Below are 67,444 nucleotides of genomic sequence, written 5' to 3' on the forward strand. Positions count from 1 at the left end.
GATTGAGTCCTCAGCCTACTTGGGGCAGGTGGAGGCAGGGCACTCTTATTCTTTGTGCATGTTAAACTGTGTCAATTCTCTTGTGTGTGTCTGCAGACACACACCTCTGGAACTCTTTCACTGGGTGCTGGGACTTGACAAATCACAACAAATAACTTTTGAATTTGCAAATTGTTTGTGGATCGCCCACTAATACAGTACTACCTCTACTTACAATTCAAAAATTCAGATTACGAAATGCCTCCTTGGGAAAAAATATTGTCTCTCGTTACGAAGGATATTCAGGATAGAAAAGGAAAAAAATAGCTTCTGGATTCCCCACATTCCACCGAACGTAAACATCCTGTATCTTGGTGTGTGTGGCATGATAGAGCTGCTCTCCAATTGGCTATCATGGAGCATTTTTCTGGCATCCCATTGGCTATGAGGTATGTCAGTCTTTATCCATAATGCTTCTTGGGCACTCAACTGTCCCGAATCATGCTCACGCTCTTACACTCTGTCACATTGTGACATTGGAAAAGTACAAGTTTTTCATTTGTGTTTTTTGCACGTTTACTCACCTTTCTTCACCATGGGCCCCAAGAAACTTAAGTGGAATTAAATGCTGTGCAAGCATATGTTCATATTTGTGTTTTCTCTTGGCTGTGAAAGTTTGCCTCCTCTTCAATCCCCCACAATGCCTATTGCTTGTTACTTACCAATTACTTTGCAAAGTCACCCAGTCCAAAGGTAAATTAACATATTTTTTTTTATTGTTCTTCACACTATGCGCTTTGAGGCGGCACGGTGGATAGAGCTGGAAAAGCATTGGCCTCGCAGTTCTGTGTAGAGTTTGCATGTTCTCCCGTGACTGTGTGGGTTTTCTCTGGGCACTCTGGTTTCCTCCAACTTCTGCGCAACATTAATTGGACTCTCTAAATTGCCTATAGGTTTGATTGTGAGTGCGGCTGTTTGTCTCCATGTGCCCTGTATTTTGCTGGCAACCAGTTCAAGGTGTACCCCGCCTCCTGCCCGTTGACAGCTGACTCCAGTACTCCCACGACCCTCGTGAAGATAAGTGGCAAAATAAAATGGAAGGATATGTACTTTGAATGCTTAATTTTCACAGCAGGTGGTGGGGGCTTGGAATGGATTACTCTATTTACATGTAAAATACGCTTCTATTACATTGCAAAAGGACTTCCAGAATGGATTAATTTCGCAAGTAGAGGTACCACTGTAGATTTGCTCTATAAACGTCTATAATTTACAAGTAAATCTGAACATTTCGGTTGTAAAGATGGATTTACGGCCCTTCTCCTGCATGGTTCTTTTCCTGTGACTGTCCAGTCCTATCTGGTCCTGTCTAGTCCTATCCTTCCCTCACAGGATGTAGCACTCTGGCGCCAGGCAATATCTACATTTAATGTTACTTTGGTGTTGATATGTAATGATTTATTTATTTTATCATGATTTTTTTTCTTTCACATTCTATTTCTAACTAGTGCTTTGTCTTTATCTCTCCCCTCTGGAAACCTTATTCAGTTCAACTGATTGACTCTCAATAAACAGCATATTTATTGTTTTAAAAAAAAAATCACAGAGGAAGTCATGAGACACCAATGTTACACAATAAAATAGTTCTGGCAGAAAAGGGATAGAGACCCTCCATTCTTTTTGACTTGACAACCAAACAGGACAAAAAGAAGAAAAGGAAAAAAGAAAATAAGGAAGTGCATCGTGACTTTTTCTTCTTTTAAAAATGTGTGCTCTATTTAATTTAGAAATGCAATAGAAACTAAATAAAACTGTGGATCTTGAACTTGACACTTTAAATGTCATCTTTTCCTTTCGGCTTGTCCCATTTGGGGTCACCACAACATTGTAAGCCTATCTCCTTTACCCCACTCTCTAACTGACTGTTCTCATGTCTTCCCTTACTACATCAATCAACCTTCTCTTTTTGTCAAAGTCGAGCTCTCTTGCAGGGCAGCCTTATTACCTTTCTACCAAGATACTCTACTACTTCTCCACTGGATGTCTCCAATCGCTCATAGTCGACGCTCATTAACTGTTTCCAAAGACAAAAATTGAACCTTAGCTATCACTCTGGTGATCTTGTTTCTAATCGTATCCAACAGGAAGGGGCTCAGAGATTATCTCTGATGCAGTCCCACTACCACCTTAAATTCCTCTGTCGCACTTACAGTACACCTCACCGCTATTCTGTTCCCCTTGTATATGTCCTGTATTATTTTATCATACATGCATACATATGATTTCCTGCACTGTGAGGTTCCACCACTGTCTCATATCATCTTCGCTATGAGAAGATACACCAAGTAGTCTCTTGTCTGTCTCTCTGATCATGTTGGGTGTAGTGGTCCAGTTTCAGAAAGTTCTTCCTGTTTACTACAAGGTTGTCTCACCTCTTCTCAAAAAGCTGCAAAAGACTCTTCCCATGTCATTTTCCATCACATGTTTCCTTGCTTCGCGTTTGTCTTCTTCATCTTTCTCCCACCACCAGGGTCATTTTACAGACCAGCATTCAAAGTTGTCTAGACACACTCTCCCCTACCACTACCTTACAGTCAGTAACCTCATCTGCACAAGATGTAACTCACCTGCGTGGTTCTACCTCCGCTCCTGTAGGTCAACCTATGTTCCTGCCTTTTCTGAAAAAAAAAAAAAAATAAATAAATAATGAAAAAAAAAACATTCACTTCATCCATTTCCATTCTTTTTGCAGCATCTCCCTCACCTGTCCCTCAAAGCTCCTTACCTGCATAGTGAACTTACCACTCACTTCTTCATTGCCCCCGTTCCCTTCACCAACATGTCCATTAAAATCGGCACCAATTATGACTCTCTCTCGCCTGCTGGTTAATATGCATCCTTCACCACAGCTGCCCCTCACGCTGTCCAACTGTCTATTATCAACCGTCGAGACCTTCAAGTTCTTGGAATTTAGTCTTATAGGACCTGAAGTTGGAGACATCAACTCCATCCTCAAAAAAGCCCAGCAGAGGGTCTACTTCTTGAAGCTTCTGCGGAAGCATGGCCTGTCACAAGAGCTGCTGAGATAGTTCTACACAGCGGTCATCCAATCAGCACTGTATATCAGAATCAGCTGTATTTGCACAGTGTGTAACAACACAAAGGAATTTGTCTCTGGTAGTCGGTGCTGCCCTGGTACGATATTCAGAACATGGAAAAAATTAACAAGAACAAAGAACAAGAGACATTTAGTCACAAATGTACAAGATCCAGTCTTTTTCATTTAGAACAGTTACAAGTGCGTCAACGCCCCACATTATGTTAAGTTTATAAAGAGTGCCCTTACCTTATCAAGTCCAAACTGGCAGGGATTCAAACAGTTTTTTCCCTCTTGCAATTAAGTCATTCAATTCTTGATCAGCGAACTTATTATTTTCTGCCTTGCGCCGTTGTTCGGACACACCCTCACATCCTGCTGGTCCAATCAGGATTAGTATTATTAACATATACTGTAGACTATCGTACGATTCGTCACTTTAAACTGCTCCCCTTTGCACAATTGCCATTGCACTGGTCTATGACAGGAATTGCAAACAGTTAAGGGCACTCTGTATAAGATTAACATAATCAGAATCAGAATCAGCTAAAATGACCAAGTCTAAAAATACACAAGGAATTTTTCTGCGGCAGTCGGATCTGCCCTGGTAAGACATTCAGAACAAAGAGCAAGGAACAACATAGAAACAAGAACAAAGAACAAAAGACATTTCTGTTTATAGGAACTATTATTATTTTTATTATTCCCATTGTTAATGTGGGGCATTGACGCACTCTTAACTGCTCTAAATGAAGAAGAATCTGCATCTTGTACATCTGTGTCTATAATAAGGAATTGTTCCTATAAACTAGATGTCTCTCTTCTTTGTTCTTGTTAATTTGTTTGTTCATTGTTGCGAATGTCGTACCAGTGCCTCACCGACTGCCCGAGACAAATTCCTTGTGTGTTGTTCATTACTTGGCCATTAAAGAAGATTCTGATTCTGATTCTGACTATAACCACATTGTCTAGCTCTTTCCAGAAGTTCTCTTTCAACTCTAGGTCACATTCTATCTGTGGTGCACAGCCGCTAATGACATAATGCAGAACACCCTCAACTTCAAGTTTCACCCTCTTCCCTTAGTCTGACACTCTTTTTCCCTCCACGACATTGTTAGCTAACTCGTGTTTTAAACTCACCCCGATGCCATTTCTCCTCCTATTTGCACAGTAGTAAGATAATTTCAACCCTGCCCCTGAACCTCTAGCCTTAATGCCTTTCCACCTGGTCTCCTGGACACACCTACTTAGAAGCTTTTCCTGTCAGTCCTAACATTCAAATTCAAAATCCTTTCTTTCTTCTTGGCTCCGTGTTTTCCTCTTCTCTTTCTGCCAAAAAACATGCTTTCCACCTCTCCTGCATCCATAACACTATAGTTTAAATTTAAAAACGAACTCCCTAAATATAAGCAGCACGTGAAATGTCCAACGACACCCAAGAACACTTTTATACTTCCATTAAAAATGCATATGATGCAATTCCCAGCGCACCCATGGGCTTCTGTGATCATTGCTTGCTGTACTTAATACTTACACACAGGAAAGCACTTAAGTGTGCGAAGCCTTTGGTAAAATTAGTTAAAAAGTGGACCAACGAGGCAAAATTTGAACTTCAAAGCTGCTTTGACAGCAGATCTCTTGAACAGTGTGAAGTACCAGCCCTCTTCAAATGTTCCACCATTATACCGGTCCCTAAAAAAGCATCAGTCTCAGGTCTTAATGACTACAGGCCTGTTGCATTGACATCTGTGGTCACGAAGTCCTTTGAATGCCTTGTGCTGGACCACCTCAAGAGAATCACAGGTCCCCAACTGGATCAACTACAAATTTTCTATCGAGCTAACAGGTCTTCAGATGATGCCATCAACATGCATCTGCACTTCATCTTTGAACATCTTGACAACGAGGGTACCTATGCGTACATCCTGTTCGTGGACTTCAGCTCATCCCTGAACTCCTCTCCTCCAAGCTTCTCCAGCTCAACATCTTGCCTGCCATCTCCCGGATGGATCTACAACTTCCTGACGGGCAGGACACAGCATGGGAGGCTGGGGGACACCACCTCATCCACGCACACTATCAGCACTGGGGCACCACTGGGTTGCGTCCTCTCCCCTCTGCTCTTCTCGCTCTACACAAACGACTGCACCTCAATGCATCCAACTCTCAAACTCCTGAAGTTCGCAGATGACACCACGGTCTTTGGGCTCATCAAAGACGGCGACAAGTCTGCATGTCGACAGGAAGTGGCAAGACTGAAGATTTGGTATGGTCAACAGTGACCTGCCGTTGAATACTCTAAAGACTGTAGAGATGATTGTGGGCTTCAGGAGGCCTCCTTCACCACAGCTGCCCCTGACCCTATCCATTTGACCTTTCCGATGGCGATCTTAAGCTCCGCCCCCTTCGCCATGTCCCACAAGCTACCAAAATGGCAATTGAACAGAACATGTTTGAATTCGATTCTCAATCGCCTATTCCATATAATATTGGGGTATATTTTCTTGCCAAATGCATCAGACTTGTCCAAGAGAGTTCTACAGAGAGGTCTCAACTATTTCACGCAAGGAATTTTGAACGGAGCAGGATGCAATGTCAGAGTTACAGCGAAATGTTGGCGATCGATGCAAAAAAGTTTGACGCCTCACAAACTTCTTATTGAAATCCAAAAGGATAAAATATTGGAATCGTACTCTGCATGTAGAGCAGGGTGAGTACTGTTTACTTGGAAAGATCACAAGTAATATCACTGTAGTCTTTATAAGTGAGTGGGTGTATTCATTTGACTTGGCTCGTAATCGCACCCAGTGCTCTGTTTTAGAAGTCTGATGTGATACAAATAGGCAAATTGACATTTCTTTTGCATGACATCGTGCATTTACATTTCACTAACCCGACTCTTCGGCGTAAAACATTACACACTTCATTCAGCAGGTCAGTGATAAACAAAAAAAGTGAAAGTTGTTCTCCTGAAATCTATAAAGCACTGATAATAATTGAATCAAACTCAGAGAAGATACTTCTCCCTCACTTACGTTCAAATATACAGCATTGTGTTTGTTAATATTGTCCAAATTTAGTTGTATGTGCGGTCTTCCGTAAGCCTTAATCCATTGTAGACACTTCGTGAACTGTGTTTTAGGCTTTGGAAAATGAATCAACCGGGCCTCTTGTAACCTAGCAGGATATCTTCCATCAGAATTGCACGTTCCCCAAGCGCATCTGAGGACCATTTTCTTCGTAACATTAACTTTTCCAAGCGCGTGCTACTGACAACCAGCGTGGCTTGTGGGACAATATGGCAAGAGGGCCATGTCAAGCCAGGGGTTATCTGATTGACTATTATTGTACGAGTGATTGACAGGTCGGAAAGGTCCATTGTCTTGTGTCAACCATCTGGACATTCAAGTTCTTGGGAATTCCAGTTTGGTTTGGGGCCACCACCAAAAAGGACAAACTCCGACTACAACGGATATTCAAAACCGCGATACGGATTGTCGGCTCCACTCTACCCACTGTTGAAGACTTGCATGCAATGCAAACTAGGTCCAGAGCGGCCAGGATCCTTTTGGATCCTCGACATTCTGGCCACCAGCTCTTCCAGCTCCGTCCGTCAGGAAAGCGCTACAGATCAATGCAAGTCAAAAGTAGCAGGCATTCGAACACTTTTTTCCCTCTGGCAGTTAAGTCGTTAAATTCTTAATCACTGAACCTACTATTTTCTAACTTGTGCCATGTTAGGACACTCACTCACATCCTGCTGGTCCAATCAGTATAGTATTAGTAATATATTTTGTAGATTATCGCACAATTCGTCACTTTAAACTGTTCCCTTTGCACAATTGTCACTATAACGTAAACCACGAACGAGTAAAGGCACTCTGTACAAGCTAACACAATGTGGAATGTTGACACTCTTATCTTCTACCTGTTCTAAATGAAGACTTTACATTGTGCACATGTGTGACTCTCATAAGGAATAGCTCATATAATCAGAAATGTGTCTTGTTCTTTGTTCTTGTCACTTTGTTCTTCTTTGTTATGAATGTCGTACCAGGGCGGCATCGACTGCTGGAGAAAAATTCCTTGTGTTTTTACACACTTGGCCAATAAAGTTGATTCTGATTCTGATCTTCAAACCATAGTACCTAAATTTCCAATTGTGCCATACAGGTTAAAAGCGCTAAGGGTGTATGTTCTTAACTTGGGCGACGACCGATCCGGTATAGAGTTCATTGGAAGAAGGGACGGCCTTCCTGACACAACCCTCTGCATTTATCTAGTCTTGGGATCGACCAACAGTTTATACTGGTTTGTGCTAGCCATAGGGCTGCATTGCACTCAACACTTTGTCCTCTAGCAACACTAAAAAAAAAAATTCTGATACTTATTTTATCAGGGTTTGCAGGACATATCAAAAGTTTCATCTTCCCCTCATTCTGCGTACAGGCTGTCAACATTTAACGGAAAAAGCCAACTTGGCTAGCAGTGAGCCCCTGGGAAAAAAAAAAAAAAAAAACTTTCTTGGTTGAAGAACATACATTTCTTGTTGCTGCAGAAAAGACAATTTCACATGTGACTGAAAGAACAGCTGTATGGAATGTAGCAAGAACTACAATGCCAAAAGTATTTGGCATAATTGCAAGATGAATAATATAACCACAGCTGAAAGCTTAGCAACTGATGTTTTTAAACTAAGCTAGTTATGGTCCAAAATAAGAACAAAGTAGCAATCATGGTGTTGTTTCATGTGAGCATCCAGGAGGACAAATGCCATTATCATATTCAGAGGTTATTGAAACAATGATGAATAAAAAACAGCTGCAAGTACAACACATCCTGAAGTGACTGTGACGAAAAGCATTAAGAGGCTTTCAGAACAAACCACCAATTTTGTTGATGTTTTTTAAGAAGATGAAAAAAAAGAGGAAGAACTATTTATTTTTTTTTTACCAAGGGAGGGGTAGATGAGAGGGAATGACATTATAACCAAGTTAAAACAGTACATGTATGATGTCAGTTCTCTCATTCAGAAGTTAGTTTCCATAACAACAAAAGGAGCACAGGCTATATTGGACATGCACTGTGGATGTATGTCACTGTGCAGCAAAGCAGAGATGTGCAACCAGTACTTTTGCAAGGTTTTAGGTTTATATCAGTATCTCATTTCCTGTGCTATCAAGTTCAAAATAAGTTGCTACTCTCAGTTCCTTAGTCGATGTCATAGATGTGATTGCAGGCTTGTACCATTTTGTTCCACCCTATATTTCTTATTAAGCCTTATGAGTAAAGTGTATCTATTGAATTGTATTTGATTGTTGTCACTTTACAAGAGAAATAAAGCACATCATGTTAAATTTGTAATTGTGGTCCATGAGTTATGAAAGGAGATATGTACTAGCAGTGAGGTTTTCACAGTTATAGAATTAATCCATCCATTTTTCAAATGAAAGAAAAGGGAGATTTCAAAAAGACATGAACTTTAACTAAAAAAATTAAAAAAAATACTATATATATTTTTTTCAAGTATTGTCAGTCCATACACGTTCTACAACTTGTTTTCATTTGGGCAACATGAGATTTGTCATTTTATCTTGTGCAACAGGTGCGGTACAACTGGTTGCCAGTTGGTGACAGGGCATAGATAACCATTCACCCTCATGCCTTTGAACAATTTAGAGCCTTCAACACATATGGGAGGAAACCAGATTGTCTGGAGAAAACCCACATAAGCACAGGAGAACATGCAAACTCCACAAAGGAAGTCTATTCAACTATCCATTCTCAACCCGTCTTACCTTGTCAGGGTTACTGGGTGCAAAAGATTATCGCACGGTTCCTGCAGCAAAATCAGTTGAATTGTACCACCATACCACCAGTGACGGAGCTGATATTATTTTATACAATTTTTAACTCACCTCCATGGTAATGGTTTCAGAAATATACTGTATTTATTTTTGTGATTAACATTTCATAATGTGATAAAAGACAAGTCCATGTAACACAATAGTGTAAAATAAAATAGGAGACTTTTGTTTTCCTTAACTTGTGCTTGTTTAATTAAATTTGCGCGAAAATCAATTTGTAAAATTAGAAATGTCTTTGGTTTGCTTCTGTCTAACACAGGGGTGTCAACCTCGTTTTTGTCGTGGGCCACATTGTAGTTAGGGTTTCCTTCAGAGGCTGACTGTAAAACCATGAAAATCGCCTCATCATAGTCATGTCAAATTTTTGAACTAGTTTTGGAATAAAAAATGAAGGGTAATGGGAATTTCAACTACTGTTGATGTTTGGGGCACATAAAAATGTTTGCAATATCCCAATGTTATCATTTATGGTATGACAATTTGAAATTTTGGTACAGATTTTAACAAAAATCACGGAAGTTGATACACATGATTTGCCTTTGCAGGCTATATTAAATCATGCACCGGGCCAGATCTGGCCCCCGGGCCTTGAAATTGACATCTGTGATCTAGCAAAATGATAATTGAAGCAGAATTTGTTGGTTTGACGTTTAGAGTTCAGATACACTTAATCATTTATTGCTCTTTACGTAACATTGTAGTGCTAATACATCCCATAAACAGGATGTTCGATGCCGAGCTCTGCATAAGTAATCTTTTTTGCTAGGTTCAATGTATGTGTACATGTTGCAGGCCCTATTTGCATTGTGTCATAACCAGAACACGAGGGCGGACCCAAATGCAGACAGAGAGCCAGTTAAAGGAAGATCTTTATTCGTTCCAAGGTCGTAAGCCGGAGAGTCAGTCAGAGTGAGCAGCAGTATCAAGAGCGTCAAGCTTAACGGGGTTGGTCGGAGTACAGGCGGAGATCGGTACACAGGGGTTCAGGATCAGGAACAAGGAAGTGCACAACAAAGCATGGATGGCAACGATCTGGCAAAGCCAGACCGTCCGCTGGGTCCTAAATATACTGGGGTTAATTATCCCTGATGAGGCTCAGGTGTGCAGGGGCCCTGCACTGCCAGGGCTGGACTGGCAGGACTATGACACATTACTTGTGTGTTTTAGGTTTGACCATATGTTTCTGTTCTTGAGTTTAGGATCTCAACTCTACAGTATAATTTGTAGTTTTTTTTATTGTCAGTAGGGTAAAACTAACCTGTCTCACAATGGTTCAAACCCAGCTCACATGCCCAATCAGTGTCATGAATGAGTCTTTTTGCATCTCTCATATGTTGTTTGTCAGAATACCATAATTTTAATGACACTGTCTTCTTTTGGACATAAAATTTCCCCTCAAAAATAAAAGGACTGCCTTCTTGTAAGATGTGTTCTGCACTGCAAGACAGACTTGACCCTGACTTTGGTTAGCAGGAGGCTTGAGTATGAGTGAAGGATAAGACATTCACAGTGACATGCCTTCCGGTTTGTCTGGCTCTACCACCGGATATTGTGGCCTGCCATTTTAAGAGAAGCAATAACAGCTCATGTTTCATCTGTGACTAAATTCATTAAAAGGCATAGCTAAAAAGATAACTAATGTATCCCCTCTTGTCCTTCTAAGCTGTCTCGAGTGCATTAGCCTGTGGGGGGAAAAAAAGGCAATTTTCAAATTATTTAAGTCACAATGTAAAACAGTAGCAATATCAGTTTATTGATCCTCTTATAAACTCACAAATTCACAGCTCACCACGATTGAAATCAAATAAATAAAACATTATTAGAAACATTATTATAAGAGGACACTTCAAAAACCTTTCAGGCTCCATGTTTTGTTTGTTCTCGGCTGTAATCCAATTTTGCAAGCAAAGGTTTTTATGACTAAGGGCGCACGCAACACATGTAGCAATCATACATCAAAAAATAAAAAACAGGCAAAAAGGTTGACTTGACTATGGAACAAAAACAAATATGGAAAGAAAGAAGTTAGAGTGGAGAAGTGAATTATTATCAAACACTGAAGAACAGAAAGTCACCGGAATACTGTACTTACATTCAATAAGACGGTAAGTAACAATAAATACACTATAGTGATGAGGTGGAGGCGCACACATATGAAGCAAATTCTGTCCAGACAACCATTGCAAGCCATAAGGACTGACCCAATGCCTTCGTATATTTGAAGGGTTCAGACGCAAAAGCAGATGTATCCATTTTTGTTGTTTCTGTAAATTCTTTGATTTTGATATTATATATATTATTTCGATTATATTCATATATATATTATTTCAATTATATATATTATATAAATCAAATAATCTACAGACACAATAAAAATGGATATATCTGCTTTTGCGTCTGAACTCGTCATTTTCACTTCATCCTAAATCATGTTGTTGATAATGATAAAATGAAGCAGATGCACCACCACAAATTTCAGCCACCAGTTGACACCACAATGACGAGAACTACACTAAAAAAGGAATATGATGAGATTTACTAGTTGCTCTGTCAATGACTGGAGTATGAATGTATAGATGTGGTTACGATGATTATTTCCATATTACAGCCAGCTCTTAGAAGAGTTCGGTGAAAAAATAATATGTGACAGCAATATGACAACATTATCTAACTTGTCAGAACCCAAAGGGGATGCAGTGTTGGACTAATACAGAGTACTGCATTTTCAAGGCAAAGTTACTTCATATATAATAGTTCCCAAGGCTTTCTAAACTGAAAGGAGTAATTACACAAGATGTCTAATTTGAAGAGAGTAAAACAAAAAACAAACAAAAAAAAAAACAGGGAAGCAAAAAGAAACCTGCAACAATCAAACTGAAAACTTTGCTTCAAGGTGAAGGGCAAACAAGTGCACAATGATAAAGGGAGATGAGGATGGAAACATGTTGCATTTGGAAAAGGGGAAAACTAGATGGTTTTTTTTTTCACTGAGATGCCAAAATTTACAGGACAGCAATCTCCTAGACCAAGAGAAACAATCTTTGTGTCTTCCTGGTGTGGGTGGAGATCTTAAGAATGACAGCTGATTGTTCACTTTTAAGCTCACCAAGCCAACTAACACACACACAAAAGGTAGTGTAAGATGACAACCATCTCCTCTTTGCCAGAACGGTGATAGTTTGCAAGATATTTCAAGACATCAGAGCCAATATTTTATGAGCTAAGACAATATTAAATCTTAACAGTTATTATTGTGTAAGTAACAATAATAAGAATAACATGGTTCATTTATTTTTGTAAGTAACCACGGTACAGTATGTGTAATTAAACTTTGTGCACTAGATTGTTCTCTGAAAATTAGGGTAATCAAAAATACAGCAGAAGTAGCAAGATATTACTCAAGCACCAAAAATTAATGATTAAAAAAATTCTATTTCAGTACACATTTCTTTGCATGGGAGACGGGGTGTGACAAGGTGAGGAAGTTACCTTTGTATTAGATCCCACACGATATTAATTTACTGGGCATACTGCCTCAAACCTGGCAGCTATAGATAATCAATCACTTCTCAGAAATGAACTCCATTTGACAAATGTGCTCTCATTGGCCAGAACTGCCGAAGTATGCCTGTCAAAGAAATTGTTCCCATCAGTTATGTAGTCATTTGTACTTCAGTGATACTTTGCAATAGTCTGTGTCCTGCAAAAGACCCAAACAGCCTTCGACCACTTGGACGAGCCAAGAGAGGCTTTGTGAACATTATTTCTGGACACAGAGATGCACACACGTAAATATAACAAAAGCACAGCAATTATTACATTTTGAAAGAAACCACGTGTAGTCATCTTTGTGTGAAGTTCCTCGTTATCAGCGTTTCATAGTAATTGCAGCAAAGGATGAGCATACATTGTTTATTCCTCCATTTTAATCGTCCAGTTGTCTCAGCAGTGTTAAACAAAGAGCACATTGGCTGTTAATCCGGCTGTTAACAGACAACAACTGGCCACCATGCTTTCACAGAGTTAAATCCCCTTTTTCAATCCATAGAGAGAGAAGCCTTGTGACTGGTTTGGGAGGAAAGGGGAGGAGGGAGAGGGGAAGGAAATATGATGCATTCACTTGAAAGTGGAATTGCCTGTTGAGTTCCAATGAAAACAATCAAGTTCCACGGTCAGAATGGAAAGATTTCTCCATATAATACATATTGTCCATGTTTGTAATATCTTAATGCCAGATAAACTGTGGCTGAAAAGAAGAATTTGTTATGAGGGTAATTTATTTATTTTTTTAAAGATAGTATTTAGAATGTTTGGTGACTGGTTAGACGGGCAAAAACTGATTCTGAAATTGTCATTCACGTGCACATTAATGGATTCCTGAAAAAGGTAATTTTAATCAAATAGTTTTGGCCATGAATAAATTATGCTAGCGACATTATACATGGTACACATAATGATGACGAATGGCAATAGCGTGAACGTGTTTAGAAATTGATCAAATTTTGCAAGTATAGCGATTTCAACCTCAACTTGAGCGCAAACCGCATCGGAGTGTGCAATGACAGTTCCTTCCGCCCGTCCCCGCCCCCCACTCTGAACACATCACGAACATCTATCTAGGTCACGTGAGATGCAGGGCTAAAAACGCGGTGACGTGCGAGAGTTCAGTCAGTGGAGCGGAGTCTGACATCCAACCTGCCCGGCCCAGCGACTCCCCTACCCGCCTACAAATCCCGACTGTGGTCGCCCCAAGGCAGATAACCGAGGATGCGGACCACGAAAGAAGACGGTACAGCAACGAGGAAAAACACCATGTTTGTCCACAGATATACAGAAGCGTGAGTGAGAAGACACTTGGGATTCTATTGTTTTTCCTCCATCGCTCTACCCAGGCGAGAATCGTCCACCACCCGCGCCGCGGTTCTTCCCTCCCGCCTGTGTGCTGCGTCTCTTTTGTGTGTTTTTAAATGACCCGACACCATGGAAAGAGCAACTTGGCCACGAGCGGTAAACAAGAGTAAGGAGGGCAGCCACTCATTTAGCAAGTAGTGGCGGAGGGAGGCTGCGGTGGACGCCGGAGAACGGGAGAGGGAGGAGAGGAGGACTTGCAGCAGGAGGGGAACTTCGAAAACCTGCAGGGTTGAAGATTCTATGGAGATGGCGCAACACGAGCAATGCATGTGAGGTTTCATGGAGGCTGGTGACTGGCAAAAGCGATGCGGCGATGTGGACTACAAGGAGCAGCCTTGACAGAACCAAGCAGTATCAACATGAATACAGCACATCTCGTGAGTCCCCCACATGCTCATTATTTATTTAGCCGCCTCCACCCACTTCTCTCAGCTGTCATCCCCGCACAGGCGCATGACTGTCAATCCGTCTGTACATTAAGCATTTATTTATTGGTTCGAAAAAGTACCCCAGGCAAGGTGTTCAACCAGGTAATTGCTTGGCTTAAAAAAAAAAAAAAAAAAAGAATATATATATATATATATATATATCATAGCCATACGACGGTGGCAGGTTACGTGTATCCTAGTGCAGAATGGCAGGTTACGTGTATCCGAGTGCAGAAACGTTTTACTTCAAGTGTTGTGAGTGGGAAACAAGTTCTTGGCAGTCCCCACACATATCACCAAATGTATTCTGTATTAATTTGCAAATAATCAGGTCCAGAGAAAAGAAATACAACCTTGGCCCTGCCAAGAGGAAAGGCCAGGGAATTTCTGATGCTCTCGGAGGTATTTGGCAGCGAATCAAGCTCAGGAATTGCTGCCAATAGCGCAGGTAGACCATAAAAACGGAATCAAGGGGGCAGATTATGAAAAACTGACTTCCAATTGATTCCATACTCATGCTTGGAGCTTGAAAATGCTGATCCACCCATCAAAATGAAAATTACAGAACTGAAATTCTTGCCATGTCAGAAGATATGTCTGAAAACAAGATTTTGAGGTGATTGTGATGTCACAATCTAACTCATCTGCACACACAGAGGGGTTCCTCAGTTTAGGAAAAAATAGCCACCTATCATGACATGGCATACTGTGTTACTACTCTATTTATTGTGAATTAGAGTCACAGATTTGTATATATTGCATAGAAATGTTTTTCATAAAATATTGACTATAATGATGACTTTACTACAGCTTGTCTCTAGGTTAATGTGATATCGTGTCGCATTTCATTCATGTATGACATGATTGGGTGCCAGATGAAAAAATGAAAAGTGTTTAATATAATAAAATTCATAAATCAGTCACCATTTCTCACGCCAGGTAAATTTTGGATTTGTGTTTGTTGATTACTGAGCTAGTTATTATAGTAAGTTTCTTTCGGCTTGTCCCGTTAGGGGTCGCCATAGCATAACATGTCAGATGAACGCTCATACTTGTTTGGCACAGTTTTTACGCCGGATGCACTTCCTGACGCAACTCCTCTTGGGTAGTAGAGGCCTCAGTGAGATATGAACTCACGACCGTATTATATTTTTTGTTTTTATTGCTTTAAACATAACACACAACACAATGACGTAGAATAAAAACTGGACTGTGCACTGTGCATCCATCGCTGGTTCCCCCATGGTCAACAGGTTCTCACCTCCGGTCAGGGCAAAAAGTATGGTAAACATACACACATTGTTATGGAAAACGATGCAACAAATATATAAATAATTACGAAGGTTAAGCTGAAACACACTTACCGGTGAAAAGTTAGATCTTTGCGACCTTTGCAGTTTTGACAACCATATTGACACAAAAAAAATAAAATAAACCTCACGTATTCCAATTAAATTCGATGTTATTATGTTTCACAATGTACCATTGTAAGGTTGTCAAAGGACATCAACTTTCACGTGAAATAGGACCCAAAGTAATGTTTTGAGTTGACCACATGAAAGGGGCCTGTGCGCAGTTCAGTTTTGATTCTACGTCATTGACTAAACATAAAGGGGTGGCACATACTGGTTAAAGATTCATGTACCCCTTGAAGTTAAGTGGTGCTGTGACACAGCAAAACCACGAGAGGGCCCCACTTTTCAATGGACTTTGTCACATCCTAAACTAAAGAGTTCAGTCCAATTTTTTTCAGTCCCGGTGGATTGACATTTTTAAAATTGTTCGGCACCAGGGATCTCTGCACTTTATTAACTTTCTAATACAAATACATGTTGTTGTTAATCCTGGTCCCATAGTTAATATGGGCATATTATGGGCAATTGCTTGTAAAGGTTAAGTCCATGGAATGCTTGCCAAAACATTGGAACCAAGTATATCTTTATTTTTTGCCAATATCTGAAAAAGTATGTGAGCGAATCATTCAGCACTTTCGCTCTACTAGTATCTAAGAGTGGGGCTAATTTACACAATAAACCCCATTACATCATTACCTTGCTTTGGAGCCATTTTTAAAGTGTACGGAATGCCTAATTTCCAACGCAAATAATCTTATCTAGACAAAAATATATATATATTTTGGGTAAAAACATCGAACCAGATATGCATTTTATGGAACAATTGAACATACAAGTGTTTATGGATTAAAGTTCATGAACTTTGACCTCGTGTCTCTTACCTGCAAAACAACTCATTTTGTGGGCAGACCTCTGATGTCACAAAATCTTGGATGTCCTGTTTTGGAATGACGATAACCTGGGAGTGTTTTATATTCACGCCAAAGAAAAGCCCATCTGTTTCGAGAATTCCTCAGTGATTGTAAGCTAAAACCAATCTGTAAAAATGATTTGTTATAAATTTTATTTTATGATTAAAATTCTGACAAACAAATATCAGCGTTCATTTGAGATGACACGCTGTGGCGACCCCTAGCGGGACAAGCCGAAAGAAAGCAGCATTATATCATTATATTATTACTTATTTGTGAAAATATACCAACTTAAGAGTACGTTATTGGCTTCTACGTGTTCTGGTGCAATAATGAGCATTTTACACGCAAAGTAGTTGTCCCGGTTGTCGTGTACCAAATCACTAAATATACGGCATTTGCATAATTTCTAAACAAGACCAACAAACTTCCTATATACATTCAGAATATCGAAGCCTTTACTTTTTTTCAGTTTCTGACTAACTAAACCAAACAAGAACTTCAAGAGCAAGAACCTAACACTTACCAGTCGATATTTCTAATGCGAGGCATTTCCTCCACAATGGGCCTGACTGCTGTGTCGGCTTCTTCATCGCCAGCTACTTCGTCCTAATTAGAATGTGTTTGCTGTCTAACTGTCTCAAATTGATAATCTTCAACGCCTTCATAAAGCTCTTATTCTTCACAATCTTCGTGGAACCACTCAGAATAATGTTCATCGCTCGAATTATCGAAAAATTCATCGGCATTCTTACAGTGTAATCCTAGGGGATCCATGTTGTTGTCACAACGTCCTATGTCACGGCCATGATTGGCTTTCTCCGCCACGGTTCCGTCCTTTTCCGGCGGATACGGCAATGTGCGATAATTTGTTGCAAATAATCAAAAAAATAAAAATTTTTCCTTCATAACAGATTTAAGATTCGCATTCAGCATAAAAACTGTATAATATTAGCAAAAAGTTGCATTGCGATCCTTCCATTCCCTTTAAGGATAGGCTGTATTGCAGCAACTGGACTCAGTTCTCTGAAATCCAGGGCATAATCATGCAGAGACACCAGCATCTAGTCGCAGTCCAAATGTTAGACTTTACGTTGATTTGATTGGTGAGAAGGGTATTGTCCAATCATGAGCATTTTATACTGATCAGTTGATGGAGTTTATTGTCATATTTCACTGACCCGATATGACGTCATTGAGCGGCTCCGCAAGATATTTACTATGCGTCGCCTTTGTGCTCAGTGTGTTTGAATACAAAAGTGAGTTTATTTTTAGAATTGTCAAATGTCTTTTGGTGTATAACTGTAAGTATTGGATGGCCAATAAAGGTATTTTAAAAAATGTCAGCTGCGTGGGAGGACAACATGTAATATGGGGATCAGACAACAAGACAAATCTTCTTTTTCATGATTGCACGATGTCAGACTATTTCAATAAAATCTCGTATTCCCATTCGACTGCCTCATGTTTTTTACGATCATTGGACTTTATCTTGTCAACTCAAATGCGAGTGGACACACTCGTTAACCTGGGGATGACAAGATGAGTGGATTGCGGTGACTGCATTATAAGACCAAAATGGGGGGGAAAGCATGTATTGGTGGTCACTGGTGCTCAGGACAGGAGAGGACTTTGTGTAAGGCTTGCTTTCAACAAAACTTTACTAAGCCGAGCAAGCTTTGGTTGTGTGGAAACACGCTGCTGTTGTGTTTATTATTATACAGATTATTTATTCCAACCTTTATGGTGCCAAAGAATGTATTTTAGAATCGAAACATTTCACGGTACACCAACAAACAATGTCACAAAAAGTGGATATTTTTGTATGTACTTAATGCTATCTAATCGACCATTAATTTGTTCTCTCACTATACCTCACTGACATGAACACATGAACAAAGATACATTATTAATTGTATATATATATATATATACATATATATATATATATATATATATATATATATATATATGTGTGTGTGTGTGTATAATATATACGAAGTATACAAAAATATACAATGAATGAACTGGGCATTTACAGTGAAGAAAATAAGTATTTTAACACCCTGCTATATTGCAAGTTCTCCCTCTTAGAAATATCATGGAGGGGTCTAAAATTGTCATTGTATGTGCATGTCCACTGTGAGAGAGATAATCTAAAAAGAAAAATCCAGAAATCACAAGGTATGGGTTTTTTTAACGATTTATTTGTGTGACACAGCTGCAAATAAGTATTTGAACACCTGAGAAAACCAATGTTAATATTTGATACTGTAGCCTTTATTTGTAATTACAGAGGTCAAACATTTCCTGTAGTTGTTCACCAGGTTCACACTCACTGCAACCGGGATTTTGGTCCACTCCTCCACACAGATCTTCTCTACATCAGACAGGTTTCTGGGCTGTCGCAGAGAAACACAGAGTTTCAGCTCCCTCCAAAGATGTTCTATTGGGTTTAGGTGTGGGGACTGGCTAGGCCACGCCAGAACCTTTATATGCTGCTTACGGAGGTATTCCTTGATTTTCCTAGCTGTGTGCTTCAGGTCATTGTCATGTTGAAAGACCCAATCACGACCTGTTTTTCATGCTCTGACTCAGGGAAAGAGGTTGTTCCCAAAAATCTCACAATACAAGGCCGCGGTCATTCTCTCCTTAATACAGTGCAGTCGTGCTGTCCCATGTGCAAAAAACACCCCCAAAGTATGATGCTACCACCCCAATGCTTCACATTGGGGATACTGTTCTTGGGATGAAACTCATCATTCATCTTCCTCCAAACACTTTTAGTGGAATTATGACCAAATAGTTCAATTTTCGTCTCATCTGACCACAAAACCTTCTCCCATGACTCCTCTGTATCATCCAAACCGTCATTGGCAAATTTAAGATGGGCCTTGACATGTGCTGGTTTAAGCAGGGGAACCTTCTGTGACATGCATGATTTCAAGCCATGACGTCTTAGTGTATTACCAACAGTCACCTTGGAAACGGTGGTCCCAGCTCTTTTCAGGTCATTGAGCAAGTCCTGTCGTGTAGTCCTGGGCTGATTCCTCACCTTTCTAAGGATCATTGAGATCCCACGAGGTGATATCTTGCATGGGGCTCCACTCCGAGATATTGACTGTCATGTTTAGCTTCTTCCATTTTCTAATAATTGCTCCAATAGTGGACCTTTTTTCACCAAGTTGCTTGGCAATTTCTCCGAAGCCCTTTCCAGCCATGTGGAGTTGTTAAATTTTTGTCTTTGGACAGCTCTTTGGTCTTAGCCATGTTACAAGTTTGAGTCTTACTGATTGTATGGGGTGGACAGGTATCTTTATGCAGCTAATGACCTCACACAGGTGCATCTGATTCAGGATAATACATGGAGTGGAGCTGAACTTTTAAAGGCGGACTAACAGTTCTTTGAGGGTCAGAATTCTAGCTTATAGACAGGCGTTCAAATACATTTTTGCACACAAATAAATCATTTAAAAATCATACATTGTGATTTCTGGATTTTTATTTTTACATTGCCTCTCACAGTGGACATGCACCTACGATGAAAATTTCAGACCCCTCCATGATTTCTAAGTGGGAGAACTTGCAATATAGCAGAGTGTTCAAATACTTATTTTCTTCACTGTCAATAGACTAACCCTAATTCATTGTTCCATCTTGTGAACAGATTTTTTAAACTCGCTGATCGGTGATTGGCCCCAAAAATCCTGATCGTATAAAGCCTAAAAAATGTAATAAATCAAAGAAAGTGATTAATTTATTTTTTTTGCAAACTACTGAATTTTCTGTACTTGCATAAATCTCGCGTGTAATGGCACAAATTACAAGCATATGATTGCACGATGACACAAGAGGTGGGAGTGTGTCGTTATTGTGTTGCACAAGCATACTGAGAATGGCTGCCGCGAAGGACCACAGGTGCCGCCCTTTCTGGCACAATGCTCATTGTATGCTTTTGCTTCTTAAAGCTGCACAGGATGGGAGATTAGGTTGTTATGAGTGCAGAGATCTTGGCTGGCATTTATTCCTTACACATCACTTTCACTGGTTCCAGAGATTGGACAAAACTGGGTCTCCAATATATTATCCGTACTTTTATTGGCTGAGATCCTGCACGCCACACAAGAAAATTGGCTACCATATTGTCATAGAAAGCCCTCAAAGTCCCATGTGAACCAAGAGCTACAGTTCATCTGATACTATGCCACAATTGGAACTATAAAGACTGGATTTATGTTATAGCATTATTACTTTTAAAAACTACATGAAAAGCAAACCCCAATATAGTGTAGGGATGAGAAACAGAATAGTAACAAAGGACAACGATGGACGATATTCCCAATATTTCATTTAAGAAGACCCCTTATAGTTTGATAATAAACTTTTGTACAGTCACTTTTTGGTACCTTACTAAATAGCATACAAGACCAAACTAAACTGCATTGCTCAATGCCAACGAACACTGTAGGATGTTATCGTCTGTGTCAGCACAGTGGCTGTCTGCCAATGTTGGTGGTTGTGAATATTCCTTCGGAAATCCACGCCCAGTTCCTCATCTGGAGACAGTGCCAATGGCACTGGTCCAAAATCCTGCATCAATTGTCTATGCTTTCTGGCATCTTCACCTTACCACAGGCCAACAATCGCAGAGCTGTCACCTTGTTCAAATAATTGCGGATACTTCAAATACTTCCCATGAAAGAAACTGAGGTAAAATGTGCATAATGTCATATTTTCCTTTTCAATATATATTTACTGTAGGTCCACTGTAAAACCTTTTCTTTCTTTTGGGGGGAAACATTTCAATTTACATGGAAGGTTCAAAACGCCAGCCACCTTGATGTTGGAGAAATCTGGCTACATCCATTTAAATAAGTCATGAGAGACAAAATAGTGTCAGGAGAAACTGGCAAGACCACCACCTCTCACCTTGACATTATTCTCTTTTTGTATGTTTGCAGGTGTAATGACTTTCTAAAAGTTGTTTTGACAATAAGAGCCTGGTGAACAAACCCTTAGGTAAGGGTTCCTTGGAAGATTTGTTTTATGACAAGCCGCCATGAGTCGGCATAGCCTGAAGAAGAAAAAAGTAAATTCCTAAAATCCTTCTCAAGCCATGGCACAATATAAGGATAGTAAATGAATTCTTCTTTCCAGTATAGTCCACCCAAGAGCACAAGCATATTTCTCGAGAATTAAGATATGTTTTCAGTCTTTTCTTTGTCATACAATTTTTACTCTTTTGGACAAAAGACTTACAACTGTGGGGGGAAAACAACCCTCAAAGGTAAATACAGAGACTGTAGATCTGACAGTGAAACCCAAGCTAAGACGATGATGATGTAAACATAAAACATTGAGAGAAATGGAGTCAGAATCCTTCTATGCCAGACTCAGATTGTGGTGTGCTGTGACTATATCGAAAGTTAACTGTGGATGGAAACTATTTTAGAGGATTTGCTGTGTCTAGTCTGCATCCTAACTCAATGTATGTTTGATTGCACATTGTGAGTATTCAGAAAATTAATAATTAGCCATTTCACATTGTGAAGTGTTGCTTGCATGTATTTTATAGAACTGTAAAAGTTATACAGTCTGGAGTCTTAAGTACAAGGGTCCATCTGGTTCTGTAGCATTGGCAACAATGCATTGACCATGCCAGAAAATAATAGCCTACCTTGTTGCTCCTTGTTGCTTTGATTTGGTTTAGTTAACTTTAATAAAATATTTATCTTTCAGTCATTTCATGACAAAAGTTGAGCCAGCATTCTTCAGTTGCAAAGTACAAATGTCGATGAATAGTCTATTTCAAATTTCCTAGGAAATATATGGATCTTAGACAGACATGACACACCTCTTGCTTTGAAATGGAAAATGTGAGTGTCAGAAAAAGAAATGAGAAAAGTATGTAATAAGTTGTAGTTGTTTAATTTTCTATGATAATGCTTGAAGTAAAAAAAAAAAAAAGTAAAAGTGAAAGATAAGGGTCACAACTTTGCTCTTGTGTTGGTCGTGTGTTATATATATATATATATATATACTGGAAAGCCTTGGCCTCACAGTTCTGAGGTCCTGGGTTCAATCCCGGACCTGCCTGTGAGGAGTTTGCATGTTCTCCCGAAGCCTGTGTGGGTTTTCTCCAGGCACTCTGGTTTCATCCCACATGGATGGATGTGTATATATATATATATACGCTGTGCCTTGTGAAAGTATTCGGCCTCCTTGAACTTTTCAACATTTTGCCACATTTCAGGTTGCAAACATAAAGATATAAAATTAAATGTTTTTTGTCAAAAATCAACAACAAGTGGGACACAATCATGAAGTGGAATGAAATTTATTGGATATTTTAAACTTTTTTAAAAGATAAAAACCTGAAAAGTGGGGCATGAAATATTATTTGGCCCCCTTGGATTAATACTCTGTAGCGCCACCTTTTGCTGCAATTACAGCTGCGAGTTGCTTGGGGTATGTCTCTATCAGTTTTGCACATCGAGAGACTGAATTTCTTGCCCATTCTTCCTTGCAAAACAGCTCCAGCACAGTGAGGTTGGATGGAGACCGTTTGTGAACAGCACTTTTCAGCTCTGCCCATAGATTCTCAATTGGATTCAGGTCTGGATTTGACTTGGATATTCTAACACCTGTATACGTTTATTTGTCAACCATTCCATTGTAGATTTGGCTTTATGTTTTGGATCAATGTCCTGTTGGAAGATAAATCTCTGTCCCAGTCTCAGGTCTTTTGCAGACTCCAACAGGTTTTCTTCCAGAATGGTCCTTTATTTGCCTTCATTCATCTTCCCATACATTTTAACCATCTTCCATGTCCCTGCTGAAGAAAGCAGGCCCAAACCATAGGCTGCCACCACCATCTTTCGCAGTGGTGATGGCATGTTCAGTGATGAGTTGTGTTGCTTTTACGCCAAACATATCATTTTGCAATATGGTGAAAAAGTTTGATTTTGGTTTCATCTGACCAGAGCACCTTCTTCCACCTGTTTGCTGTGTCTCCCAGGTGGCTTCTGGCAATTTTTAAATTAGACTTTTTATGGATATCTTTCAGAAATGGCTTTCTTCTTGCCACTCTTCCATAAAGGCCAGATTTGTGCAGTGTACAACTGATTGTTGCCCTATGGACTCCCACCTCAGCTGTAGATCTCTGCAGTTCATGCAGAGTGATCATGGGGCTCTTTGCTGCATCTCTGATCAGTCTTCTCCTTGTTTGAGGTGAAGGTTTAGAGGGACGTCCAGGTCTTGGTAGATTTGCAGTGGTCTGACACTCCTTCCATTTCAATATGACTGCTTGCACAGTGCTCCTTGAGATGTTTAAAGCTTGGGAAATCGTTTTGTATCCAAATCCGGCGTTAAACGTCTCCACAACAGTATGTCGGACCTGCCTGGTGTGTTCCTTGGTCTTCATGATGTTCTCTGCACTTTAAACAGAACCCTGAATCTATCACAGTGCAGGTGCATTTACAGTGAAGAAAATAAGTGTTTGAACACCCTGCTATATTGCAAGTTCTCCCACAGAGTAACCATGGAGGGGTCTGAAATTTTCATCGTTGGTGCATGTCCACTGTGAGAGAGGCAATGTAAAAAGAAAAATCCAGAAATCACAATGTATATTTTTTTCAAATGATTTATTTGTGTGATACAGCTGCAAATAAGTATTTGAAGACCTAACCAAACCAATGTTAATATTTGGTACAGTAGCCGTTGTTTGCAATTACAGAGGTCAAACGTTTCCTGTAGTTGTTCACCAGGTTTGCACACATTGCAACAGGGATTCTGGCCAACTCCTCCAGACAGATCTTCTCTACATCAGACGGGTTTCTGGGCTGTCGCTTACAGACACGGAGTTTTAGCTCCCTCCAAATATTTTCTATTGGGTTTAGGTCTGGAGACTGGCTAGGCCATGGCAGGACCTTGATATGCTTGTTAAGGAGCCACTCCTTGGTCTTCCTGGCTGTGTACTTCGGGTTATTGTCATGTTGAAAAACCCAGCCATTACCCATCTTCAATGCTCTGACTGAGGGAAAGAGATTGTTCCCAAAAATCTCACAATACATGGCCGCGGTCATTCTCTCCTTTATACAGTGCATCCGTCCTGTCCCATGTCCAAAAAACACCCCCAAAGCATGATGCTACCATCCCCATGCTTCACATTAGGGATGGTGTTCTTGGGATGGAACTCATCATTCTTCTTCCACCGAACACCGTTAGTGGAATTATGACCAAAAAGTTCCATTTTGGTCTCATCTGACCACAAAACTTTCTCCCATGACTCCTCTGTATCATCCAAATGGTTATTGGCATACTGAAGACGGACCTCGACATGTGCTGGTTTCAGCAGGGGAACCTTCCATGCCATGCATGATTTCAAACCATGACGTCTTAGTGTATTACCAACAGTCACCTTGGTACCAGTTCTTTTCAGGTCATTGAGCAAGTCCTGTCCTTTCATTGAGACCCCACGAGGTGATATCTTGCATGGGGCTCCACTCCGATGGAGATTGACCATCATGTTTAGCTTCTTCCATTTTCTAATGATTGCTCCAATTGCGCACCTTTTTGTTTTTACCAAGCTGGTTGGCAATTTCTCCATAGCCCTTCCCAGCTGGGTAGAGTTGTACAATTTTGTCTCTGGTGTCTTTGGAGAGCTCTTTGGTCTTGGCCATGTTACAAGTTTGAGTCATACTGATTGTATGGGGTGGACAGGTGTCTTTATACAGCTAACGACCTCACACAGGTGCATCTGAATCAGGATAATACATGGAGTGGAGCTGAACTTTTAAAGGCGGACTAACAGTTCTTTGAGGGTCAGAATTCTAGCTTATAGACAGGCGTTCAAATACTTTTTTTCAGCTGTTTCACACAAATAAATCGTTATCATTTATTGTGATTTCTGGATTTTTTGTTTTGGATTATCTCTCACAGCGGACATGCACCTACGATGAAAATTTCAGACCCCTCTATGATTTGTAAATGGGAGAACTTGCAATATAGCAGGGTCAAATACTCACTTTCTTCACTGTACAGTGCACACACATATATATATATATCACACATGAACATCATTTTTAAAAAGTGCATACGCAGGATTTAGGTTTGTGAATGAGGCCAGTGTCAACATCATGGGGGGCATTCGTGGAAAAATCTCCCCCTGTGGACTGTGTTTCAACTGCCCCCTCACTACAGTCTTTTCATGCCTAGCTTGAAATATTTTTTATGGGTAAAAGTATTTTTCATCCACCAACAGTGAGACAAAGATTATATGCAAAATGATTGGTCATATTCATGTAGTTACATCTCTTCGTGCCAAAGTACTGTAATGTATACACATCTGATAGACCGATAGATAGGGGACATTTCCATTAAATAAATAAAGAGCAAGACCAGCTGGTGTTTGAGAGTGCTAACCTGAAAATTGCTTCTATCATATGATAAAATAAAGTAAGATCACTAAATTATGTCTGAATTTTGCCGACACAGCTGTAAAACATAAGCCTCACAGTTCTGAGGTCCAGGGTTCAATTCCGGCCCCACCTGTGTGGAGTTTGCAAGTTGTCCCCGTGCCTGCGTGGGTTTTACCGGACACCCCTGTTTCCTCCCATACCACAAAAACATGGAACATTAATTGGACACTCTAAATTGCCCCTAGGTGTGATTGTGAGTATGACTGTTCTCTGCCTCCATGTGCCCTACGATTGGCTGACATCCAAATCAGGGTGTACGCTGCCTCCTGCCCGTTGACAACTCGGAAAGGCTGAAGCATTCCTGTTACCGTTGAGAGGATAAGCAGCTGAGAAATGAATGGATGGATGGATGAATGGATGGATGGATGGATGGATGGATGGATGGAGACATGCTTCAGATTGTTTTTAAGAAAAGTAAACTCGAACCTCTTATGTGAGTGAATACCCTCAAATTGAGTTATCTTGTGGAAAATATACTGAATGACAAAAATGACCTCAGTTTTACTAAATTAAAAGTAATATCTTCATTGCTATTCTCCAAGCTTTCTTTACACATTTGGGGAGGCAAACGTAGGATGATAATACATGACGCAAAGAAACTAAAGTGGGGAAAAAAGGATTTGCTGGACTCAGTTAGTTTCACAATATAGTTTAATTCAGTTGAAATATATGTGGTCATGTCATGAGAAATGAATAGGGGTGATGTTTTTTTTTTTTTTAGAATGACCAATGATGAAATAGAATGACCAAGTAACAAAGAGCTACCCACTACAAAAATGCAAAACATATTTATTTTAAAGTATATTGAGGATTCTTTATGTGTAAATGTATGTTTGTGTGCCTTGCATAACTGCATAAGCCAATATTACACAAGATAATTAACTTTAAAAAAAAATTTGTAACTATCTGAGTTCACGTTGATGATCACTAAACACCATACAAATGAAAATGCACACCTGTGCTGTGTCTTTCATGTCAGTGGATTTGTCTAACAGCAGTGAGAAACACTTAAAATCTCCGATGTCCTTTTACACATCAGCCATGGTTTCACAGCACCGTGTAACTGTACTCCTTTACAGCAGCAGAGATTTTATTGAAGATAATATTTCCGCCTTAATTTTAAAAGATCAGAACAACGACTCAGCTATGCCTCTTTTATGTGTGATGTGACGAACACGGAAACGACGGTGGCGGCTTTCACTGTTGAACTATATTGTGGGAAAAGTGACTGCTGTGCGGCCACTTGGGACTTTAGTTCATTCACTTTTCTCATTCCGAGCTTGCTTTTCGGCGGAATGTCAGTGTCATATTTTCCATAAACAATTCGAAAAAGCCGTTCCACATTTCACTACACTGGCAGATGAGGCAAACGCACTTAAAAAATGACATCGGGGAAAAAAAGTCCACCTCAGATTCTGTATGAATGTGATGTTTTGTCTTCTTTACTGCAGCCTCCATACTCATGTTTGTTAAGCGAGGGCTTAAAATAGGGGGGAATTCACTGACAGCGTTTTTTCCTGTACTGTCTGTTGTTTCCACATGCGGAGTGAGCTAAAGTTAAAAAAAAATCCAGCAGATGTCTTTTTTCTGTTTGTTTTTTTTTGGCACGCCGTCGCGATCGACCGAAAGTGAATCACGATTGACGTATTGACCACCCCTGCTCAAGAGGGTTTACAATACAATTCACAAGAAAAAAAATGTCTATATGATCTTGTAGTGAAAATAGCTTTAAAGAAAAAAAATCCTGTGTTTGTTTGTGTAGTTGGGTGGTTGTATGTGTATTTACAGTGCTGTGAAAAAGTAATCGCCCCCTTCCTGATTTCTGTTCATGATTTGGCATATCTACCATACAAATGTTTCAAATTATCACACCAATATTAGTATCACTCAGAGACAACCCGAGGAAAGACAAAATGCAGATTTTAAATGACATTTAAATTTATTGAGGCACACAAAAAAAATCAAAACCTTTCTGATCCTCTTTGTTGTTGTTATTGCCTATGAACCTTATAACAGGTTGTGCCACCCTTGGCAGCAATCACTGAAATCAAGCCTTTGCGATAATTGATGATGAGTCTTTCACGTCGCTCTGGAAGAATTTTGTCCCACTCTTCTTTGTAAAATTGTTTCAACTTTGCCATATTAGAGCGTTTTTAAGCATGAACTACCTGTTCAAGGTCACACTACAGCATCTCAATTGGATTTAAATCTGAATTTTGACTTGGCCACTCCAAAAGTTTCTTTTTTATTTATTTTTTTAGCCATTCAGAGGTGAACCTGCAGGTGTGTTTTGGATCGTTGCCCTGCTGCATGATTCATGAGCACTTGAGTTTGAAGGCACGAAATGATGGCTGGATGTTCTTCTTCAGGACTTGTCAACCCACAGAATGTTTCTCCAATAGTCTTGAGGATCATCAAGATGTTTTGTGGCAAATGTGAGATGAGCCTTTGTATTCTTTACTGACAGCAGGGGTTTTCGTCTGGGAACCCTCTCATGGATGCCATTTTTAGCCAGTGTCTTTCCTATGGTAGAATCACAAACACTGACCTTAACTGAGGCAAGCGAGGTCTGCAGGTCTTTAGATGTTGTTTGTTTTTTTTGGTGTGTTTTTTGGAACCTTCTGCATGAGTCGTTGTCGCACTCTTGGAGTAATTTTAATTGGTTGTCCACTCCTGGGAAGGTTTCCCTCCATTGCCGGTTTTCTCCATTTGTGGATAATGCCTCTGACAGGTGTGTGATGGAAGCCCCAAAGCCTTGGAAATGGCTTTGTAATCTTTTCCAGACTCACCACTTCTAAATCTGTGGTTAGTCACAGTGACTTTGTGGTTTAACAAGCGGGGAATTATCTTTTCACAGAGGGTCAGAAAGGTTTGTATTTTTTCTGTTCCTTAATAAATTGAATTGTCATTTGAAAACTGAATTTTGTATTTCCTTGGGTTGTCTCTGAGCGATATAAAAAATTATTCTGATGATTTGAAACCTTGGTGTGTGTGTGTAATAGATAAAAACAGAAATAAGGAGGGGGCAAATACATATTCATGGCACTTTACAACCGTATGTCCTAGCACTGGCTTGCTAGGCTATATTCAATATTCTTGCCTGCTTGCAAGTTGTATTCTATTTAAAGTATGTGAAAGTACCTCAAGCAATCCTGGAATAAATGTTCTTTCCCGACACCAGTTACAAATACCATGTTTTTCTTCATTTTGTCCCACCACACCCACGCACACACGCAGAAACAAAATATTGGTGCAGTGAATTGTTGCTTCCGTCGACCACGTTAACGAGTGTATCCAGCCACGTTGACCGGTGACACGTTTTCTGGTTTCGTTTCTCCGACAGTGTTTGATTTGATAAGATAAACTGTAGTGATCGGAAAAGATGGGGTACAGTGCTATCGTAATAAAACGTGTAACGTTGCCCCTATCTGCCCAAGAAACAGCTTGATTTGAGGGCAGTAGTCTGACATAGTGCAGTCGGAAAAGACCAAATTTGTCTTGTACTCTGATACAGTCATTTGCTGCATGTGTGGCCATTGCATGTTTAAAGACTTCTTAAAAGCTGATGATATTCAATACTTATTTAGCTGGCACTTGAAATCTCTCAAGCCCTGGTGATTTCCTACATGAGGATTGATAACCTTTTAAACAAAGCTATCCTGAAATCTCATTGTTTGGTCATTTATTATGAAGTGTGCACAATGGCAATGAAATGTTAATCATTTTTTCCTCACGAGTTCTCATAATAATTGAGCAAACACATCAAGAAATTAAAAAAGTTTAACAACCCTCCACCACCACACACACACACACCACACACACACACACACACACACGCTATCAAAAACAACCGACTGACAAATCCTGTATCTCAAGACAAACCAAGCTAAAGCTGCAGAAAAAAAAAAAAAAAAAAAAAAGCTGACCTACTGAATATTACATTTGCTTGCCTGGCAAGTGGACCAAAGTTACTTTCTTTGTGTTTATCAGAAGAGAGTTGCACAGTTTGCTTTTTTCTGTATTGTTCTGCTTGGAAATTTTAGTGTTCATTTGTAACTGTTTTTCGCAATGTTAGATGGCTGCACAGGTGTGAGGAATAAAACGTAACACTTGTCTGATGATCTGTTATGTGATCATTTGGCAAAATGACTGCTAAAGTCAATTTTGATTGACAGCTGATTTAACAAGCTCAGAATATTGGCTTTTTGTGTGGAGCCAGCATCACAGAGTGTGGTTATATTTTTCTAGTAAGATGTCCATCTGTGAATCTACAATTTGGGATTGACTTCCTTCCATCGGTTTCTGTATTAAGCAATATATAAGAACAAAATATTGTAAATGGCTCTCATGATAATGAATATACTTCTAACCCTACTGTACCTTCAATCTTCTTCTTTTCCTTTCGGCTCGTCTCGTTAGGGGTCGCCACAGTGTGTCATCTTTTTCCATCTAAGCCGATCTCGTGCATCTTTTCTCCAACGCCCACTGTCCTCATGTCTTCCCTCACAAGATCCATCAACCTTTTCTTTGGTCTTCCTCTCGCTATTTTGCCTGGCCGCTCCATCCTCAGCACCCTTCTACCAATATACTCACTCTCTCGCCTCTAAACATGTCCAAAGCATCGAAGTCTGCTCTCTCGAACCTTGTCTCCAAAACATCCAACTTTTATTGTCCCTCTCATGAGCTCATTTCTAATCCTATCCAACCTGTTCACTCCAAGGGAGAACCTCAGCATCTTCGTTTCTGCTACCTCCAGTTCTGCTTCCTGTTGTTTCTGGAGTGCCACCGTCTCTAATCCGTACATCATGGCCGGCCTCACCACTGTTTTATAAACTTTGCCCTCCATCCTAGCAGAGACTCTTTTGTCACATACCACACCAGACACCATCCGCCAACTGTTCCACCCCGCTTGGACCCGTTTTGTCACTTCTTTACCACACTCTGCATTGCTCTGTATTGTTGACCCCAAGTATTTGAAGTCATCCGCGCTCGCTTTCTCTTCTCCCTGGAGCTTCACTCCTCCTCCTCCGCCTCTCACATTCATGCACATATATTCTGTTTTACTTCGGCTCATCTTCATTCCCCTCCTTTCCAGTGCGTGCCTCCATCTTTCTAATTGTTCCTCTGCCTACTCCCTGCTTTCACTGCAGTTCACAATATCATCGGCGAGCATTATAGTCCAAGGGGATTCCAATCTAACCTCATCTGTCAGCCTATCCATTACTACCGTCAAAAAGAAGGGACTCAGCACGGATCCCTGATGCAGTCCCACCTCCACCTTAAATTCTTCTGCCACACCAACGCCACACCTCACCGCTGTTCTGGTGCCCTCATACATGTCTTGTACTATTCTTACATATTTCTCCGCCACACCAGACATGCGCATTCAGTACCAATGTTGCTCTCTTTTTACTCTATCGGTTATCTCTAGGTCTACAAAGACACAATATAGCTCCTTCTGTCCTTCTCTGTACTTTTCCACGAGCATCCTCAAGGCAAATAATGCATCTGTAGTAGTCTTTCTAGGCATGAAACCATACTGTTCCTCACAGACACTTACTTCTGTCCTGAATCTAGGCTCCACTACTCTTTCCTATAACTTCATTGTGTGGGTCAACATCTTTATTCCTCTATAGTTTCCACAGCTCTGAAAATCACCTTTGTTCTTAAAAATGGGGACGAGCACACTTTTACACCATTCTTCTGGCATCTTCTCTCCTGCTAGTATTCTACTGAATAAGTTGGTCTTCCTTTCTCAACTTCCACCACTTGATTTTATGCTCTACCTTTGTCTTTTTAATCATCCTACCCGCTACCATAGTCATCCTACACACCACCATCCTATGCTGCCGAGCCACACTCTCCCCCACCACTACCTTACAGTCGGTAACCTCTTTCAGATCTGCACAAAATATAATCCACCTGCGTGCTCCTTCCTCCGCTCTTGTAGGTCACTCTATGTTCCTGCCTCTTCTGGAAATAAGTGTTCACCTCTGCCAATTCCATCCTTTTTGTGAGGTCCACCACCATCTGACCCTCAATGTTTCTTTGCTGAATGCCATACTTACCCATCTCTTCTTCATCACCCCTGTTTGTTTCGCCAACATCTCCATTGAAATCTGCACCAATCACATCTCTCTCTCTCTCTCTCTCTCTGGGATGCTAAGGACTGCTTCGTCTATTTCCTTCCAAAATTTCTTTCATCTCAAGGTCACATCCTACTTGAGGGACACAGCTGCTAATCACATTATACACTATACCCTCAATTTCAAATTTCAGCCTAATCACTCGATCTGAAACTCTTTTCACCTTCAAGACATTCTTAGCCAGCTCTTCCTTTAAAATAACCCCTACTCCATTTCTCTTCCCATCTACTCCATGGTAAAAGAATTTAAAACCTGTTCCTCAGCTTCTAGCCTTCCTCCCTTCCCACTTGCTCTCTTGGATGCACAATACATCAACCTTTCTCCTAATCATCACGTCAACTAACTCCTGAGCTTTTCCTGTCATAGTCCCAACATTCAAAGTCCCTACACACAGTTGTAGGGAGTGTGGATGCCTTTTCTTTTTCTGCCAACTAAGTCGCTTTCCTCCTATTTTTTTGTCTTTGACCTACATTACCTGAATTTGTACCTACGCCTTGCAGATTAACAGTGCGGGGGCTGGCATAGTTTGCATGGGCCACGACCTATACGTTATGGAAGTCATTTGATGAACGCTCATATATGTTTGGCACAGTTTTACGTCGGATGCCCTTCCTGCCGCAACCCTCTGCATTTATCGGAGCTTGGGACCGGCCTACAGGATGCACAGGAATTGTGCACGCCTTTGGACTGCAAATAGACAAAAACAAGCAAACAGATAAACAAAGTCAGCACATAAGATACACAAATTACACACTAGTTAGTCTCTGTTAGAGTTAAAGTCAGATAAAACCAATCAAATATACAAAATCAACACGTAAGATACACAATTTAGACACTACTTAGTCCATGTTAATGTCAAAGTTAGATAAAAGCAATCAAATATACAAAGTCAACACATAAGATACAGAGTTTACATACTACTTAATCTCTGTTAAAGTTTAAGTCAGATAAAAGCTATCAAATAAACACAGCCAGCGTATAGATTATACAAATCACATACTACCTGTGTAAAATTATAATGGATATGACGATTCAAAGGACATGTGGATGTAAGGGATTAGGTAAGATTGCTAGCGCGCTAAACTAACTTGGGCCGAGCAGCCTCAACGTGAACGATACAGCTAGTAGTAGTAGCCCCCTCCTGGACAGCAACGTGAGAAGGCGGCGACACCGTCGCCCCCTCCTGGACAGCAACGTGAGAAGGCGACGACAACCTTCGCCCCCTCCTGGACAGCAACGGTAAAAGGCGGCGACACCATCGCCCCCTCCTGGACAGCAACGTGAGAAGGCGGCGACACCATCGCCCCCTCCTGGACAGCAACGTGAGAAGGTGGCGACACCATCGCCCCCTCCTGGACAGCAACGTGAGAAGGCGGCGACACCATCGCCCCCTCCTGGACAGCAACGTGAGAAGGCGGCGTCAGTGTCACTATCGCCCCCTCCTGGACGGGAACGTATGGGCGTGCCCGTCTCCGACAGAGCAGGAATGTGGAGCGTCCGCGGGCCGGTCGCCACTGGTACTCCAGAGCACGGACGAGAAGCGGCTGTGGAGACGTCGCCACATCCTGGACAGCAACGTGAGGCAGCATCGGGTCGGTCCCCACTGCCACGTGAGCTTGCAGTGCATCCGTTGAAACAGCAACGTGGGCGTGGCGCGGTGGGGAATCCGTTTCCAGGGCAACGTGAACGAGAGTCGGCAGAGAGTCAGTCGAAACTGACACGTGGGTGTGTCTCGGGAGCGGGTCAGCTCCGACTGCCGCGTGAACTCTGCTCGGAACAGCCAAAACCTCGACGTGGGAATGGCGGGGAGGCGGGTCAGTCTCCACAACTACGTGCCCTTGGCGAGGTGGCGAGTCCGTACCCACTGCGACGTGCACTTGAGGTGGCGAGTCCGTTCCCACTGCGACGTGCATTTGGCAAGGGGGCGGGTCGGTTTCCACCTCATGAACAAATTTCTCAGGTTTTAAGGCTGTTTTCTCCAAATTGCACATTGCATGTCCTTCTTGATATTTCTTTAATAAAATTTAGACCAGGACTTTTTTGTTTCACCTTTCCAAATGACATTTTTTCCAAAAGCTTCTCAACACTCCAGTGTCGTGTTTTCGTCAGCTTTGTAGGTTCTCTGTAGCAGGAGCAATAGCAATACGAGAAAATCATTGTCATTATGCTTCTCTTGCTTAAAAAGATTTTTTTTATTCATGTCACGTGTCAATATGAGTGTATACATACTGTATGTAGCAGTGTGCATCTGATATATTGCTGCAAACTGGGCAGTCTGGATGGTCTCACTTCGACAGGTAGCCAGTGTTGATAAGCTTAAGGTGATTGACGCAGGAAGATTGTTATCGCCACAGGCTGACAGTGGCTTTAGCTCCACTGCCTGATGGACCCTGAAAACTCATTGTGACCGAATGCGTTTGCTCTCTAGAAATCGCTGCTTGACAGGGGGTTGATGACACTGACTTGCCCAAGCACCTTGTTGTATTATTCTGCATCATTTTGTGCAAACCTCCACTTTATATTATAAGCGTAATAATGACATGCATGAATTACCATTTCATGTCCAGCACATTTATTAAGTCCTTTGAGACTGTAATTTTGTAATGTGATCCAATTTTTATATTTGGTTATAGTAGTAATTTTATGACAAAAATCACTTAGAAACATGCTCATTTAATATTACTCTCTGATCTATTCTACAAATACTGTATGTGCTTTTTTCACCACTACCAGGCAGAATTCTGTCTGTGGCTTCTTTTTCCGCCATACACGCAGATCATTTAATGCACAGCCATTTTTCCATTTCTAATAGTTCCAATACACATAAGTCTATCCATTTTCGGTCCTCCTTTTCCTCACTGGGGTCACAGGTGTGCTGGAGCCTATCCCATCATCGGGTGGGAGGCGGGGTACACCCTGAATTGGTCACCAGCCAATCGCAAGGCACATATGAACAAACAGCCATGCAGACTCACATCCCAATGTATAATGGTTTGCAATTGTCCTGATCCTTCCTCTCAACGAACCACATCCCATGTTGCGTTGTCCGTCCTAGTCCACTCAATGTGGCCATATTGATGCCTCTTTTCGTTTTAAAATGTCCGATTAGATTATCCTAGAGAGGTACTTACAATTGTAGGCTACCAAGAAGCACATAATATGGGAGTGTTTTAAAAATATGATAGAACTGCATTCGTGGTGTCAAAGCAAATCACCAATACGATGAAAGTGTGAGACATAAGTACAGTAATCCATCATTTTTCGCAGTTAATTAGTAGAACCACCCGCAAAAAGTGAAAAACTGCGAATTAGCGGGGATGTATCTTTATGTAAGTACCAGATTGAATGTTTAAAATATGTAAACAATATTTATGTATTTGACACAAATCTTTAATTATATAACCGTATAAATATAATATATAGAGTATTAGAAATGTATAATATAATTATAACACACTTACAAAACACTTACTGTATTACATCACTGTATATTTACCATTCATCACTCGGAGACAATAGTGCTGGAGCAGCCGCGTGGGTACCAGAATGTTTAATCAACAGTTCAGCATTTATACTTTGCCCACTTGAGACAAAGATTACAACACTAGAAGTGTCTAGTTAAACAATAATAAAATAACATATTTATTGCAGTACAGAAAGTCACAAACAAAGCAATCGTCTGCTGTCTTCTCTGTAGCACCGAATGTCCGCGACACCCGGTTGTGGCGTCACTTTCGGTGTGCCGCTGTGACATCACTTCCGTTTCTCCGGGGCTGTCGTGCGGGTACCAGAATGTTTATTCAACAGCACAGCATTTACACATTGGCCTCTTGAGAAAAAAATTACAACACTACAAGTGTCAAGTTAAAGGGTCACTGATAGCCCAATATAAAGTACATTTTAAACATTCTAAAATAGATATTGTAATGAAAAATACATATAACATTATTCACTTCAATGTCTTTGTTAAAAAATAAATGTGAGCGTAGAGCGCGTCATCAATGCGCAAAGTTTCAGAAGTGTCATTCTACGACATCCAAGTGGTCACCATATTGGCTGCATCCTCTGTCCGTGACGTCACCCGGACATTCGCCAATGAAAAAACGTGGTGCACCCTAACTATGGGAGACGAACACGCCCCTTCTGACACTGGAGCTCTTTTCGAAAAGAACACCACACAAACGAGTTAAGTTACTAAGGCAATATTACACAATTGTTTCGAACCATATTCAGATTATAAACGATCACGGCCAAACCGCCTCCCGTCCGAGCCATTGCGACTCATCACAGCCAGCCGGTGTTGCTTATTTTCGGCGCCGAGGTGACTTATCACGGAGCCAAGCCTGCTGCTTTAGGGGGTTCATAGCCGCCACAGTTCGCGATGAACAACACCGTCGAGCCGGGGCGATTTACGGCGTTGTCTTTGCTTGCGGCTGAGTGCTGCATTGTGGCAGCGCTCTTCAGAGCCATCGGCGTCCGCGACCCCGAAGCACTGCCTTCGCTGGCGAAGCGACGCAGCACCCCGACGCTGTCCGACGCGCACATCAACACATTTCGTATGCGGATCTTTTGTTACGTTATGAGAGAACAATTACGTGGTCTGCCCCAAACTGTTATTTTTTTTTAGTAGCTGTATACACACCTACCTGTCATTTGGAACCCACGAAGATCTCGTCCTCTGCACCCGTGCAATCCAATTTTCACGACGAACCGGGTCTCTTGCAAACTTATGAAGGGTAAATCCATCCTCCCGAGTGTTTAAGCAATGTCCAGCAATGCAAAGAGCCGGCATTTTGGCTAACATGAAGGAACAACGAGCTACCTTCCTGGAGGTAAAACTCATGGAAACAAACGAGTCAACTTGAGGGCGTTCCTGCCATGTACTTCCTGCTTCTTCTCGAAAACAAATCCCTCGAGAGGATTTCATGGCGGGAGTTACAAAATGCTGTATATGTCAAAATCATGTTTTGTGGTGAAAAAACGCATGGGTCCATGTCGGCTGCCGTTTTTTCATTAATAACATAATAAAAATCATGCATTTCATGACAGTGGCACTTCAATAATAATAGTCAAAGTATGGTGTTGGGAGAGTCACGGTCTGCGGCTGGTTTTCTGTTTCAGAACCAGGACAACTTGCCTTGATTGATAAAACCATGAATTATGCTCTTGATCAGAAAGTATTTGAAGTGACTGAATTTTCTGACAACATCTTAATTGCTGGTGTCTGGTTTGGACTTTCGATTTGAGTTCTCTGCCATGGACATCATCAGGCTAGATCTCTGTCTATTTTGTCTGAGTGCAATGATTGGTTTTTGATGTGTTTCTAGATTTATGTCATGGTCAGATGTGATAGATAGCTTACAAACCAAGTGTTGAAATGGTATATGCACTTCACATCCAAACACAAACAAAATCACTCCATCCTGGTGCAGTTTATTTGGAGATTATTTTTTGTATGTGCTTTTATATGCTATGGGAGAGGAAGAAGAGAGCTTTTCAGAATTTTCTGATGCCCCTTCTGACACGGAAGCTCTTCCGGAAGAAGAGAACATTCACAATCGAGTTAAGTGACCGGGGTAATATTACCCTAGTGTTTTGAGCCATATTTAAATGATATGCGGATCACTTCCAACTAACAACAGACTCCCTGACAGTTTGTATGACAGTATGTAGCGTACTCAGGAGGACCCATGCCGGGCAAGGTAACTACTTCAGGGGTGCCCAGACACCAGTGGCCGGTTAGGGCAAGAGCTCCTTTCTCCTCCCGCACGCGGCCAAACCACCTCCCCGCCCAATCCACCTCCGCATCGGGGCTAACACCGGCCTGCGCACATTGACACATTTAGCACCTCTGTCCTACGTACTTATTAAGTTATTATGACGCGGCTCTTTTGTTACTTTCTGAGAGGAGGATTTCGTCGTCCCTCTCGACTATTTTTTGTTATTGCTCTATACACAACTACCTGTCATTTCGAACCCACAAAGCTCTCATCCTTTGCATCGGTGCAATCCATTTTTCAACCAGGTCTTTTGGAAACATAAGAGTGACTCCATCCTCCCAAGTGTTTGAGCAAAATCCAGCAATACAATGACCTGGCATTTTGGCTAACACGCAGAAAAAACAGCTAATCTCTCACAGGTACTATAAGTGTAAATATGTGACCCTGCCACAGGAGGCGTCTGCAAAAATCATCACTTCCTGCTTCTTATTCAACACAAAGTCTGAGAGAGACTTTCCGTGACGGTAGATGAAAAAAAAATTACTTACAATTTATTTAATCCAACACCCTGTAGAAGGATATAACGCCATCAACACAATTCCTAAACTCGACAGCTTGGACCATAATGTCGCAGGTGTTTAAAATTTTTCAAACCAACCTTTGCTTGCCGAAAAGCCACGTCCTCGAGGGGTTGAATGCTTCATTGCAGCTTAAAGTTGATGTTGACCACATCATTCTTTATGTGGTGCGCCACTGATTGATTCACACTAGAATGGCACCGCAAAAGCGTAACTTCTGTAGTCTTTGATCATATCCAAAAGTTTCACTTTTTTACCCATCCATCACCTCTCTCCCCTCCTCTTCCTCATTATAATCAGGGCAATTTTTTTTTTTTTTTTTTTTTTTTTGCAATCTGCTGTCCACAAAACAAAAGCGGCTTTATTTTCAAGCAATCCTCTAATTTTGCATCTTTCACTTCAGCTTGGGTGTTTCGGCAGCTGCTTTAAGATCAGGCACGACCACTTTGGATACATTTTGAATGAAAGAGGTTTTGCACACAGAGTCAACAGCCGTGGAAAATGGCGTGTTGGAAGAAGAAGGGAGGGAGAAAGTGAGCTGCTGGGTGGAGCTTCAATGATGCATCCAATTATCTCCAAGAGGCAGATCTGGCTTTTTTTGGAGGGGTGAGGGGGGCTTCTTAAAATGATATAGTACTGTGAGATGACCTGTCTTTTGTTGGGGGGGGGTGCAATGCACTGAATCCCCGAAAGGTGATCCAGCGAAGTGGGGAGGGATTATATTAGACAACTAATATGCAATTTGGTATAAGTGAAAATTAACTGCCCCAAATCTAATGCGAAGCTTATTTTTTTGTTTCTGTCTTTACTTTTCAGATTAGAGGAAGTGACCATTATCATATCCTGAACAAGCAAGATATAGACCATGATGTGTGACCATGTGCTCATCTAAAGTTCCAAAGAGAACTCTTTCAAGAAGAAACCATTAGATATTACTCAGTGGCACCAGGAGCACTTTTAAGCTGTGCTATGTGAAAGACTCCAACCAGATATTTTACTTCATCTGTCAGGTCAAACAACTTTTATTTTGTGCCACCACATGTTTGAGGTGACTGTATCTGACTGCCGCCGCCGCCCATTCTCGAGCAGCAGCTGCAACAGCCCCCATAACCCCCAACCTGCACCATGCCGTGGAGACGCCGTCACTGCTGTCCCATCAAGATGACTTGGACCGTCAAGCGCTCATTATTTCGGACCCATGTGGCAGGCCTACTCTCACTTGCGCTGCTCTTTACCCTCTTCTCATTTTTCAGTCGGCAGGACTGGCTGCCTGGCCGTACCGGGCCGCGGGAAAACCCTCTGGCCTACGCTGTCAGGAGTTTCCGCCATCCTAGAGGGGAAGCCAACCAGAGTAGCTCGCTTAGGAGCCTTTGGCGGGAGGCGGGTTTTGTAGCATCAAAGCCTCTTTTCAATCTTAGTTCTCAGCAGGTAGAAGGGGCTGCCGGGGAGACAGGAGGAGAACTTGGTGGAGGAGGAGGTGTCCGAATAGCTGCAATGGGACTTGGAGACTCTATGAGTGCCAACAACAGTTTACAGAAGGAGATGGGTGTGGGAGGGAGGCTCAGTGCTCAGCCTTACCGTTACATCCTGAACCAGCCTTTCAAGTGCAGCGACAGTACACCATTCCTCATCCTACTCATTGCTGCTGAACCTGGCCAGGCTGATGCTCGTAATGCCATACGGCAAACATGGGGCAATGACAGCATAGCAATGGGCCTGGGCTTCGTACGTCTCTTCTTGCTTGGTATGGGAACAAGCTTGGACACCTTCCTTCAGAGCAGAATTGAGGAGGAGAGCCGCGTTTACCATGACATAATCCAGCAAGAATATCAGGACACATATTACAACCTGACGATCAAGACTTTAATGGCCATGAACTGGGTGGCTACATATTGCCCACACGCCTCTTATGTGATGAAAACAGACAGCGACATGTTTGTCAATACAGAGTATCTCATTCAGAAGCTGCTAAAGCCCGAGTTGCCTCCAAAGCAGAAATACTTCACAGGCTATCTGATGAGAGGCTACGCCCCAAACCGAAATAAGGACAGCAAGTGGTACATGCCGCCAGAGCTGTACCCAAGTGAGCGTTACCCGACATTCTGCTCTGGCACAGGGTACGTGTTCTCAGGGGACATGGCAGAACTGATCTACCAGGCCTCACTCAGCATACGCAGGCTTCACCTTGAGGATGTTTATGTGGGAATATGCCTTGCAAAGTTGCGCATCGACCCAACACCACCTCCCAATGAATTTCTCTTTAACCACTGGAGGGTGTCTTATTCCAGTTGTAAATACAGCCACCTTATCACATCCCATCAGTTCCACCCAAATGAACTTATCAAGTACTGGAATCACTTGCAGAGTAACAAGCACAATGCCTGTATCAACCTGGCAAAGGAAAAGAATGGAAGGTATAGGCACAGAAGGTTCCATGGAGAGCGGTCTCCTTGAAAATTTGTAATTAGAGATGTGTGCAATCTAACAGCTGATGCAGGACTTTTTGGACCTCAGCACAACTTATTATACAGTATAGGGAAAGCACATTGTTTTTGGTATTGTGTACAGTTGATCTTTTAAACTTTTTTTGAGAGGGAAATGTCAAGTATTGTATAAATGTACTTTTGCAAAGGTGCAATGACACATTTGCGATATGGAGCATGGAGACTGAAATAAAGTTTGTAGAGTATTCCACACAGCTATCCAACTAAAGCTTCAAAAGACATAAATGTGTTTACACAGACAAAGGGAAATGTACTGTATATGTATTTTGTTGAAAGTTATACTACCTAAATATGAATGAAAATCTTTGCCGTTGATCACTTCATCTGACCTCTTTCTGTGTTTCTGTCGGTGTTTAATTTTCAGATTCATTAAGTACCACAAATTCTAAAGATTTATCTGCCATATCCTGTATTTTATCTAAAAAAACAAAATAAACATGAAAGCACATTGAGATGACTGATTATTTTATTTCCTTTCATCCTTTATATTGAGTATAATGAGTATAATTGACTGCACTTAAAGGAAGACTTTGTCGAAACTAATAGGAATGGGAGCACACATTAAAAGTTCGTTGATGAGGGTTCAGTGTTTCTTTTAATGCCAGAGTTATCCACAGATTTCACCAAGAAACGTCTCTAAATTGTAAAATATTATCAAAATTGCTCTCTCGCTCAAACCAGTGAGACGGGCTAGAAAACTGACAGCCAATCAGCATTTGCCATGCCTGCAGTGCTTCCTGTTCTGACCCCCCATTGCTCGTGGATATGTTACACCATATGGAGAATGTCCACTATCTAACATTTTGTGGACGATTTTTGTGAAAAAATAATTACAAACAAACAAAAGTAGCAGGACGTACAATGTTGAGGCCTGGGGGCTTGAGCCAGAATACACACATCCAACACTTGACTTGTTATAGAGGGCACTAACTTATTATAGAGAGTGGCACTAACGACGAACAATAACAGTCCTATTATACGGACCATGGATATTGGATGCTTTTTTGAGCAGTTGGTGTTGATATAGAGATTATCCAGCAAGCAGGGGGTTTGCATGTGCTCATCGCCATAAATACTAACTGGGAAGTGTTGTGTGCTTACACGTGTATATCCATGCATCCATTTTCTTAGTTGCAAGATAGTCGCAGGAATGTTGGAGCCTATCCCAGCTGTCAATGGGCAGGAGACAGGTTTGCACACACACAGACACGGGGAGAACATGCAAACTCCACACACGGAGGTCCAGGATTGAACAGCTGCGCCACTGTGCCACCTCATAAAATATGTTGTTGCTTAAAGAGTACTAGCACGAGACGCTATAACTAAGCACCTAATAACCAGTAATGATTAGATGCGTGCAAATTTCCCCTGCTGGTGAACGGGGCTCAACTATGACAGCCATACCTTTATCCTGTCAGGTTAACTCCATGGGAGGTTAAAGTAGGAGAAATGTGGGTGCGTTTTCTCAGTTTTGTAGCACAACACGTCGGCATCTTGGCTTAGCTAGAACGAATGGTCTGTAATGCTAACCACCGGCGACGTCAGGGGCGAAGTCAAGGATGTTTCTTCCGCGTTTGGCTGTGAAAGCTGGCAGATTTTGATTGGATTCAAAAAATCAAATTTCAAAAACATTCTTTAGTTTCTTTTTTTTTCAATTAATGTCCAAAATGTATGTAATAATAATATTACTTCACATTGGAAGATTTATTGTACATATGAATTTTGGGGAGAGTCTTCCTTTAAGTAAATATGATCTGGACTACCAAATTGTTTAATATACACAATTCATCCATTTTCTGTACCTGTACTTATCCTTTCTAGGGTCACAGGAAGCTGGGCCCCATCACATCTAATAGGATAAGATCTGGAATACATCCTTGAGTAGTTGCCAGTCTGTCACAGGGCACACATAGAGACAGACAAGCATTCACAGCTGAGTGGAAACTGAACACATCCTGTCTGCATCAAAGTCAGGCAAATATACTATGACATCAGTGAGCTGTACCAATTCATTTATATTGTTTGTTTCTCTCACCTTATGGAATTAATTATATACAAACAGAACAGCTAGCATTGATGTTAATTCAATTATAATTTCAATAGATTCATAGATTGCACTGGTGCAGAAAACCAAGTGAGATAAATGCTAATGCACACTGAACGTCAGTCTTTAAATAGTAACATCAAAAGATTTCTTTTAATAGAGTGATATAAATATCAGGGATCTTTTTTTGTGCAGCAAAGCCTAATTTGGAATAGTGCCATATTGCTTTAAAGTAAAAAATTAAAAAATTCTACACACCCCTGTTCAAATGCCAGGACATACAGTGCTTAACTTTTTCTTCCATTAATATGAGCTGTAATTTCGGAAACTCTTGAAAACAAAACACATTATTTTAGAGAGCAGAAATATTAATATCTGAGATTTTGTAGTTGGACATGTGTCCAGACCCTCATAATCTATGGCTGTCCCTATGTTCACCATTCAATCACATTTAAACTCAAGTTAAATAAGAGTCAGCTCATGCTTGCTATTTTTTAAGTAAACTCTGATTAACTCCAAATAAATTTCAAAATGTCTTGGTTGGCGCGGCTGTAAAGTGTTGGCCTCACAGATCTGAGGACCCAGGTTCTATCCAAGCCCCGCCTGTTTGGAGTTTGCATGTTTTTCCCATACTGTACCTGTGTGGGTTTTCTCTGGGTACTCTGGTTTCCTCCCACATCTCAAAAACATGCATTCGCTAGAGACTCAAAATTACTCTCAGGCGAGATTGTGAGTGCGACTGTCTCTCTGTGCCCTGCGATTGGATGGCAACAAATTTAGGGTGTACCCTGCCTCCTGCCCGTTGACAGTTAGGATAGACTCTAGCACTCTTGCAACCCTTGGAGGGTAAGCAGCTGAGAAAATGGATGAATGGATGTCTAGGTAGGCTATTGTTGACATTTTCTTTTAACCTCCAAGTTAAATGTAAGCTCCAAATAAGGAAAAACAGCCCCAAAGCATGATGCTGCTGCCACCATGCTTGATTGATGGCATGATGTTCTACTGGTGATGATCAGTGTTGCCTTTACAATAAACATAACATCAAAACATACCTTTTGCATTTGTGGCCAAATAGTTCAGCCTTGGTTTCATCAGCCCATAAATTTTTTTTCTGCATACATTTGAGGGAGTTCACGTGTGTTTTTGTACAAAAATGTCTCAGTCTTGTCACACCATCACAAAACCCAGACGTAAAGTGTGAAGAAGACAGGAAATTGTTGGCACCCAAACTAAACACCCAGCATTTTATCAGACATTTCTGCACCTCCTTTGTTGTTGCTGTCTTACACTTTGCAGCCTCCCTGAGAAGTTTTCTTGTCATATTTTGTCCACTTGGTGATGACTGTCTTCAATTTTTCCATGACAAACAGTACATGTTCTCAGTTGATGATGTCAAATATGATGACAAGCAGTTTAAATTGTATGCTAGTCTGGCATGGCTTCAATAGATGGATTCAGTTTTCCATAATTTAAGAAATTTAAAGGGATAGAAATTATCATTGACCATATTGAATTCTTTGTAGAACAAGGCTCTAATTTTGAGCAAGAGGGTAATCACTACAAATCGTAAAAAAATCACAAGACAGCTTCAGTTGTGATTGGTGTTTCCCCTATCGGAGCTGTTACCTTTGTGTGTGATGCCTGCCGTAGGGATTAGGCAAATATTTTAGCTAGAGAAATAATTATAGAATGTTCCAGATAATCAAATAACCAAAATAGGTAACATTGAAAAAAAAAAGACCCAACATTGTGTATAAGAAGGGGAAGTACTCATATGGTTTTGGCCATAAACATGGACGTTTTGACAATATGCTGGCAAGTGTGTTTTTTATGTTTGTCACAGAAAGCCAGAAGTCGCATGAGGTCTCAGATGTTGCAAGTGGACCCGGAGGAAAACTGAAAACAAGTCAGGGTCTTGACAACACCAGCAGAAGAAACAGCGTCACTTGCTCTTGGGCCACACACAGTAGCTCTTTTCCACTGTCTCCCAGTGACGGGACCTTTTGACAGGGAAAATGGATCCCAGAATTTCGTGTGTCTGCATATCTGTGATCCTGTAATCATATTGAGCTCCGGACATAAATACGGACAAAACTGCAGCGAGTGTGAGTTCATTTTTTGGTTATCTTTCATTAAAAAAGGAATGAACACTCAGTGGGAAGTTGGAAAATTAAATTGTTCAACAAGTGTAAGGAATAGATGCACACTTCCAACAATACGAAGGGTCAATTTCTAATGTGAAATTACAGTATTAAGCAAAGTGGATTTCTTGTGGCGGCGCAGTGGCGCAGCTGCAGAGCATTGCCCTCATAGTTCTGAGGAATGTGGTTCAAATCCCAGCCTTCGCTGTGTGAAGTTTGCATGTTCTCCCTGTACCTGTGTTGTTTTTCTCCCGGCACTCCGGTTTCCACCCACATCCCAAAAACATTTTATTAAAAGACTGATAATGTAGTTCAATTATGAACGTTTAAATCATAGGATATACCACCCATATGCCAAGCAAATGTATTTGTAACACACACACGAGGTAACTCAATGCGCTTTACACGATTAAAAGCATTCAAATACAAAAATAAAAACATGAAAATAGGAAATTTAATTAAAATAAAAATATGAATATGCATTATAATGATATTTTTTCTTAATTAAAATATATTTAAAACACATACACAAGTAATGCCAATAACAATTCACATGAAATGAAAATTGCCTTTGAGTAGACAATGAGCATTGTGACAATAACTTTGATGAGTAACAGAAATTTGAATAAACCATTTTTAGGTTAATTAACGAAACCAGAATATCTTAAAACTACTGTATTTGAAACTAAAAATGAGAAGCTATCCAAGAAATGTAATTTCGACATATTCTGGGCAGAGGTAATTCCAGTGACAGTCGCTCATAACAGTAACCATGGCATAAAAAGTCTCTGTTGACCACAATAATATTAACAATCAATCCTTTCTGGCGCTAAACAACACAGTGGCACGACAATGTCTGCAAAATGGTAATTTCCTTTGACTTGCTTTAGCCTCATTTGCATGGCCATATTCCAGGTTGGCAGCTTTCACTGGCGGTTGCAATAGATTTACTTTCACCGGATTTTCTCTTACTCTTATCGGATTTGTCACTCAAAGCTGTTACTACTGATTTGGCGATAGAGGCAGTAACCCATTTTCATGCCTTGAAAGAGAACCACAGCTGCAATATTTGCCTTGAGGATGCTCGTGGAAAAGTACAGAGAAGATCAGAAGGAGCTACATTGTATCTTTGTAGACCTAGAGAAAACCTATGATAGAGTACCAAGAGAGGAACTATGGTTCTGCATGCACAAGTATCGTGTTGCGGAGAAATATGTTCGAATAGTACAGGGCATGTATGAGGGTAGCAGAACAGCGGTGAGATGTGCCGTTGGTGTGTCAGAAGAATTTAAGGTGGAGGTGGGACTGAATTAGGGTTCCTTACTGACCCTCTTCCTGTTTGTGGTAGTAATGGATAGGCTGACAGGTGAGGCTGGACTGGATTCCCCTGAGACTATGATGTTCGGAGATGATATTGTGATCTGCAGTGAAAGCAGGGAGCAGGTGGAGGAACAGTTAGAAAGATGGAGGTGCGCACTGGAAAGGAGCGGAATGAAGATTAGCCGAAGTAAAACTGAGTATATGTGCGTGAATGAAAGGGGTGGAGGGAGAAGAGTGAGGCTAAAGGGAGAAGAGATGCATGGGTGGAAAATTTCAAATATTTAGGGTCAACAATCCAGAGCAATGTTGAGTGTGGTAAGGAAGTGAAGAAACAGGTCCAAGCAGGTTGGAACAGCTGGCGGAAGGTGTCTGGTGTGTTATGTGACTTAAGAGTCTCTGCTAGGATGAAGGGCAAAGTTTATAAAACAGTGGTGAGGCCAGCCATGGTGTATGGATTAGAGACGGTGGCCCTGAAGAAACCACAGAAGCAGAGGTTGAGGTTGCAGCAATTAAGATACTGAGGTTCTCACTTGGTGTGAACAGGTTGGATAGGATTAGAAATGAGCTCATTAGAGGGACAGCCAAAGTTGGATGTTTTGGAGACAAGATGAGAGAGAGAGGGGTTGTGGTGTGGACATGTTCATAGGCGAGAGAGTGAGAATATTGGTAGAAGGGAGGATGGATGAGAATGGAGCTGCCAGGCAAAAGAGCGAGAGGAAGACCAAAGAAAAGGTTGATGGATGTTGTGAGGGAGGACATGAGGATAGTGGGTGTTTGAGAGGAGGATGCAGGAAATGGGCTTAAATGGAAAAAGATGAAAGGGTGTGGTGACCCCTAACGGGACAAGCCGAAAGAAAAAGAAGAAGTCAGTAACCCTAAGTTTGCGCTCAGCAAACCAAGCTTCATCTCCCTGACCAGGACATAATTCTGTGATACCACACAGCCTGGATTCAGGTTTTTAGAAATGATCCCCACCTTTTGTCTCAACAAGTCCCTACCATCAGTGAAGAGAGTATACAGTACTGTAGTTTCCATAATACATGGGGATGATGGTCTCTCACCTGCTACCCTCAGGATGACTTGCAGTTTGTAGTTCAATCACAAACTTGTTCATCCCTTATGTGTCACTGATGAGTTTGCCTGTTATTTTACTGTAAAAATAATCCGTCAGGTCAAATGTAAGCACAAATCAGCAAAATGATAAAATTATTCTACATCTGAAACCACCCAGAGAAAACTCTATTGACTTGTCTGTTCAGCATCTGAAATCATCAATGAGCAGTCTCGACTCAATACCATCTGACTTTTCCCAAACAATTGTGAAGTCAGTGCAAGCTGATTTGAGCAAATAATCAATTGCTCACTTCAGTCTGGCGGGTTTCCTAAAGCTCTTAAGGTCCTCTTCTAAAAAACAGAGCACTGGACGATTCCATGTTAACAAACTATAGACCCATCTTAAATCTCCCTTTCATAGCCAAGATCATTGAGAAAATTATTATAATCAAGTCAGCAATTTGTTGAAGTTAAATGGACTTTTTAACAAATTTCAATCAGGTTTCCGAACTCATCACTGTACAGAATCTGCTCTAATCAATGTGCTAAATGATATAAGGTTGAATACTGACTCTGGAAAGGTGTCAATTCTAGTCTTGTTGGATCTCAGTGTATACGTCAAATAATGGAGCGCAGAGTCAAAGGGAAACATGGTGACGCCGCATTTAGCTACTATGCTGCACACAAATGGAAAAGGTTGCCAACAGAGGTGGCGTCAGCCCCAGGTGTTTGTATTTTTAAATTCAGGTTGAAAAATGCTATTTTCCTCATGCTTTCAAGAGTATTTGCACTTTCTAATTTTAATAATATATCTTGCTCTGTACGGTGTTTTTAATTGTAGGCAGTATATGTCCTTCCTTGAATCTTGAGAACAGCAACATACAACTCTGAATGTCCTTCCTGAGATGTTTTTGTTTTCCCTGCTTTTCTTTTTTCTTTCCTCCTCCTTTCCTGCCAAATCCACATGTTCCCTCATGCAGACTGAACCAGCTCAACATTCAGCCCAACTTGGAGGGGCAATTTAGAGTGTTCAATGAATGCATGTTTTTGGGATATGAGAGGAAACCGGAGTGACCGGAGAAAATCTGCATAGCCACGGGAAGAACATGCAAACTCCACACAGGTGAGGCGAGGATTTGAACCCCGGTTCTCAGAACTCTGAGGCCAACGCTATTCCGCTGGATCACCATGCTGCCCTTATTTGTGAATATTTGGTTTAAATGAATGAGAAGAGGAACCACCAAAGTTTATGCATTGTCAATACATTTTAATTCTACCCCTCATGTTACTAGTCAGTCTTCTTTGCCATGGCTTGTCTTTGCTTTTTTTTCTTGCATTTTTTCCTACAGCTTCCAATGTTAGAACTCATTAAATATTTGATACAAATTCACAACATGGAAGATTTTTGTGTGTTTGGGTTTGGCAAAAGACCTCTGGTGATGGAAAACACTTCTCTAATTCCCGTAGGAACGTTCAGATTACAAGACAGGTAAGGTTTGTCGTCACTTTGAAGTGTTGTAGTGTTCTTTACGAGACGAAACCCTTGACTTTCTCATGAAAGCGTAAATCGGACTAACCCAGAAGTGAAGCCAGGCGTTTACTTTCCTTTGGATCTTTTTCCAAATTAATTGCATTTTTATTTAACAATAACATAAGGTACAATTAAAAAGGCCCCAAAATATAACTAAATAGTATCTTGTTCTTTTTCTTTTGGCTTGTCCCGTTAGGGGTTGCTACAATTTATCATCTTTTTCCACCTAAGCCTATCACGTGCATCCTCCTCTCTAACACCCACTGTCCTCATGTCCTTCCTTACAATATCCATCAACCTTTTCTTTGGTCTTCCTCTCACTCTTTTCCCTGCCAGCTCCATCCTCAGCTCCCTTCAACCTTCATACTCACTCTCTCGCCTCTCAACATGTCCAAACCATCTAAGTCTGCTCTCTCTAACCTTGTCTCCAAAACATCCAACTTTGGCTGTCCCTATGATGAGCTCATTTCTAATCTTATCCAACATGCTCACTCCTAGCGAGAAACCTCAGCATCTTCATGTCTGTTACCTCCAGTTCTGCTTCCTGTTGTTTCTTCAGAGCCACCGTCTCTAATCCATACATCATGCCCAGCCTCACAACTTTTTTATAAATTGTGTCCTTCATCCTAGCGGAGACTCTTTTGTCACATAGAACACCAGACACCTTCCCCAAACTGTTCCATCCCGCTTGAACCCGTTTCTTCACTTCCTTACAACACTTACCATTGCTCTGTATTGTTCAACCCAAGTATTTCAAGTCATCCACCCTCGCTATCTCTTCTCCCTGGAGCTTCACTCTTCATCCTCTGCCCCTCTCATTCACGCACATATATTCTGTTTTACTTCGGCTGATCTTTATTCCTCTCCTTTCCAGTGTGGACCTCCATCTTTCTAATTGTTCCCCAGCCTGCTCCCTTCTTTCACTGCAGATCACAATATCATCTGCGAACATCATGGTTCAAGGGGATTCCAGTCTAACCTCGTCTGTGACCCTATCCATTACTTCTCCAAACAGGAAGGGGCTCAGCACGGATTCCTGATGCAGTCCCACCTCCACCTTGAATGCTTCTGACACACCTACGAGGCATCTCACCGCTGTTCTGCTGCCCTCATTCATGTCCTGTATTATTCTAACAAATTTCTCAGCCACACCAGACCTGCGCATGGAGTACCACAGTTCTTCTCTTGGTACTCTTTCATAGGCTTTCTGTACATATACAAAAAACACAACTCCACAGCCACCTCTCCAAATTGCTTCCATACCTCCACGGGTATGTCATCAGGACCATCTTTCCATTTTTTATTTATTTCAGTACCTTTCTAACTTCCCCCTTACTAATCATTGCCACTTCCTGTTCAGTCACGCTTACCTCTTCTACTCTACCTTCTCTCTCATTTTCTTCATTCATTAACTTCTCAAAGTACTCTTTCCATCTACTTAGCACACTACTGGCACCAGTCAACATATTTCCATCACTATCCTTAATCACCTTTACTTGCTGCACATCCTTTCCATCTCTATCCCTCTGTCTGGCCAACCTGTAGGGATCCTTTTCTCCTTCTTTAATATCCAACCTGGTGTACATGTCGTCATATTCCTCTTGTTTAGCCTTCGCCACCTTTACTTTTGCCCGACGTCGCATCTCAATGTATTCTCCCACCTTTCCTCAGTCCTCTTCATGTCCCACTTCTTCTTCGCGAAAATCTTTCCTTGGATCACTTCCTGTATTTTGGGGTTCCACCACCAAGTCTTCTTTCCTGCTTTCCTACCAGAAGGCACCCCAAGTACTCTCGTGCCTGGCTCTTGAGTACCTTGGCAGTAGTATTCCAGTTTTCCGTGAGCTCTTCCTGTCCATCTTGAGCCTGTCTCACCTTTTGCCAAAGGCCACACAACATTCTTCCTTTCACAACTTCTACCTCCTGATTCTCTGCTCTACCTTTGTCTTCTTTATCTTCCTACCCGCTCCCATAGTCATTCTACACACCACAATCCTATGCTGTCGAGCTACAATCTCCTCCCCCACTACCTTACAGTCAGTAATCTCCTTCAAATTACGTCGTCTGCACAAAATATAATCCACCTGCGTGCTCCTTCCTCCACTCTTGTAGGTCACTCTATTTTCCTGTCTCTTCTTGAAATAGGCATTCACCACTGCCAATTTCATCCTTTTTGTGAAATCCACCACGATCTGCCCCTCAAAGTTCCTTTGCTGAATGCCTTACTTAACCATCACTTCTTCATCGCCCCTGTTTCCTTCCCCAACATGTCCATTGAAATCTGCACCAATCACAACTCTCTCTCTGTCTGGGATGCTCAGGACTACTTCATCTAGTTCCTTCCAGAATTCATCTTTCAACTCGAGGTCACATCCTACCTCTGGGGCATAGCCGCTAATCAAATTATACATAATACCCTAAATTTTAAATGTTATCTTCATCACTCGATCTGATAATCTTTTCACCTCCAAGACATTCTTAGCCAGCTCTTCCTTTAAAATTACCCCTACTCCATTTCTCCATGATAAAAGAATTTAAACCCTGCACCTAAACTTCTAGCCTTGCTCCCTTTCCACTTGCTCTCTTTGATGCACAATATATCAACCTTTCTCCTAATCATCATGTCAACTAACTCCTGAGCTTTTCCTTTATAGTCCCAAATTTCAAAGTCCCTGCACACAGCTGTAGGGTTTGTGCATTTCTCTTCTTCTTCCAACTAAGCCACTTTCCTCTTCTTTTTTGTCTTTGACCTACATTTTCCAAATTCCTACCTATAACTTGAAGATTAACAGTGCCTGGGGCGGGCGTAGGAAGCACGAGCTATGACCTAAGCGTTATGGAATTCGTATGATGAACATACAATATATGTTTGGCACAATTTTTCGCTGGATGCCCTTCCTGACGCAACCCTCTGCATTTATCTGGGCTTGGGACCGGCTGACAGCTTGCACAATATAGTGCTGTCTAACGGGCTGCAGATTGTCAAAAAAACAACAACAACAACAAAAAGAGAAGCAATCAAATCAAAATCAGCACATAAGATACACACATCACATACTATCTGTGTGAAAATATAAAGGATATGTGGATGGAAGGGATTCAAACAACAATGGCCCTCACTCTAGTAGTTGAAAGTTGTGTCTGATTAAGAGAAGATCTGTGTGGAAGAGTGGCTCCGTAACAAGCATATCAAGGTCCTGCCGTGGCCTAGCCAGCCTCCAGACCTAAACCCAATAGAAAATCTTTGGAGGGAGCTGAAACTCCGTGTTTCTCAGCGACAGCCCAGTTGGCCAGAATCCCTCCTGCAGTGTGTGCAAACCTAGTGAGCAACTATAGGAAACAATTGACCTCTGTAATTGCAAACAAAGGCTACTGGACCAAATATTAACATTGGTTTTCTCAGGTGTTCAAATACTTATTTGCAGGTGTATCACACAAACAAATCACTTAAAAATCATACAGTGTGATTTCTGGATTTTTCTTTTTAGATTATCTCTCTCACAGTGGACCCCTCCATGATTTCCAAGTTGGAGAACTTGCAATGTAGCAGTGTGGTCATTTTCATCAACAATAAATAATGTGAGCCCATATGTGATCTGTTTGTCCGTATATTCTGTCTGTCACTGATACTTACTAATATAAATGAACAAATTGTCACAAAGCAATTGCGACTGGACCCAACAGCAGGTTGAGGCGGAGGGAGTTACTTTTGAAATGTTTAATGCTGGTTGAAACAGGGTAAGAATATTCAAGTGGGCTTGGTAGACTGGTTGGACAAGGAGCGAACAGGAAGCGGGGATATGAGCAAGCAGAATGGCTTGGTGGCACAGCTGAAGCAGGCAGCGAGGCGAGCAAGACATAGAGAAATGCTGAAGACAGGAAAGAACACAATTCGGTGAGTCGAGTAGAGGGTTGTAGGATAGTTGCTGTCATAACAGACACAAAAAAAGGAAGTACAAGAGTAAGTCAGTGAGTCACAAACAAGCATCAATACTCTGTCGAAAGCTGCTGGACTTGCCAGGTTTTAAATACAGGCAGTAATCAGCGCTGCTTGAAGACAGGTGGATGGACGAAGAATTGATAGATGGACACAAATGTGACATTTTCACCATTAGTGCGACCAAAGGTCAGGGAAAGTATATACAGGAGTTGTAAAAGTAGAAGTAGTAGCAGATGTCTTGATTTCAGAGAGGAAATGTACCATTAGAACAGGCAGAGAAAGCTGAGACAGATGAAATATCAGGTGTTCAAGTACGGATTTGCAGCTGTATCACACAAATCGATAAAAAAATCATACATTGTGATTTCTGGGTTAGAGACGGTAGCACTGAAGAAACAAGAGGAATCAGAACTGGAGGTAGCAGAAATGAAGATGCTGCTTCTTCCTTGGAAGGAACAGGGTGGATAGGGTTAGAAACAAGCTCATTGGAGGGACAGCCAAAGTTGGATCTTTTGAAGACAAGGTTAGAGAGAGCAGACTTCGATGGTTTGGACATGTCCAGAGACGAGAGACTGAGTATATTGGTAGAAGGGTGCTGAGGATTGAGCTGCCAGGAAAAAAAGAGCGAGAGGAAGACCAAAGAAAAGGTTGATTGATGTTGTGAGGGAGGACATGAGGACAGTGGGTGTTAGAGAAGAAGATGCACAAGATAGGCTTAGATGGAAAAGATGACACGCTGTGGCGACCCCTAACGGGACAAGCCGAAAGGAAAAGAAGAAGACATTATCTCTCTCACAGTGGACCTATGATGAAAATTCCAGACCCCTCCATGTTTTCTAAGTAGGAGAACTTAATATATAATATATAAATCAATATAGCAGGGTGTTTAAGTACTTATTTTCTTCAGTGTATATTAGTCCCAAATCCACTGGCAGAGACATAAGGCTTTATGTTGATATAGTCTATACTGCACCTTCAAATCAAATCCTGGTGATCATATATCGGATATCATTGCAAGTACAAAATATATATTCAGAGCCACTACACTGCATGGCTAAGCAGCTGAACAGAACATATATAAAAAAAAAAAGAAACTTAAAGGAACAATATAAAAGTATTGTGAAATATGCTACATCTATTATGCTGTTGTCACGTGACATTTTGTCATTGTTACTTTTCGGCGACTTTAAAACTCCACCACCCCCCCTTAAAGTCTCCCCCCAGTGTTTTCTCCTTTTCCAAATAATTCAATCCATCTCTTGTGCATTTAAACATTGAACTTTCACGAAAATCCGTTTCACAGTCAAACTGTTGCCATTATTTGGCCTAACTGTCCAGGACTTTTGTCAATTAACATTTGAACATGACGAATCTCAAGCCTTGAATTTTTGCATTCTTGTTGTCACACAAGTATTAAAAGAACTCAAACGTGATTAATTATAATTAAATTCTTAAGATAGATTTTGAAAAATCTACTTTTATCAACAAATGACAACACAGGGTGGCAGTGAAATTTCACTACTTTACTATGTGATGCAGACTTTTTTTCTCATTGAATGTGTTTACTCAATTTAAATTTGCATTCCAGGCAAAGCTACGTGAGTGCTTCCATATTTTTAGTGGTTAGTATTTTTATTTTTTTATAAGAGCATTAAAATTGGTTAAAAATTTTTTGTTTGTTACGAGATGATTTGGTATCTCTTCTTAGAACTGTTAAAAAAAAAAACATGCACAAAGTGATGTCATGGGTCATGGCGGTGATAATTTTTAATTAAAGGCTCAGATTTTTGCTGAAAATATTATAACTCAATTTCATGATAAACAAAAGTCCTTTATGATTGAATTTTACAGTCAAAACAATATTCATAGTTTACATACTCCTACATACTGTGTAGTGGTTATAGTTCAAGTAGCCTACCGTTAAAGTGGGGTTGAGTGGACAATGAATAAAATGACTCCGCTTAATTTCAATTGCGGTATGGCTCAAGACATTTGAATAATATTTTAAATAAACCAGATAATTCAATTCATTTTCCAAAAACCATCCATCCATCTATTTTCTTAGCCACTTATCCTAACAAGGGTCGCAGGAGTGCTGGAGCCTATTCCAGATGTCATCGGGCAGGGGGCGGGGTACACCCTGAACGGGGTGTCAGTCAATCACAAGGCACATGGAGACAGAACAGACGCACTCACAATCACACCGAGGGGCAATTAAGAGTGTCCAATTTATGTTGCATGTTTTTGGGATGTGGGAGGAAACCGGGGTGCCTGGAGAAAACACACGTAGGCACGGGGAGAACATGTAGACTCCACACAGGCGGGGCCGGGATTGAACCCGATTCCTCAGAACTGTGAGGCCAATGCTTTACGGCTGCGTCACCATGCCGACTCATGTTCAAAACAAAAAAAAATTACACTGTATTAGAACACTTGCTTGAATTTGGTGCAGGCAGTGTGGGTTCAGTTCCCACTCAGTGAGCGTGTGAATGTGGATTTTTTTTTTGGGTTTAAGTGTTGAGTGCATTATGTACAGCAAAATTCATATCAGTGTCACAGAGTGACAGATTTATATGGGACAGATTGCTCATGAAGTATGTCTTCAACACTATTCATTTTGGCACCATTATATCACACCTGCTGATTAGTGAATATTTGAAGAACATGTTTTAATGGTAAAAGTCTGCCTATTCAATGAGGCCCATATTCTCCTGCATGCATAAGTCAGAAAGGGTTCACAGACTCTAAGCTTTTCAGACATTGGCCATTCAAGCATCTGCTTCAGCCATGTGCTCACCTTTTGGCCATAAGTGCACTCTAGGTGGAGAAATCCTGAAGTTTGGGGATTTCCTCTTATTTCTGGTTTACCAGGAATTCTGCCAAAGACTTTTTGGGTTATGGAACGTCTAGTGCCACAAAAAGGTGAAACATATTGTACGTTTTGATCCATTCCACTCCCCAAAGGCTATAATATGTCCCTACCACATTATGCCAGTGGTCAAATGTGAACATCCATCCATCCATCCTGTGCATCCGTTTTCCGTAACACTTATCCTCACCAGAGTCACGGGTGTGCTGGAGCCTATCCCAGCGGACTCTTTGTAAGAGGTAGGGTACACGTTCTACTGGATGCCGGCCAATCGCGGGGCACATAAAAAAACAACAAAAAACACTTGAACTCACATTCACACATATGAACAACTTAGAGTCTTCACTTAACCTACCATTCGTGTTTTTGGGATGTGGAAGGAATCAAGTATACCTGGAGAAAACCCACACAGGCACAGGGAAAACATGCAAACTCCACACAGCAGTGGCTAGATTTGAATCAGGGACCTCAGAAATGTGAGGCAGATGAGCTTACCAGTCTGTCACCGTGGAACCAAACTGCAACATAATATATTCATTGGTAGAAAAACAATTCATTACCGGCACTTTTTTTTTTCCTTCACCCTCATCAACAAAGAGGTTTTCCGCTTCACTGCAGCTGGTGGCTTGGAGTTTGTCTGAAAGCACTCCTTATTTAAAAAAAAAAAAAAAAAGAAAAAACAGCAGACATCCTTATGGTGTGATGGTGAATTAGAGTTTGAATCTTTTTTTTTTGTAATTTGTTTGTCAGTGTTGAAGTTCAAGGGATGCCAACGTGGTCGCTTGGCAACATGGATCAACAACAACTGCTTCACTCACACTTTTCTATTGATCTGTTTAGTCATGAGCAAAATATTGGGATTGATAATTAAATTAGTTTAACTTTATTTATAAAACACAAAATACAAAAGCACATGTTCCTTTAACGTTAGCCTGTTACGTACATGACCAGCGTGGGCAGCACAGTGACACAGCTGTAAAGCGTTGACCTCACAGTTCTAAGGACCGGGATTCAAATCCTGGACCACCCGTGGGGTGCTTGCATGTTCTCTGCGTGACTGTGTGGGTTTTCTTGGGGCACTCCGGTTTTTCTCCCACATCCAAAAAAATACTGATTCATTGGAGACTAAAATGCCCCTCGGTGTGATTGTGAGTGCAACTGTTGTCTGTCTACATGTGCCCTGCGATTGGCTGGCTACCAGTTTAGGGTGTACCTTGCCTCCTGCACATTGACAGCTGGGATAGCCTACAGCACTCCCACGACCCCCGTGAGGATGAGCAGCTCAGAAAATGAATGAATGGATGGTTGGATATGCCACACCTTGACAGCTGGTCCATGAAAGATAATGCCTACTCTAAACAGGTCCGCGGTGCAAAAAAGGTTGGGGTCCACTGCAGTAGATTATCAGAAAAACAACAAGACCAAACATTCATGATACATGTATCATGTATCATTCAGCAAGCCTTCGACTTCAATGAATCCCACCTTTTGGATGGAGAGTGGGTTTGTCAGAAGTCATTACAAGAGAGGCACCTTGATAGCATCCAAACCTGGTGGGTAAAATCCCGATTTAAGCACCAACTTGAGAATAGGGCTCTAACTGAATGTGCTAATCAGGACCCTAATTCTCAAAGACAATGTCGGGACATAGGAATTTCTGAAGAACTCATTATTTCGAAGAGGCCTACACAAAAAATGCGATGGGGTGGGGCCGACCATGTGTGGTGCAGTAAGTACGCTATAAAGTATGACTATCAATTAATATTACATAATTGTATGTTTTGTTTTATAAGAGGTAAAAACCTGGGAGACCTGTGGCCAATTAAAATATGGACATTTTCAGTTACAGAGGGAGCTGGGGTCAGTTCCCAAACAGTCACTGCTCTGAAATGTCCTGATATAATTTATCCATCCATCCAATTTCTTATCCGCTTATCCTCACAAGGGAGTGCTGAAGCCTATCACAGGTGTCAACGGGGAGGGGGCAGGGTACACCCTGAACTGGTTGCCAGCCAATAGCAGGGCACATAGAGACAAACAGCCGCACTCACGATCACACCTAGGGGCAATGTAGAGTGTCCAATAAATGTTGCACGTTTTTGGGGTGTGGGAGGAAACCGGAGTGCCCGGGGAAAACCCACGCCGCAGGCATGGGAGAACATGCAAACTCCACACATGGAGGGCTGGGAGTGAATCCTAGACCTCAGAACTGTGAGGCCAACACTTTCCAGCTGCACCACCATGCTGCCTGATATAATTTAACATGATTTAAATACTTTCCGTATGCTTTTAACCTGTAGTCCATTTTTAAGGTCATGAATAGGAACCTCAGTCTTTATCTTCTTCACGGAATTGTCATTGTCAATCCCTGAATTAGTTCTAACCGATGCTCATTGTTTACTCAAAAACTGGGTCTCCTATGGATATTTTCAGTTTCATTTACTCGCTACATGCTCAGCAGCCTTGAATATAACAAACCAATTGTTAAGGACAGTCAAGTATCATTCTCAAAACTTATTTGTTTCAGCATGATCCAATTATGGAATACTCTATCTGTATTCATTACCCGCCCTTTGTTATGATTAACCCTAGAGAACCCATGGTCACATATGACCCACTGTAATTAAGGGCCCCCTGTATAAATGCAACACACCACAGTTCCTCTTTTTACCCTTAAAGCCCAACGTCTCACATGTGTCCACCTGACAGTGACTCCTGGTGAGGATTCCCCTGTCCATGTTTCAGAGGAACCCCTCTTCCAAAACCCAAAGTAAGTTTGTAAATTTTTCCAAATTGGATGTTTTTGTGCTCCTTTGAGGCTTATTGATTAACTTAGTTAGCACATAATATTTTAAAAGAAGATTTGGACGTCTTGGGTTCTCTAGGGTTAAAATTTTGTCAAAAATATAAAAATGTCAAAAATGAGGGGTAAACAGGTATATCATACACAATCAGACTGCTATGTTACTTCCATCTGGCTTCATTCAGCACTTCAACAAATACTGCAAATGGGTGAGAGAAAAAAGTGAGTAAGAAAGATGAAAAAGCATCTAAAGGTGGGAACAATGACTGAAGTAGCAATAGTCATCTCACTACTCGTATATGGGAAAATAAAGATTGTAGTAAGTAGGCAGTGAGTGAAGGAAAGTAAATGTAGCAGAAAAATGAAGGAGGGATGAGGAAGTCTGAAAACAATGGGAGGGTGGAGTGATGAATGAATGGCAAGGAAGCAGTGACTGATCTGTATTGAAAACCCATGTTGCTGTAAATGCAGAATAAAGAACTAATAGTGGAAATTGATTGAGATATCTGTCATGATGGAGTGGAGGCAGTGATCGGACTTTAACAGCAGAGCTCACTGTTCTTCAGAAATCAGAGAGGAGAACATATATTTCAGGAAGGGATGAATTTCCTGACCTTTCTTAAACAGCCATGCTTGTTGCCTGACAAATAGCTCTCCTTGGGGATGAATGATGACCGTTAATGGAAGTTTGAGGTGAAATATAAAAGAATGTGACGCGGGAAACATTTCCTTTCTTGCCACAGCTATTACAGTTCTGCTGCATGGAAAGAAATGTTTTAAACCACATTTTTTTAAGGCACAGGTATTGTGAGGATGATAATGGCTGCTGCCTAACAAGTCAGAAATATACTAGAGGAGAAACAGGTCAAAAGTAACAAGGGCCTTAAAGTAATGCAAAATTGCATTCACACCCTCACAAGTGTTCATTTTAACAGTGTCAAGAGCAGGGAGCAGGCATAGCACCACATACAGAGAAGCAAACATACATTACAAACATACAAACAGCCGCACTCACAATCACACCAATTTAAAGTGTCCAATTAATGTTGCATGTTTTTGGGATGTGGGAGGAAACTGGAGTGCCCAGAAAATGCGCACACAGGCATGGGGAGAACATGCAAGCTGCACACAGGCAGGGATGAAGCCGGGACCTCAGAACTATAAGGCCAACGGTTTCCAGCTGATCCACCGTTCCACCCTGTAGTGATTCAGTACACTCAAAATAATTTGTGTGGCCATTACTGGCACGAGAAAGTGGCATGGGGTAGGACCCAAATGCAGGACTTCAAGGCAAGTATATGAATTTATAAGGGTAGTTAATTGAGGCAGAAGTTGGTACACAGGTAGCAGTCCAAAAAAGCAAAAGCACAAAAAACATGAAATGATAACAGAAAGAAAAAAAACATGGAACATGGAAAACAAGGATATGACTATGATGCACAAGATTGTTTGGGACGTGGCAACTTGCACACTCATGCACAAACCAACGCGCGCGCACACACACACACACACACACACACACACACACACACACACACACACACACACCACACACACACACACACACACACACACACACACACACACACACACACGACGAAGTGGCAACTAATGACAGGAAAGACGAGACTTAAGTACATGACATAATTAATATCAACGAGGCGCAGGTGAGGAGCTGCTGCTAGGAGCGACTGTGAGCAAGGCAATAGGATGACCATGCCTCTGACAATCACTAGTGGGATGCATAAAGAGGCAGGCCATCAGGTTTAGTATGCACCGGCCACACTGCCGGCTGCGAAATAGAAGGTAACTCCGTTCTACCACAATTTTGCCAAGCAATACTTTGGTTTGGTCTATATTTTCCAGCCTTTTTACTCCTAAAGTGTCACACAACTACTTGCTACTTCCATCAATCCATTTTCTGAATCACTTATCCTCACGAGGGTCACGGGAGTGCTGGAGCCTAACCTAGCCATCATCTGGTGGAGGCAGGGTACGCCCTGAACTGGTTGCAGAGCACATAGAGGCAAACAGCTGCACTCACAATCACACCTAGGGGCAATTTAGAGTGTCCTCACAAGGGGGATCGGTGTTGGTACAAACTTTTGACTCTGTCACATTCTGTTTATTCCAATTGTAATTGTAATAAATCTCATCATTGTGCAATGATTTTCGTTGTCTTGGTTTCCCAGGCAAGATGTGTAGCATCTTGTTTTTGAATGCACTCCCTGCTAAAATTATCACTGATATGGCAGGTTCAAGAATGTTTTTTTTTTTTGTCACTTATTATTTGAAGAACAGCAGGGGCTAGTGGGGGTGGAGGACTTTGAAAGTACATATTTAGAAATTACAATTCATGCGTTTTACGAAATTCATTCAAGACTAAGTCTACATAAATTCCATCCATCCATTCTCTTAACTGCTTATCTTCACAAGGGTCGCAGGGAGTGCTGGAGCCTATCCCAGCTATTAATGGGCAGGTACACCCTGAACTGGTTGCCAGCCAACTGCAGGGCACATCAAGACAAACAGCTGCACTCACAATCATACTTATGGGCAATTTAGAGTGTCCAATCAATGTTGCATGTTTGGGGTTGTGGGAGGACATGGGTTAAATACTTTCTGTATGCTCTTAACCTATAGTTAATTTTGTAAGATGATGAATAAGAACCTCAATCTTTAACTTCCCGGGCTTGAACCCGAAACCTCAGAACTGTGAGGCCAACACTGAGACAATGTACTGCCGGTCTATAAATCACTAAATGATTTAGGTGATGAATACATGAAAGAAATGCTTACGGAATACAAACCCAGTAGAGCTCTGAGCTCGACTGACTCAGGTCAAATAGTGGAGCGCAGAATCTTAAGCAAACATGGTGAAGCACCATTTAGCTATTTTGCTGCACACAAATGGAATAAGTTGCCAAGAGAGGTGAGGTCACCCCCAAGTGTGAATGTTTTTAAATCCAGGCTGAAAACTTTTCTTTTTTTCTCATGTTTTTTGGAGTATTTCCACTTTCTAATCATATTTCTTGTACAGTAAGTGGTTTTAATTTTCCTTTTTTTAATATATAGATTTTGTTGTAATTTTTATTGTTTTTATCCTGTTTTAAATGTTTTATCTCTTTGTTTTCAAATACTTTTAATCATGTAAAGCACGGAGTTATATCCTGTATGAAATGTACTATACAAATACATTTGCTTTCCTTTGTTTTTCCCTCTGGTTTTATTGTACCATACTTTCTTGGAACACAATAAATATCTTCCCTTTGAATAACATAATGAACAGTGGAAAATGCAGTGTGTGATAAACAAATGTAATTGATTAGCCAAAATGATAGTCATGGTCCTTCTTGTGCCCAAGTTGAGAGACCAGTGCACAACCGCTGGCCTATTAGCCCATGATGCTGTGTTAAGGGCCAGTAGCCTGTTTACAAGAATTCAAGGTGTGACGAATAAATTGTTATCTACTGTTCAAGCTGTATCCAAACTATACTGTAAACACTCCAAACTGTAGTACAGTAGCAAGAAGCCTATCTGAACTCTGAGCTAACCGCGACTGTATAAAACACATACACAGTTGCCTTCACCGACACCCACGCAATCAGAAATCAAAGAACTCGAACAATATGCAGGCTTGAGTAAGTGAGTGAGTGGGTCAGTCAGTCAGTCTATTTATCAGTTGAGTCTTATAGACGTATACTTCAGAGTGGTTTGCATATGATGAGGTACTTACTGTATTTGGCTTGTCAAGTCTCCACTAAGTAGCTCATTTGATGTGGCTTCAACTACTCTAGTGCTTCTCAAATAGTGAGTGTGGGGGGCACGTGAGCCTGGGGAGTAGGCTTTTTTTTTTTTGGGCCATAGTTGCACATCCAGTACAATAGTTGGCAGTGACACTCACATTGTTAGTGTGCGTGCAGGGAGTATTAGCTTTCTAGTGTCGTTTGTTTTGTTTTTTGTTTTTTTTACTGTGGGAGACGAGGAAAGTAAAAAACTGTTGACACCAGACAGCAAGAAGCCAAATAAATTAATGTGCCAATTGAAAGACATTACACCTCAGTCATGCTGATAAAATTGTGGATTATTTTCAAACCGTGCCGAATATTGCCAACAATCATCCCGCTTTGTGAAAGCTACTTCAGTAAACCAGCAAGCACTGTTAGCATCATACAAGGTAGCGTACAAAATTGCTCAGTGCAAAAAATCCCACACCATAGCAGATTTATTCATATTGGTTTTGTAAGTTTAAGTGTTTTATATATTGTGCTCCTAAGTTAATGTTGCTGGACTGAAATTGTAGTTATTATTTGATTTTATTTTTCACAATCAAATGGTGCAATAAAACAGTCAAAAATGTTAGTTTAAATGGATTTCATTTTTTATTTCAGGCAAATTGATGTGCTTAAAATATTTTCTGTGACAGACTAAAAAAACTGTTTTCTTCTTGCTACGGGGTTGTGACAGAAAATAATTGAGAAGCACTGAACTACACTAACATTTCATGCTGTTCATGTCATTCTGTAACTTGTTTGGCATATATTACCAAGTAATGAGTATGGTTCGGCAAATGTGTTTTTTGTACTGTGGATAAATGATATTCCTGCTGCTTGGCAGCTGCTCCAAGTAACTAATAATGTTAGTTATTTGAGTTAGTTTATTTTAAAAATCAAATCGGGAAAGTAACTAAATTACTTTTAAGATCAAGTAATTCATCAAGTAACTAAGTTATTTTTTAAAACAAGGGGTGCTCAGTCGATCACGAGGCAGTTTTGTTCGGCCTGCCAAAAAAAAGACGTCAGCCTGATGTCTTTTTTTTGGGGGGGGGGCATTTCTGCAGCAGATGAAACTTTGTATAACAGCGATCTGGTGCTCTGCCACACACTCTACTGCATAGTTTACCTTACACCACCCCCCTCCGCTCTTAAAGGGGACATCCATAATGACAAATGTTACAGTACTTACGCAACCCATCAAAGTGGTTTATAATGGCAACATCCTTATTTTACCGGCCACCAACGGGTACTTTAGTTAGCAACATAGTCTGGGAAAAAGACGAGCTAGACATGCTGCTTACGTTTGCTCTCGAGAATAATGGCAAACTTAAAAAAATAAATGCTGCTCCTTTAAGATGCCATGAACGTCAGAGAATGTGAATAATAGAAGAAAAAGTGGTGAAACTGGAGGAGATTTGAGAAAGGTTTGGTCTGATGCCAAAGTAGAGAGTGCAGGAGGAGATGGTGTGTGATGTTGAAATCCCACTTTATAGCAGCCTGATCCAGGACGAAAGCATTGACAATACAGTGCACAAAAAGCTAATTATGTATGTTAAATATAGGAGGCAATATAACATTAACCTTAAAACTGTTTGGGAGCATCATTCAGCTTTCCTGCCCACTACCAGAGAATCAGAAGCAAACCTAATTGTAATTTGTCATATTGTCCATTTAATTTGAAAGAATTGCTGAGTTGATTAGAACTAACTTTCTCAATCTTGGCTATGAAAGGGAGAATTGAGAATGATCTAAAACTTGCCAACATGGAATCATCCAGTGCTCGTTTTTTCTTTTTTTTTTTTCAAGAGGCTGAACAGCAGCTAGTTTAAGAGGTTTAGCAAACTCGCCTGACTAAAGTGAGCAATTGATTATTTGCAGCAAATCAGCTAGCACTGACGTCACAATAGTTTTGAAAAAGTCAGCTGGTATTGAGTCGAGGCAGCTTGTTGATGGTTTCAACAGCTGATCCGTTTTCTCTACAGTTTTTTGATCAGCTGTATCGAATTTTGACAAGAAAATAGAGTTTTCCCTGGGTGGATTCAGATGGAGAATCATTTTATCATTTTGTTGATTTCTGTTTACATTTGAGTTGATTAATCATATTTTTGACTATATAACAGGCATTTATCAGCTGTTACAAGTTCTGGAGCTATCTGAGGTGTGGGGGTATTATGAGGTTGTCAGGCACAGCAAACAGAGTACGAGTGTTGTTGAGGTTCTTACTGATGATTTCAGAAGTGTTGCTATTTCACCCTGACTAACTGTTTGTCAAAATTACAAAGACCCTATCTGTCGAGCTCATAGTCAATTGGATGTTTACCTTTTCTCCACTGACGTTCTGCTTTCCTACACTTGGATTTAGAGCTCTTGACTTGCTCCTCCACACTGTTCTAGGTCACCTCAGGATGGTCTTAGTTTTAACAGGAGTGACAGCATTCATGGCATTTGTGATTTTTGAGGTGAAATTGTCCAAAAGTTCATCAACTGTCTCAGAATTCACAGTCTGTAGCACAGCCACAGTCTCCATAAACTTAGTGGCAGTACTCTCATTTACGTACGTTTTCGTAATAGATGTAAAGGTTGTCCGAACTTTTGGAAGAATCTGTAATTAAAAAATTACACAAAAATTGTCACTTTTCAGGTCATTGACCAAGTCCTGTCATATAATCCTGGGCTGATTCCTCACCTTTCTAAGGATCATTGAGACCCCACGAGGTTATATCTTGGATGGGGCTTCACCCCAATTGAGATTGACCGTCATGTTTAGCTTCTTCCATTTTCTAATGATTGCTACAACAATGGACCATTTTTCACCAAGCTGTTACCAATTTCTCCCTAACTCTTTCCAGTCATGTGGAGTTGTGCAATTTTGTCTCTGGTGTCTTTGGACAGCTCATTGGTCTTGGCCAGGGGTGGTCAACTAGTCAGAGACTAAGAGCCACTTTTTTTCTGTTACTGCAAAGAGCCACATCATACACATGGGTACACATGAACATCATCTTTTAATCATGTATGCACGCATACACAGACCTCTGCTCAGCCAGATCTAATGAAAATAACCACACCAACATGATAATATCAGTAATTTTCAACAGTTAACATTGTGTGCACTGTCTCACACACACACACAAACTCTCAGTTCAAGCAAGTCCACAAACAATAATAAAATAATTTTCAATAACATCATTCTCTTACTATGCTGCTTAGTGAGACTTCTAGCATTCCTTATCTTGAATAATCCTCTTCAAATTTGGCTTGTATTCTGTTGTTGCCACTCTAAGCAATTCTTTCAAATGAGTGTCAGTCAAAACAGATCGATGCTTTGATTTCACATGTTTCAGGGTAGAAAACACAGACTCGCAGATGTACGTTGATCCAAACATGGACAGTATCTTAAGCACTGCTCGTTTGATGTTGGTGTATTTTTCAATTGCCGCACTTTTCCAGAACTCAATGGTCCCTTCCTTTAAAACAGCTTTTAGTTGATCCTCCTCGCAATGGTTGATCATATTCAACTCAGTCGTAGCCTCATCTGTGATGAGCGGGGCTTTCAAACAGTCTGTCTCCGCATTAAATGGGTTGATGAGGAAATTAATCTGTGGTCTTTTCAGTTGTAGAGCACAGAACCAGGTCACAAAGCTTTCGTGCAGGTTTGCAACCAGTGTTGCATTTCTGTCTCTTTTCTTTTTCAGGACGGCGCTGGTAACTTACTCACTGGCTTTTAGCAGAGTATGAAAATGTGTTAAATCTCCCTTTTGAATATGTTCCTCGAACAGCTCTAGTTTGATGACAAACGCAAACACACTTGGCACCAGGTCAGGCAGCATTCTTAACTTACCCTGGAGGGTCAGGTTCAGTCTGTCCAAGTGACACAGTATGTCGACTGAAAATGCCAGATCCATAACCCACTCGAGGTCTGAGAGCTCGGGATAGTCCTTGTCCTTTTTTTCCATGAACAGTTTCACAGCATCCAAAAGCTCAAAGAAGCGAGAGAGTACCTTGCTTTTTGACAGTCACCTCACAGTGCAGTGCAGCGGCAGGTCACCTGGAAGCCCTTGGTCCAGCTCAGCGATGAGATTCTTGAATTGGCTGTGGCGAAGTGCATGTGTGCGGATGTAGTTCACGATTTCCATCACAGGCTTCATGACATTGTCTAAATTCAATGATTTAGACACGAGTTGCTCCCTGTGGATGTTGCAGTGGAAATTCCAAAAGTTGGGAAATGTTTGATCAGCTTTGCACAGCCCCACAAGCCCATTCAAGGATCTGATCATGGCTGGCGCTCCATCCGTGGCTATTAGTTAGTTTCGGTATGGGCAGATTTGCTTTTGCAAACGCAGCCATCATTGCTTCTTTCACATCTATGCCACAGGTTCTGTCTTTTAATGGCAGAATGTCAAGAACTTCTTCTTTGATCATACATTAATTTGACACAGATCCTGCAAATATTGCCAACTGAGGCTTGTCTTGTATGTCACAACTCTCATCCAATTTATTCACTGTATGTTGATAGAGGTCAAATGTGTCTAGTATGGCAGAAAGTCCTTTGGATGTTTTTTCCACATTATTGTCTTTAGGTCCAATGTGAAATACAGTATCAAGTCAGTCATGATTTGTGCAATGTCCAGTTCTGGTGTTGGTAAACTTTACTTGGTAAACTAAAGGAAATCTGGGCTTCCATAACTCCCAGGCAATGCTGCAGACTGGTTGCTACAGGCTGGTTGGCTTAACGGCACATCCAGGGCAGTGGGAGTAATTAAAGCAAACGGATTCCCTATCAGATAGTGTAGATTAAAATCTCGATTTGAAAGTGTCATATTTTCACTGATTGAATATGGCCCTAATTTCTTTCTTTTTTCTTCAAAAACTCAGGGGTAAATGGTGATTTCTTCACAGTGTTCAAAGTTTTTAAAAGTCTGATTTCATGAGTTTTATGAACTGGAATCCTAAATTGTGTAAAAATCAACAAATAATATTTGAAATTGTTTAAATTCT

General features: G+C 41.0%; 1 protein-coding gene across 1 annotated transcript; it reads left to right on the forward strand.

The window, feature by feature from the left end:
- The first annotated feature begins 13,596 nt into the window (after positions 1-13,596).
- b3galt2 (UDP-Gal:betaGlcNAc beta 1,3-galactosyltransferase, polypeptide 2) lies at positions 13,597-41,417 on the forward strand. Its single transcript, XM_061825041.1, has 2 exons — positions 13,597-14,231; positions 39,288-41,417. The coding sequence occupies exon 2, from the start codon at positions 39,597-39,599 to the stop codon at positions 40,923-40,925; it is 1,329 nt and encodes a 442-aa protein (XP_061681025.1). The 5' UTR covers positions 13,597-14,231; positions 39,288-39,596; the 3' UTR covers positions 40,926-41,417.
- The last annotated feature ends 26,027 nt before the right edge of the window (positions 41,418-67,444 follow it).

The sequence above is a fragment of the Syngnathoides biaculeatus genome, chromosome 7, assembly GCF_019802595.1.
Source record: "Syngnathoides biaculeatus isolate LvHL_M chromosome 7, ASM1980259v1, whole genome shotgun sequence".
Taxonomy (NCBI): domain Eukaryota; kingdom Metazoa; phylum Chordata; class Actinopteri; order Syngnathiformes; family Syngnathidae; genus Syngnathoides; species Syngnathoides biaculeatus.

Bases quoted from the DNA above. Each gene is read 5' to 3' on its own strand.
- b3galt2 (XM_061825041.1), top strand. From the start codon at position 39,597: ATGCCGTGGAGACGCCGTCACTGCTGTCCCATCAAGATGACTTGGACC.